The sequence below is a fragment of the Gobius niger genome (assembly GCF_951799975.1).
Source record: "Gobius niger genome assembly, chromosome: 12".
Lineage (NCBI taxonomy): Eukaryota > Metazoa > Chordata > Actinopteri > Gobiiformes > Gobiidae > Gobius > Gobius niger.
Window position 1 is genome coordinate 13,264,149 of NC_136863.1, and position 72,089 is coordinate 13,336,237.

The following is a 72,089-nucleotide window of genomic DNA, read 5'->3' on the forward strand; positions in this document are numbered from 1 at the left end:
TTTGGCTGATGACGTGGATTGTCACATCATCCCTTTTAGCACCTTCGGCAAAGGTTTGATTAAGAAGTGCCGCACTAGTCCCGATGCCTTCATCCAAATCGCCCTGCAGCTTGCACATTACAGAGTGAGTATATATCGCCTTCCACATCTGCACACAATACTGATTTGAAAGTGTACATTTGTTTGAATTGGTGGAATCATTTATTTACTTTTGCTTTATATTGTTTATATTTATTATAAAATGATCATGTGGGTTAAAAAATCTCCAGCAGAGGGCAGTCAAAATTCACAAATGTCTCATCAATGTTTCTCAAATTCAAAGTACAAAGTACATGTGGTTTCTCACAATTGGTGTGCTTCACTAGGACAAGGGCAAGTTCTGCCTGACTTATGAAGCCTCTATGACGCGCCTGTTCCGCGAAGGCCGGACAGAAACTGTGCGCTCCTGCACTAATGAGACGTGTGCCTTTGTCCGATCTATGATCAGAGATGAAACGGTAAGTCTTCACTGTTTATGGAATTTCAAGCAGCTTCATCGAACAAAAAATGCTTACCGTGCATCACTGTTCAGAGGGAGGAGCGTATGAAGTTGCTCAAAGAGGCTGCAGAGAAGCACCAAAACATGTACCGCCTGGCCATGACGGGACAGGGAATTGATCGTCACCTCTTCTGTCTCTATGTCGTCTCGAAATACCTTGGGGAGGACTCGCCTTTTCTCAAGGAGGTAAGAGCATAACTTCAGCATTCTGCATTTCATTTACAACACTTGTATCTTCTTTATCCCTCTTTATTGTTGATTTATTGTAACTATGCTCTGTTGCGTGCTCTTCAGGTGCTCTCTGAGCCGTGGAGGCTGTCCACCAGTCAGACCCCTCTACAGCAAGTTGACCTGTTTGATTTGATCAAACACCCAGAGTATGTCTCCTCAGGAGGAGGATTTGGACCGGTGAGTTGTATCCGACTCAAGGCTTGTTTGTGTGTTTTCATGCACTTATTACATTTCCCGTCTTTTTTTGTTAGGTTGCTGATGATGGATATGGTGTTTCTTACATCATTGTTGGGGAGAATCTCATCAACTTTCACATCTCAAGCAAACATTCAAGCCCTGAAACTGTAAGTACAATTAACTGCACTTGTGCAAAAAGAAAATGTTGTCTTTCACTTATGTGAAATTGAATATATTACTCTCTTTTTTTGTAGGATTCGCATCGTTTCGGTGGCCACATTAAACAGGCCATGATGGACATTTTGGATCTGTTCCAGCTTGAAAAGAAAGACGTCAAGTGAATGCATTTTCCACTGGTGGAACGAACGACTCCATTATAAATGTTTGTACAGATTAGAAATTTGGGAATATTTTAAGTTAATTGTTGAAACAAAGACGTGTGGGGGATTATTTGCAAACATCAGGTGTTAGGTGTTTGTGGAGTGTATAGGAAAGAAGAGATTCACATGGAGTCAGGAACAGGCAGTGGACAGATCAAAAGGGTTTTGTTTTAAAGACTGTACGCACCGGTGCCTTAGTGACCCACTAATGTATCAAGGGCAGAAAGGGAGGAAGGAGGGTGTTTGCTGCTGTAAAATCAGAGGCTATTGAGACGCTTCAACTGAAGGTGTGTTTGATTGAACTACATTTTGTTCATCCTATATGTTGGGAGAGAGAGATTTTTCTGGGGTGTTCTTTTCATGTTTTAATTATTCAATTAAATTTATAATCCATGATCACATCTGACAAGCCCGAAGATCAAACTTTGAATGATACTAAATTATATGTAGCAATAATCTTGACGCATAAAGTAGATTATACGTTTCTCATCACACCTTCAATTTTCTGGATAAGTTAGATGAGATTGTGCGTGATTGTGGCTACATATTGCCACTGCACAACAACACTGATAGCAAACCTTTTTCTGTTTCTTTTAGCTGCTATTAATTTGTTGTTGTAGCGACAAAGGGAGGTAATGTCCGTGTCTTTTCATTCATTCTCAGGTTAAACTGACTTGGCCTTGTATTGCTGGGTGCTTGTAGAGCATTGGATGATTGTTGCTAACTTTATAGTTGTCATGTATGAGTTGTAAACTTGACAAATGATATTGTGAAATGTAATTGAAGAGTTGGTTGAAAACTTCGCTGCCAACAGTGACATTTGGACTTTTTATGTTACAGAATGTAAACAAGCTGTACACTCCATCATTAATCGTTGTTTTCAGACCATTTTTGACCAGTGGGATGCATGGATGTGTACATTTTTAACAGTCTCAAAGCTGTCTAGTCTTGTCTAGTCAAGTAGGGCTGCATGATGAACAATGCAATTTATGTTTTAAAGGCAAGAGATTTGGGTTCACAGTGTCCAATCGTGTCTGATATTTGGAAGAAGATTGAAATATGAACTAATACAAGAATCGCATGTATTTCAGAACATCGTGTAATGCTCACTGTGATAGCTCTTTCGATACAACTGCGATTAATTGTGCCGCCCTACTGCCTAATAAGGTCCTTGGTTAACAACGCCGAGTACGATAGGAATCTCCATTTAGTTTTGATGTGCACTCGGTGGGAGACGGTCGTGTAAAGGAATGCATTTCTATTATGTATATGATGTCCAAAATGTATTTATTTTGTTTTCCATGGTTTTAATTTCATTTACAACAATTTGAGAGATTTTGAGAGGTTTTTTTCTTTTAATGTGGCTTTTCTGAAGACAAGATTGTTTGATAACTCTGACATTGCCAGTACATAGTAGTTGGATTACTTTTTATCTGGTTAGACCACATGTTTACACTGCTGCATGGTTTTGCGGGATAAAGCTGTATACGTTTGCCTTTAATTTAACAGATGTTTAAAAAGAACACACAGCTGATATAACCAAAACATATTTTAACAATAAAGCGGATATCAGACAGCTGTATATAACTTTGTCTTATTCTTGTGAATTCAAAATGGCTTTGATCAGATTTTTTTTTTTTTTTACTTGGATCTTGTCAACTTGCCTGAACCTGAACCCAGTCAAGTGTGAAAATGATGCTTCCTTCATTAGGCTGGTGATTATTAGTCAAATGAAGGCTCAGTGGAGTGTTAAATTGCAGTGATGTCCGGTGTCCGACTCAAATGAGTAGCACCATTAGGCCTGTTCCGTTCAATGTAGTAAGAGTTATTAGGAGCTGCACAAAATCTATTTAAACTAATTAAGTCGGAGTCACATTTTCAAGGGGGAGAAGGAGCGAGATGCACATTTTTTCTTTCTTTTTTTTTTTACAGAGTTGGATGGTTGAAAACTAACGCTTTAGATCTTTTATGTCACAGATAAAAAGACACGAGAGCTGCTATGATAAAACCCCTTCAATACACACTGACTTTCTGACAACAAGGCTTTGAATTGTGTCCACCTGATTGGCAAACTGCAAAACCCATTCACTCAAGAAGAGCAGACACTGAAACTTAAAACCTTGTCTTGCACTTTCTAAAAGTAGACTTTGGGAGATATCTGCTACCTACTTGTCACCGGTTTAATTCATGCCTCGTGCACTAAAACAGAATGAACTTGTTTTGTCTCTTTTGCACTGTCAGTTTTTTTGGGGGGAAAGCATTTTTCTTGCCTCAGCTACTGCAGATGAATGGTGTCTTTCTTGATTTATACTTTGGCAGAGCAATTTGTTTTCAGGTTCTCCCCTTGTTCTTATGCATAGCTTTTTTTTCCCTCTGCCTATTAGGAATGAATGGTAAATGTTGATTTTGGGGGAATGGATTGGGGAGAGGAAAAAAAAAAAAAAAGGACTCGAGCTAATACATGTTAGTTTAAGGGTGGGATACTATTACAACCACACATTTTCTGACCGGATTCTTTTATTGTGCTGAAAGTAGACCTCACAATGAGATTCTCAAAAGACCTTTAAAAGGTCTATTCTCTGTGAAAATGAACTCCCTTTACTGCAAGCATAGAGAATCGTTCGGGTCATATTAGGATATTTGCAAGTTAATTTCAAGCTTTATAACCATCTACTGTAACTGTCACATACTGAAGCCGTGTTTTACTATGCCTCTTGAACTGTATCTCACTGATTTAGAAAAAGAGGAAAAAAAGATGGTGTCATAAAAAAAGAGATAAGGACCGGTGGTGTAAATGGAGATGGGGCTTGGATTGTAGGGGTTGTGCATGTCTGTGGCCAGCTGCACCTGTCTAAGTGTGCTACAGGAGCAGAGATCGGGGGCCCCAAGGTGGATCTGAGCCAAGAAGGAGCCGCTGGTGGTGGCAGTAAAGGAAGGAAGCAAGGAAGGAATAGGGATAAGAGGCAGTCCAGAGTGAACGTGATTCCCCTGAGAATCGCTCCCAAGACACGCCAACCCGACTTAAAAATAACTTTATTAGGTTTAAGAGGAATTAGGAAGAAGGTAGTGGTCAGCAGCAGGCGCTCGTATGGACGGTTCAACACAAGATCATATGAGAATGCTGTTGACAAAATTGCCCACCTGAAATAAGAGAAAGTGAAAAATAGCCATGACAAAATGATACTACGCTGTTTTTCACTTTGATGGTGACATGGGTCTCAAACCCATTCCATTAAAACCACCTCAAATCACAGAGAAGGGTTGTCCAAGCCGTCATCTGAACTGGTTGTTTAGAGTAGTGGACGTTTTGCCTTTCACCACAAAGACTTTGTCAAATACTGAAGCTGTGGGCTGGCACTTTGATTCAGGAACTTAACCTTGTCATTGCTACGAAGCTGCACAAATGAACCAGCCAATACATTCTGGTTAGTTATCTGTGCAGTCAAGTGTGCACATACAGTAGGTACTGTTTATGGAAATAGTCTGTTGATAGTTAAGCCAAAAAGTGTCACATTCCAAACGGAAATGATTTGAACAGTCGAAAGATAAACATATAAAATGAAGTAAGAAAATGTAAACTTTATTGCAACGTAGTTGTTCTAAATTCTGATTTACAGAAGAAGAAGAAAACACTTGTAATGGCACAGTCATTGTAATATGTACATTGCCTACACTGCAATAATTCTGACACTTCCTATGTCCAGATGTGGCATATGGAGCTGGGTTTTTATTAAGGAATAATGAAACAAAGCCTTTTCTGGTGCAGCTGAACATATCACAGCACTCGAAGCTTAGGGCAAAACAACGTCACAGTTTCTCCATTGTACATTCAACATAGTACATTCTAAGAATGGTTAAGACTTTGTGTGCAGAATTTGTGCCGTGTTTTGCTAAGACATTTAGTGATTTAAGCGTCATTAACCTGAGAGTGAAAAGGCACTGTAAACTTCATGTTGTTTAGTGGAGCAGAGTAAATCATACTTATCTGTTCTGCTATTGGTACTGGCAAAGACTGTGTTGACAACAAAAGTCGAATTTACTTGGACAATTTTGTTATTTTAGATTAAATAGCAAAGATGCTCTGAGTTACTTGCTGAAATCGTTATTTTGCTAACACTAATGACTGCGAAGAGTTTGTTAGATAAAGACTTCAAGTTAATGTATACAAATAAACAGTTAGGACAAAGAGAGCATTCAAATTAAAGCCCTTACTACAGCAGGTTCATACAATATAATAAGATTTTTCGCTCAGAATAATAAAGGAGGATGCAATGCCAGGGGCCTCAGATTTTGGCCTACAGTACTTAAGGACATGCATGCTGAACATAGGTATGAGTAAGTGCTATGGGGTGTAAGATCCTCGTGTGGCTTGATTTAGGAAATAATAGGACACAGTTACTTGAGGTACATTCAAAATCATCATCCATGCGACCTGATAAGTTCAAGTAAAAGCCTCTCCACGAAGTAAGCGAGATACATAGATTGTACCAAAGTGAAGATCTTTCTGTGAGCTGATTTTATACAAATAAGCTTCTTAAAGCACTTTTAGTCGTCCTCTGTCCATCTTCATTTGGTCTTGTTAAAAGATTCCGATTTTAAGCAAACAAGGGCCTTGTTATGTTTCTTCTTGTCAAGTGATCCAGCAACATTAGACTGCCACATCAGACATAAAAAAAAATCAGCCAGGAGGTAAAACTGATTAAAATGTCTTTAAAAAAAAAGTAAAAATCAATGTGAAATGATAAAGTGCAAGTATAAAAAGAGTCTCTACGTGTTGTCTCAGGCTTTGAGACTGGGTCCTAAATGGAAAAGTGCAGACCGAGAACAGCACAAGTTTTTGAAAATGATTTGATTGAGAATAGTAACAGCATATCAGGTCATGTGACTCTTTTTAAAAAAAATGGCCACTTCCTCCAAGGCTACAGGATAATCCTGTAGAAGCGTCCCTCCATCGAACACCTGTGCTGTCAGGCTGTCCTGCCACTGGAAGCCCCCGTCAGGTAAGTAAATATCCCTGTGCACTGCACCCCTCTCCACCACTGGTGCTACCAGGACCTGTAAACACACACGCTCATTAGGTCGGAGACATTCTGGCCAATTAGCAGCACATCGTATTACAGTCAGGGGACAGGGTGTATCATGCAGCAGGAAGACACTTCAATGACTTCACACAAAGTCATAAAGTCACCTCATCCCCTATGAGGAACTGATCATCAATGGTGAACGTCAGCGGGTCGCTGGGGCTCAGCCACCACATTGGCCGGTAAATGGGATGTCCCGTCAGCTGCCACTCCTCTGTGTACTTCTCCATAAGAGGGATGACAATCTTCTGGTGTCGAGCAATATATATCTGAGTTATATTTAACACCTAGGACCGGGGAGAGAGTAAAAACACAAAGCAAAACTAAGTAACCCCATTGGACAGAAAAATAATATGTAGATTATAGAAAATAATGTCAGCACCTTCTGCAAAAGACATTTGTTCAGAACAAGGCATGTAAATTCAGTTACAATCCAGCATTAGCTGAGTAGTTCTGTGGAGTTCTCCTTTATGTGTCTGACCAATCTGCCTCAACAGCATTCCTAAAAGGGTCACATCCGCGGCATGATAAAAACAACCTGACCACATTTATTTAAAAAAGTGAATTTTTTTAACTTGAGATGAAGACATTTTGTAGGAATGAGCCTGAAGTCAGTCTGACTGGGTTTAAGCTGATCCTTGTGTGATTGAGAAGCCAGGCCTGTATGCGGGTTTGAGGTTTTATTGCTATTAGTCTCCAGCGCAGTCATTTCAGTGTCCTGTCCCACACACTGTGGAAACAAAGGTATGTTGCACCCAAGCTATAATAAAACAGAACAATTTACCTCTATAATATCGCATTTCATCAGCACTGGCAGTTAGGATCTGAATGGCATGCAGGAGACCAAAATGGAAAACATTTTGCCCCAAAAGACTATATTTGTCTTTGTCACGCAATGCGGCGGTCAGATCCAATTATGCTGCTCCCTCTATCTGCTACTGGAAAACAGCACTTGATCAGCCCTCTCTGTTACACTTGTCAATTACTCATGGAAATTTTAATTACTGCAGTAAAGTATTTTTCCAAGACTTGTCCTCAAATTCATTATCATTCTTGCTGAAGTGTCTCCATGCTGTAGCTGGAAAGGGACTGAGTCATAAATCTAGATGAAGAACTGTAATTCAGAACAGATGGACTCTTAACCACAGGTGATGTCAGGAGGGAGCCAAACCATCATTCCTACTGAGAGAGGAGCGCCTTCACACATTAGACACCCAGCAAGTGCTTTCTGTTTGTAACCAGAGCCAAATCCCACATTAACTGATGTGTTGATCGATGTCATTGTTGCTTCTGTGAGATGTTTTTTCGACTGCACGTTGTGAATGAAGCTGTGCAGGGGTCACCTAAATGAAGAAAAGTCCTCTGCCTCAGGACAGAGTCAGGCGTGGTAGGTAGACCTCCTGCCTGTGTGCAAACAGCTCAGTGACATGGAGGGAACTGTTCAGCACTCACCTGCAGTGTTTCTGTGTCAATAAGCCTGTTCTATAAGCCTGACCCCCCGCTGATGTGTGGGTGGTGTTGTGCACTGAGGCGTACCCGGTCTTCCCCGTAGAACCACGGCGGGGTGTGGAAGCTGATAACTGGGAGAAAGGCTACAATTTCCAACCATCGAATGAACAACTCCTCATCTGTGACCAGTTCTTCAATAAGAGAGCCACCTGCTCAAACAAACGACAAACACATCATGTTTATCAAGTACTAAGAATGTTCCACCAAAGTAATATATAATGTAAGGATCATTGGATGCCCTTCAGTATGAAAATCTATACTATCTGTCAAGATTTGGATTCTTTTTCTATTTGAACCTTTTGACAATTATTCAGTAAAGGTGGCTGTTGTATTACCTACTGCATCGGGAATGAGGAAGTTGTATCCAAGTAGAGTGTGGTGCAACAGGGAGGGAATGATGCCCTTTAGCCCCATAGAGCTCCAGTCTGACTGCAGAGGGGTCATCCTGACAAACAGAGGCTTGTGGCTGGACCTATCAGACAAATACATCTTAAGTCAATGGTTTCACATTCAAATGGAGGCGCAGTGTGTTCCCAACTTACTGTGTTCCTGCTGTGACAATGGTGTTTCCTATTCTAGATGCCAGGTCAGCCAGCACGCTGATGTATCTGTCTCCAGACAGAGAGTGTGGCCACAGGGCTTGCTCCTCAAACACGCTCCCCTCTGCCCCCTCCAGGAGGATGTACTCCATCCCCAGATGAGCCTGCAGAGAGCCTACTCTGTCCAGGAACCAACTGATAGCTTCGGGGTTACTGAGGTTCAGCTTCACGCAGAACTTCCCTTCCCACTGACTCAACATAGGGACCTGAGGGACAAAGGTAAAACAGTGACCTTCTCTGATGTGTTCCAGTGTCTCTATACGTGTCTATGCACCAAACTCTTCTGCTTCACATAAATAAACCAAAAAATGCAAGAGCAATATTTGAAAGTCAATAAAGTGGAAGTGCATTGTGTGTTTTCAATGCTGAAACATTCTTAGTGCATAACACATGTCTATTGTTGGAAAAATAGTGGTGTTTTTTCAGGATGAAGTGGATTAGCATATAGCAGATGTTCAAGTACACTGTGTACGTAACAGAATTGAAGTTTTGCGACAAAATCAGCTCACCATGTATCCTTGGGGATTCGAAGGTACGCTGAGCCAGTAGGCCTCAGTGCCATCGAGGAGGGAACGGTGGAATAGCGTGGAGTCCACGCCCAGGAAAGGGGACAGGGTGATGGAAATGTTAAGAAGCTTGACAAGTGGGAGGTCCCTGGTCAGTCGCTTAGACATCCCCCTTCTCCTGCTGTTGAGGTAGTCATGGTCCTGCACACATTCAGTCAATTACATACAGTGAGTGTTATTTTACTGCACAAAGCCAAACCATAATAGTGGGTTTTATAGTGATTAACCAAACTTTTGTCAGAACAGCTTAAATCTGTTCATAAACCAATTGACCCATTCGATTGTAATAGAACATCAGGTCTGAAACACACCTTTGCCATGCACCACATGTTTCCTGGTCGTAAAAACAAAAGCCCTGTGAAAACCATTTGTCAAAATATAATAATCCTCAGAGGGGAGTCAATGTGAGAATTCAGATTCCACAACAGTGGAACAAAACCTCTTAAGAACACAGGGTCTGACTTCAGGGGGTCGAGCTGTGGTGGGAAGATGCACAGATAAGCGTGTTATGTCATTGTACTTCCACGTGTAAGTTTAACAGAAATATCAGAACATTGGAAACCTGTTCCTATAATTCATAATAAGCATCAAAATGTTACTTTCCAGTAGTATTAGCTATGTATTCTTATACATTATTAAGCTCGTAATTACATTAATTAAAGTGAAATTATCGTAATAATGCTTTATTCTTTTTCTTAACTGTTGTTCACAGTATAATATTAACAAATTGTATTATTTTGATTGCATAAAATAATGTTTATGTATGAAAAATGCTATTATGATTAAATGCATTTCTTTCAGAGCTCAGAGTTCAGGGTGAAAATTATTTTATAGGATATATTAGCCTCAAAATGAATAGTATGAGTGCAGTGAAGGTGTAAGTTCAGATTTTAAAGCCCAGAGGGGCATTGCCACTGCGTTGGGGTTGTAGAACCAATAAGACTTGACTGCCTTGGCACGGTAAGTTCATGTCCCAGGTCCGACAGATTGCCAAATGTCACAACTAAAACCTAGTTAAATAAAGACTCTGGGCCTCCTTAACATAAACATAAAATAAGATATTTCTGCACAGTGGTGCAACATTGTTGCAGCTGTGTCACACCTTATGCGACAACACAATCTTAAACACTGTGGGTCAGTATTTTCTGCCAGTGTAGTGGTTGCTTGCTCAGTGTGCCTACCATATCAAAGAGGAGGGAGGTGGAATGTTCATTGAGGCTAATGACTCCCTCTCCCAGCTGGTGTCTCTTCAGACGGTTGGAGAAGATCCTCAGCTCCCTCTCCACCTTCGGCCCTGAGTCAACAGTTGTCAGCAGCTTCCAGAATGGCAGTCTACATAGGCAGCAGGTACACCAAAAAACAAAATGAAAACAGGCACACCCGCCAAATAAAATAAACATTCTGAGAGATCTACTCAATACCACAATACAGGACAGGAACAGGAATAGGGCCAAAAAGAAGAATCTACTTTCTTCAAGAGAGTGCATGGAGAACATAAAGCTGTCTGTTTGGACTAAAGATCTGTTATTATGTTCAGATACAGATCATTAAAATAATAAAAATCTAGTTCACATCAATAATGCGTTTGTTTATCAAGGCGAGGACGTGGAAGAACAAGCACTATATGATTGTTTTTATTTTTTTATCTGGATGTTAAAAAACATCATTGTACATCCATTATTCCAATGCACAAAAAGACATAAAAAGAAAGTACATGTCCAGATGGGAGTGTAGGACATGCACTGACATGTGGCTCTGTGGCTGGAGCTGTGGCTCATAAGTTTAATTCGTAAGGCAATTTAAGTGTTTACTTTGTTGGGAGAATGTTACGGAATACATGAGACTCATGCATGTAGACATGCCAAGAAATGATTGTAGTCATTAGGCCTGTCTCGATAACAAATTTGGAGTTCGATATATTGAGGCAGGAAAGTAGCGCGATAAACTCTCAGGCATAAAAATGACAGTAAACCTTTGTTCTACAAGTGCAAAATCATATCCTAAAATATCACACAAGCTGCAATAAACATGAAATAATATAATGGAACTCAATTTGCTTCCATTAGAAATTAAAGTTTTACAAATAAAAAATAGGGGGTAAATGCTAATAAATGTACAGACGATAAATATCAAGCCCAAAAATATATAGTTTATCTGTTATGTAACGATAAGTCGATATAGTAATTATCGTGCCAACCCAAGTAGTCATTGGTGAATTTCCATCAGTTGTGCCACACCTGCACACACTCATTCCTCAAGGTTCCAGTGGGGACACTGCATGATTAATGTCTGTGTAGGCTCTCAGTCGTACTGGAGTTGTCCATCTTCAATGAAGGTTCTTGGGTCATCTTCTGTACTCTGTAGTTGCTGTTCTGTACTCTGTATGTCTCTTCTCTCTCAAGTTACTCTAAAAGTCTATCTCGGCCAGTTCTACTCCAAGTACAGAGTAAAGAAATGATCAGACTCAAGGAACCACTCACCAATTCACAGTCTCATTCACACACCAATGTACGCAGACACTGGGGGCAAGGAGGGTGAAGTGTCTTGCCCATGGACACAGCAACAATGTGCACATGCGGGATTCGAAATGCTGATCCTCCTGTCACGGGACAACCCGCTATACTCTCTTTGCCACTGCCACTGAAGACTACATGATTTAGTTATAGAGTAAACCAGAGCACCCAGATCAAACCTATGCAGGCACAGCGAAAACATGCAAACTCCACATAGGCCCAACACAGACAGGGAATAGAACCTGGGTCCTTTTTAAGATGAAGTAAGAGCACTAACCGCTACACCACAGTGCTGCACGAGTGAGTCCTAGATGTGACTTATTAGAATCTTTTTTCTCATAAAACTGACCGCATGGTTTTCATGTTGGGCAGCTCCCTGCTGTGCTGGGACAGTTGTTGCATCGCTTCAAGATGAGCGGTCTTCACGTTGTGGCCCACACACACAGTGTACTGGAGAGGCAGACGCTCCATACTAGGCAGTGATTGCAGGCAAAACTGCTCCTCCCTGTCAAAGCCCAGCTGTATGGGAATCTCAGGAGACACCAACACAGCAACACCTGCACCAAAACACATGGACAGAAGACTCACACTTTAATGTATAAAACATGGAATTACTTCAAACACGCAAATCCAGGCCTGAGACCTGAGGTATACAGTGTGTGACCCAGATTCCACTGATATGACAGAGCGCGCTGAGTGTTACTGAGACCTGGAGGAGTGTGACCCATGGAGTGTTGTGGGAGGTACACTGTGGGCTGTGTCAGCTAATAGTGCTCTGCTCAAGATGTGAGAAATCACTGCCTGCCATCAGATACATCGGGTTGGATGAGTTTATACCGGGACAAGGCTCCATGTTACTCTGAACTCTCTAACATCAAAAACGATATTCCAGCTTATTTTTGTATTTGTCTCTTAAACTTTTCCCGCAATTTTATTTTCCACTTTACTGTTCGGACTGCCCCTCTGGGCATTTGCGCACTGATTAGATTATTACAAGCAGGTAATTGTGTTCACAGATGTACATGCCCTGTGAGGAATGTCTCTTCTGTCTCAAGTTACTCCAAAAGTCTCTCTCGGCCACTTCTCAGCCACCCCAACTCCATCCCTCGTCTTACTGTACGCCACTGTCAGGTGAACACAAACCCAGACTTTGATCCCAGGGTGTTGCTGAAGCTTAATACAATCTGGGATTTGGAGCTAATCAATGAATGGCTGGAAAACAGTCTGAGATCTTGGCACCCTCTCTGGTTTCAAAGAGCTTATACGAGGGAGGACCAGGAGCGGACAGGATACCCATGCACCATTGTATAATCAGTTTAGTAGTTTCAAGAATCAGCCTCTAAATACTGCATAAAGCTTAGTGAAAGTCTTTGCTGCTTGAGCATTCGCAACGGATAATGTCAAAGAGATACTGGTAACATCTCAGCTGCCTCTCACTAGGTATTGGATCACCTCTAAACGCAGAAATGCATACATGAGGACTGTATCAGAGATGTTTACAAAGAGAGCAATACGTGGAAATGAATGACGATGTTTTTAGGAATCCACCAGGAATAACTATAGTTTTTGTACCACCACTACAGCACATAAATCCTATTGTTGTTAATGTTATTAATTGTTGAACTTTTAAACCTAGTAATTTTGCTCTTTTGTAATTATATGGCAACAACAGAGACAAAAAGGTGGCAATAAAGATGATAGAGTAGTCCAAAAAAAAAAAAAAAATCTATATTCTGGCTGATCCTTAAGATAATGTCTCAACTAGATATTCTGTTGAGCAGGTGTTAATACTTTATATAATAATATTGAAGCTTGTAAGAAGTGAAATGCAGGCAAAAATAAGGCCCAATTTTCTAAGACTTTCTCATGCATATTTGTAGAATGTTTTTCCAGATGAAAATAACATTTGAATAAATAAATAGCACGATGTTTGTTTTTTCCTGAGTATCGCAGTTGAGATCTTACACTAAAAGGTGCTCGCACAGAATAAGGAGAGGGAAAAAGAGCAAACGGTATTTTTTAATGGAGGGATGGGAGTGGAATGCAGAGAGTGGAAATAGGGTATACCAGACACCAGCGCGCCCGTACAGCCGGCTGCAAACAGTCAAAGTGCACATGCGGCGGAAAGTGCGCCTCTGCACTCATATTTAATCTTTATGGTCAGTGACGCTGCAGGACTTCAAGGAAACATGACTATCTCTGCCTCCAAACCCTTTTGCAAAGTGCAGAAATGTCAAACACACAAAAAGAAAGTACTGTATGTAGTGAACATGAAATAAAATACAAATAAAATCAATATTAATATCAGCACGTGGAGACAAAAAGTGTCATAAAGTGTGTTGTGCTCCTCATTGAATTTACAAGAAATAAACACACCGTTCCATCCATGCTCCATATATGGATGACACTTGCCTTTTGTCAAATTTAGACAGAAAATACAAAGCATGAGCTGGAGAGTAGGAAACACAAAATAGTTTTACTTAATTGGATGTTCTTCAGTTCAGTGTTTTCGTGCAGGTTCTTGGCCAGATCTTTATAAAGTTTATGAAAATGCACATTTATGAACATAGTATTTCATGTTTATCTTTATTATGTTCATGAAATATGTTTTTTTCGTTTATGAAAAAATACTGTATTTCATAAACATAACATTCTTTCTGCTTTTTACATTGTTTACAGGTCTAGAAAAAAAACTGGGCTCCACAATACAAAGCTGCTTGATCACATTTAGGCAGTGAAACAGGTTGGAGTCAGAGTTACAGCCAATGTGGGGTTCCTAAGAGTTAAAGGGGAAGCTAAAGGGGACCCTATTTTTAGAACAGTTCCTTAAACACTTCAAGCTTCTGTAGAATATTTTCCACTCGACTCCCAAATGAAAAGTTCAAAGCTTTAGTGAACTGTACACTCTCACCTTCAGTGATCTTTATTAGCCAAATATCGTAACAGCCACACAACTGTACAATATGTATGTTTGGAAACTACAGATTCACATGGAAAACATGTTGGGCTTTTAGCATCAGAAAGTATCTGTGGTCTTAGTTGTGCCCTGTTCATTGTTAGAGACCAGGTTTTATAATGTGGTGGAAGTGCATTGTTCTTTCCCTATTATTGCAATGCATGTGTTTAAGGCAATATGTAATGTTTAGCTCAGTGCACATTTTTACCATGTCAAGAAACATTACAGAGCAAAGATATGTAAAGCTCTAAACTAACGGGAATAACAGAATAAGAACCCACATCCCACAGCATATTTTATTGCTTGCAAAAGATAATACATTACCAAAATAATTGCTGATTTTGCAACCATTAAATTGCAAATTTGTGTTGATTGTGATTAATTATAAGGCTTTCTTTATGACACCTGTGCACACTCACAGACCGGACGGCCTTATAAAAGCTAGCGCTCTAGCCGTCCAGTCTCAGCGCTGTGGTGTGTGAGTGGGTGCATGTATTTCCTTAACAATGGAAACTTACTTTCTGTGCCCAACCTCAAAAAAATTGATGGCCGCAAAACTGGGGTCCTGCCACAGTTGTAAATTTCCAATCCCACTTATTGAAAAAATGAAACGCTAACTTTCTGTGCTAGATTTCTATCATAAATCATTTTAATGCTTCTCACGCAGCGCTTTTTGTTCTTGAATAGGCCTTACAAGTTTCCTGTCACGGAGCACGTCATATATTTTTCCTGGCAATTTAAGAGTCCACAACGATGGCTTTTGTCTGTTTAGCCTTTTACTGTTGTTTCCAATGCAAGGGAAAGGGAGCAGATGGAGTGTGGAAAATGTTGTATGCGATGGTTTTCATACAGTAGCCACCTCATACGGGAGATGACAACACGCTCTTAACAAAGCTCCTCTTGGCTAAGTGAGTCATACTCCAAAAGTTTCACCTCTCGCTCGCTGAGGTTACGGAGCAGCTGCCTGAAGACCTCGCACTGACCTGTTGAGTAAGTCGGTGTTTTGGCGTGGCCTGCTTGACCTTTACAGAGAACAGAAGAATCATTATTGTCGACACAATGACTAAATAAAGCTGGATAAGGCTCTTTTCAGGACTGTACAAAGCTAAACCTTCAGAGAATCAAGAGGAAATGCTCTGTGAACGACGTGGACAACATGAACCAGAGGTGGGCGGTAGTTACCTTTAATCAGGTACTTTGAAGAAATTACTTTGAAGAGTAGCTTTAATACACAGTCCTTTATAATTCTACTTGACTATTACAATTGTGACTACCAATACTTTTATTTAGGATAAATTGTGACAACGCTCTTTCTTTCAAGTATTCTTATGATGACTAATGAGAAATAGAGATTTTCGCCTTAGTTGATGTGAATATTTGTCTGATTCTGTCACTACTTAAAGAGACACTGCGTAACATTTTGGACTGTACTGTTGCCATCAATACAAACATGCTCCTAATGACCAGCTCAACACAGAAAATACTATTACTGCAGTGGGTAAGCAAAGAATGGATTTGGATGAGGACCTAACCTAATCTCAAATACTACTGACTTTGGTCACATCTCCATGGAGACGAGCTGGAGACGTACCCACTCCCGGTAAAGTTACAGTCATGTCTTTGGAGAGGTGAGCGGCTCACAGCAAAGGCTCATGTTTGTTTGTACATTTATGAGCTGTTCTTCATATCTATCATGAAATAAATGCTTGTGTTTTATTTATAGGGTAAAATTCTACGCGGTGTGGTTTTAAATATACACTGATCCTCCAAGTTTAAACAGCAGGTAAGTACTAAATAGTGCTAGAATTTTCACAAGTTACTTTTGTTGTAGTCTGTTTATTTTATCTTTTACTGATTATACTTTTTGCCCCTTAAAGTTTTGGGTAGTCATTGTATATAAGATACCTCTATTTACTATTTAATTTCATGTCTATTCTGCACACGCTGAGCGTTTCTGAGAGCTGAATGTAACAAGTGAATGTCTCCATTGTGAGATCAATAAAGGCTTATTTTATCTTATCTTACTTAAAGGTGCTAGATGTAAGTTGGCCATTTTATACTCACTACTGCCACCTCAGGCCATATGTGTAATTGCACCTTCTATATTAAGCTTGTGCATGACCACAATTCGGACCCGAAGTAACACCTTTTTAAGTGACAGTGCAGGATTTTAGAGGCAGTTGTGGTGAACAGGTCTGGGCTCATTCTACACATTTTTAAACTCCCTATAGTCCCTTTAAAAGTAAAGTTCACTCTCTTGAGAAAATATCTGTGCATCTCTTTCCTCCTTTGGACAAGGCCAAAGCCAAATTAGGTTCTGAATCCCACACTCACCTAGACCAATTGTTAGTGACGCATTGGCAACGGTATTTGAATTTCAAATTCTCACATTAAACCATTTGCTGTAATATTTGAAAGTCTGATGAGCATCGGAATCTACAGACTGTTGTCTCCATTTACTGTTATCATGCCCAATGTGCAAAGAGTTGAATAGAAAACAGAGTATGCAAATTCATGAACATCTATATCATCAGACTGTCATACCCACGGTTAAGGCCAATGAGGGGGGGATACAGCTGAGAGTGAGGGGCTTGGGTTTTAAATCACTTATATTGAACAGGTTCACACTGATTTTGCTAATGTTTATAATGTTAACGTTAAGTACATTGTCTTATTATAAAAAACATTGATTCCTGTGAGTGAGTTTACTGATTACACACTCTGATTTTTCAATATAAAAAGTCACAAAGCCTTTTTATGTTCTGTAATACGATCAAAATAAATGTCTATATTAATATGCCTCTTATGTAACTTTTCATTTTATCTTTCTGTTGTGCTTGGCTGCTCCTTTGTGGACACCCAATAACAAACGGGTAATAAAACTTTTTTCTTTCTGAAATGGAAAGATTGAGTCAGAAATAAGTGAGATGAAAAAAAGAAGCAAATATTAAAACAGAGCAGTCTGATAGTGAATATTTGAAGTGAGTTTTAGTTCAGCAGTTGTGTGTAGTCAAAAAGAATTAATACCAGGTCCAAGCTATAATAGTGTAACTTATGACTGCGGCAGCCCACTGTAAAAACAAACACAGCTCCGTGAGTCCTTATTTGTAATGATGAGAGGAGCTGCTTCTTCACTGGCCCATCTCTTCTATGCTCTTTTGACAGAGTAGTGAAAAAGTATAAAGATGTGAGGCTTGTGTAATAGAATATGTTGTTATTACTGCTTTCAGTGCATCATGAAAAATCCACTTTTTAAACTGTATAAAACTAATAATTCTTCACTTGTGTTACTGCTCCTTGCAACAATGTTTTGCTAAAAATCACTTTTGCAATCTTCGATATTGGTTGGTGGTTGAAAATTCTGCATAGAGGAGCCAAATCCATTGTCAGTGACTCCGAGCATCCTTTGTTTGATGAGTTTAGCCTGATGCCCTCCCGCTACAGCATGCCTTTAGCTACAAAGAAGGTGTACAAGGGCTCATTGGTGCCTAATGCAATAAACCTGCTGAATAGGTGCCAGTAGAGTACGCAGCACATGCAATTGTTTTTATTATTAACTTATTGTCTTTGATACTGTCTGTCCTGGAATGGAGAATGCTGTCCACTGGTGCCTTGGTATTCTCTCTTCTCAGTGTTTTGTTTTTGTAAGTGCAAAGACAGGTGGAGCTCTGGCATGTTCCCGCATGGGGTTCTAATCTTAAATGACACCTCTTCAGCCTTATTTATGCTACTGACAAAGGGTTTTTGTCCTGTGTCTAATTTTTTTAAAATATATCAATATCTCATCAACTTCCAAATTCAACATTTTGTTAATGCAATACTAAAATGGACTTCTTAGTATTGGTAAATAAATACTGAAGAAGTGTTTGTTTATTCCACCCCTTTTGTAAACCAAGAAAGCAAGTCCAAATATGCTAAATCTTTAAAAAGACCACGCCATCAAGGGTTTATGAGTGAAAATCCAATGGCCTTTTCCAACTCCTATGTCAGACTCATCACAGAGACATTTAAAAAAAAAGAAGGTGGAATTAATTAATCCATGACATATTTTTCAGGGACTGTAAACTACAAAGAAACAATCGATGGTAAAGATATAATTTAATGCTCCAATAGACATTGTTGCCATTGCTGAGCATCAGTCTGCTATGTACAGTATGCGCTTGTAAATGGTTACTTGGCAACATTCAAACAGTCGGCCATGGGGTGTCTAAATTTCAGTGCAAAGCTAAACATAAAACATTACAGGCTCCTGATAATTAGTGATACATGGTGAAAAGAGAGTTAAGTCATGTGACTGGAGCAAGGTAGATCTCAAAATTGCGTAAGGTTCCCAGCGAGAGCACATTCATGTGTGTTCATCTGTATGTAAACGTGTGAACAAGGACAATGGTAACAAAGACAAATCCAGATGATGAATGTTACAAACCGGCCTGACAGCTGTCGTGGTTCTGACTGGATCAAAACTATGACCAGAACTATGTGCACTTCCATCTTGTTTTAAATAAACACTGTATTATTTTGGGAAATAAAACAACTGTTACTTTTATCAGCGTTCTCTACAATATTGTATCACTTTGGGCCAGGAGTCATAATAACAATAAAACATATAAAAAAGAATGCAATGCCATCTGTCGATAAGATGCAGACCGTCACAATGAGGCCAAAATCTATTGATAAAACATTTTGCATATTTTGGCAAATAATAAACAAGCTTGAAAGTCCAAGACCATTGTCCCTACAGCAGAGCAGTCCCGCACAGTAAACAAAACCGTTACTCATCAGTTGCATTAACCATTTACATCCTTCATGCGCCGCTTTCTGTCCAGAACATAAAATCACCGCACAAGTTATAACTAACCATAGGACTCTCAGCAAACCAGCACTTTTAATAGAAACAAAAGGCAATTATCCAGCATTGCTAAGAGTTAATTTAAGATGTTAAAGGAGGCTGACTTTCCTTTGTACTCTAATCCTAAAATTAACAAACGGACATGCCACAGACTGGATTGCCCACTATTTGTGGAGCCATGGCTTTTTGGTTATAGGGGCCATTTTTGACACTAAAACGCAAATAAACAGGCTGGGGAGGATTCGAGAGATAAGAAAACACCAACATCCACAGGGCTTCCCTCACGCCTCACGCCCTGGGATTTACGCCACACAGTGTACCCCCAATGGGGTCAGATTTCTCCAGTCATGGTGCTCTCCGTGTGGCAACAGCAGAAAAACAGCTGGCCAAGAGGTATTCCAACAATTTAAGATCTAAATGATGAAGTTTTCTTTCCGATAAAGTGAGTTTATTTCTGTGCTTTTTTTGTTTGTTTTGGTCTTACCAGATGATCCCAGAAAGTAGTGTTCGAGGACAGATCCAAAGCCAGATGGGTTGTTCCTCAAATCACTCACAATAAACGGCTGCATGGTCGTATTCTGGTCATTGATGGGCCAGCTCTGCCCCTGCACGCTGGCACCACCATACCACGACACATTGGCCATGGAGAAGCAGTCCTAAGCACAATCACACAGTACAAATCAAATATTTTATTGGAAAAGCAATACATTTAGTTTTTAATTTTGATAAAAGATTACAGTTCTATTATGCCTTAAAACAATTACAAGCAGTCCTTGTAATATTTATTACAAAATCAGATATTTAGTAAATGCAAATATTTGTGTCACTAAAGTTTGGCTACAACAGAACAGCATAAAACAAAGATTGACTATGCATTGGAAAATTATTTCCTTACTTTATATGCATATAGTAATGGTTATACTTTAATTCTCTGTGTGTCTCTTACTTGGCAAACGGCCTACATGTAAAAAAAAATCAACAAAAAAACAAACAAAAGATATTAAGACTTTGATTAAATAACCTCTGAGTAGCAACATGTGACAAGTGTTACAAGGAATGTTCCAGTAGGAACAGATTAACCTCCAATACCTTTGATAATTATGTCTGGGGAAAGTACAGTAAGTCCTGTGGTGGATGAAACAAACCAGGGAGAACAAAGTGGATTTGAAATTCCAAGTGTTCAGCCTGTTGTTGGACATTTATACTGGTTTCAATAACACTACATTTTCATGATATGTGAAACTATACTATGAGGTTTTGTAGGGCAAATGAGGTGAGACTAAATAGTGTGACACTAAAGATAAGGCCCAGTGTTATTTTGTGTTCAGGTATAAAAAGGTTAGTGTAATTGCCTCTTAAGCGGCTTCCTACCTTCAGCTCCACATGGCAGTGCACCGGCGTCCAGCTCATGCTGTAGCACTCGCTCTCAGTCTCCTCGTTCACTTCCAGCGAGATCTTCACCTCGGCCACCGAGTCCCACGTGTAGCAGAACTCAGTTTTATTGAGCCAACAAAGATTCCTCACAAAAGGAACCTCAACGTCTTGGTTCCCCACGTTCCCCACGTCTATCTCCACGTAGGTCTTGTCCTCTGTCAGAGTTTGAATGACCAGTGAGTGGGTCCTCCTCTCCCAGATGAGTCCGCTAAAAGTCCCCCGGAGAATCCAGTTTTTGTTGGGCTGGTCCACCACTTGCCAGTATATGATCCCGATGGTCATCACGAAAAAAACGGCCACTCCAAGGCAGGCAATCGCTCCTTTCCAGGTCTCGTTCATCTCCTTCAATCCCGTGTCCCATGTTACCTCTGGGATGGGGCTGGGGTTCCTATTTCGAGCGTGGGGCATGTTGACTTTGAGATCAGCAAAGAATCACTAAACACTAAAAAAAATCTGTAGAAATGTGTCGTTGCAGCATCATGCCATGATGTTTCTCATGGTGAGGCTATGTAGGATAAAACAGCCTACTTTTTTATCTTTATACCGCTTAAACTTTTGGATGTTTTTGCGCAATACTGCCAGTGACCTGTCATGTGAAAAAGGCTGTGAGAGATAACCAAAAGGTCCAACAGGCAAATCAAACAGTATGAATCAATAAATGACTTACCACATACTGCTGCAGTTTCAAATGAATTGGGTTTGTATTCTGCATTGGCTGCAGTGAGCTCGTGAGCAGCCCCAAAGCCGGGCTTGGCAGCAATGCCTACGAATAGCTCCTATGAGACCGTCTTGCTTGCCCTGCACTTTCTGACGTAACGCCGAACCGTTTCTTCACAGGCAAAGGTAGTGCGTGAAAGAAGTCGGGAACAAGGGTGTTTCTGGGTACTCTAAACAAAAAGCCAATATGGGCTAAGAGGCTCCCCACAGACCAGAGACAGAGGTCCAGACGGTGCGTAGCTCTCCATGCGCTCTGCGTGCGTAAAGATGGACACTTGTCATCTGGTGGCCACAGGCGTCAGATGAGCAACTCGCGATTAAGATGCGCTCATCTCATTATTTGTTTTATAACAGGTCAAGGTACCACATATACTTTTTGACTTTATTCATTTTAGTTTATATTCACAGTGTAACTTAGACGTAATATTAGTTTTTGGCAATCGTTTACATTTTGACGTGCGTAAAAAGTGTTCAAAGGGAAAAAGAAAGAAGTAAGTAAAGTATGGGCCTATAATTAGTGCAAAGCTATATCACCATAGGTATTTGAAAATATTTAACCTATACATTAAAAAAAAAAAAAAAACTCGTCCATTAGTGGCCCATCAGAACAGATTACTCAAGATGTATTCACTGAGGATAAACAGACAAATATTAAAATGCATTTATGAACAGAATTATCTTGCTGTATCTCTGCAGGTGCATCAGTGCCTTACACATGGCCTTAAGTGTTTTTGTGACCAGTGTGGCGACTAGTGTGGTGCCCTACGGGTCAGGAATGTTGTTTATGAGCAATGCAGGGGTAAGCAGGTGCATGTGTGATTGGTCAAAGTGGCATTTACTGTGTCAGCATGTTGTGGCTTTACTATCTCTATAGTGCACCATAGTAAAACAATAAAGAAAATAATAAAAATGGCAGATTTGTATCACTGGACACTGCTGATTCAAACACAGTACAGATTCTTTTCAACACTTCTGCGACTGACAAGGTCCTACCTAAACCTTTACAATAAGATGCGGGAAGACTGAGACTCTAACATTGTTATGATTGTAGGTTTAGGTCTTCCGTGGGGCTGTACACCAGATATCCCAGGAGTGTCGGCTGCATACCCTGAAGATCAGTTGCTCCTGTCCCTGTTTATGCATGTCAGCCCCCACCAATCCATGCCATAGCTCTGGCAGGGACAGAGAAACTGGATAAGGCTGTGGGAACCTGTGAGAGACTTCTAGCTAATGGCCCAACTCAAATGCATTGAGAATGAAAATGTCCTGTAATTGCTTATTGTTTGGAAGGTCTTCTCATTTTGTTATTATTTCAATGTTAAACGTGTGATGCAAGGTGGAACTCTCCGCACCAAGACTTTATATGAATAAAATGGCGCACACAAGAAAAAAAAAAGCTACAAATTCAAATTTTCAATGAAATTGCTTGTCTCTATAAATCAAGCAATGAAACTCAAGTTCAACATGGGCCTTATGGCTGTGAGGCTCCTGGGTCAGAGTTCAGGCTTGTGACATCAACGGAACATCCAGGGGGGAGGGCCTAAATTTACACGGCATCATCATTGCCCCAAACTCCATCCCTTGTATCTATTAATAGGCAAAGGACTGTGGCGTGGCATGCACCAGCCCCTCGGAGAGTGTGAACACAGGATGTAAAAAAAAACAGAGGAATCTGACTTGAATTGGCTCCTACCTCTGAAGAGTCACACAGTGTTGATGGCATGGGGGCAAGGGTCTAATTAGGTGTGTGGAAAAGGCTTAATGGTTTACGCCGGGGGAGTCCAACTTTTGATATCGTTGGCCTCATATCGAAGTGTATACAGCCCTGACGGCCACAGACGGCGGTCCATGTAGTAGAAACATTCAACAAAGTCCATTTAGCAGAATAACCAGATAAGGTTCCGTATCTGGAACCTTAATGTCAGCTCTGTCTCACACTGAGATGTTGGTTATTGAGGTTATTGTGCAGACATTTTACACTTGCTGTAAAAGTGCCTAAAACATCTAAACCAAGAAAATACTAAAAGACATTGTTGCTACAAAACGATCTTGTGTAATGCACTAAGTTCCCAAAAATGTGTAAGCATTTTGAGATGACAACATAAATTGCTACTGTGCTACTGTAATTTTGTAGTTCATGTGGGACAACGGATGGAAATTACCCTTTGGCTACAATACGTTGTGGCGTGTGTTCATGTATGCATGCGTGTTCATTAACATGCACTGTCCCGACCAAATAAACAAACAAATAAATAAATAAATAAATAAATACATACACACACACACAATGTCCATCCAAACCATGCTACTGGGGACTACAACTGTCTGTTGAACATCTGGAACAAACTGTCAAAAAAGAATGAGAATAGATTTATACAACACCTTACAAAATAATGAATGGTTTCACTGTCCTCCAGATTAAATGATTATCTGCAGCTCTGAATGTGTAACAGAAATAAAGACCAGAGTAATGAGCAGATGTGACACTGTTTTCCATAATGTCTGGATCTTCAATTTACCACTTCCTTCTTTTCTACTCTGGGATATTCAATACCAAAACTTCTTCTCATGCAGCTGGAGAATCAAAGGAAAAAGTTTCCATGTGGCCCCAGTGCTGGCTCTTGGCGGGACAGCCACACAGTAGACAGCACTGTTTCCTTGTATCTGGCCCCCCTTCACAACCTCTGTTGTGAGGTGTCGCACAAACTGTAGGTTTCAAGTGGCCCAGACATGACCCTGCATTCCCACACTTTCCCCATTACTTTGCGTGGCATTTATGAGAATGTATTTGTATGAAACTGTCAACTATTATGTTAGCCCCCCCCCCCCCCCCCCCCTATCATTTTGTAGTTCTCCAATTGTCTTCACTACAAAGCATGACTTGATAAAGCAAACAGATAGCCTATTGTTTTTAGACCCATTTAATGTGCTTTTCTTAAAACCATGTTCCATCGGCAATAATCGCATTTTCTAGTTTTGTGATCAGTTTGTTTTCTGTAGAGTTTTAAAATATTTAAAACCTAAAATAACAATAAATGTGTCATAAAATAAGATCTAAATATGTATAATTGATAAAACTAGTAAATGAATAATTATAGTTGCACTGTACTTATTGTGCCAGATTGACAGGACTTCATTAATCTTAAAATAAAATTAAACAAACAGACAGACTGTGAAGCAAAATGTTACAAAAGAAGGACAAGAATAATTTTGAAAGAACTGAAATGAAAGTATTCCTTGATGTGGCAAATACAATGATAAAATGCTATGCATGCTGCATTAAGCCACAGGAACTCTCAATGACTTGATCATACTGAAAACAGACCTCAAATACATATTTAATGTATTAAATTAAGGTGGGGCTTCCGGGTTTGCATTTAAATATTTTATTTTTTCGATGGATATAATGGCAGGCCGATCATTACCTCACTGGCCTAGCTATGTCATTAATTTAATGGGGAAATAATTAAGCCCAATCTAAACTGATGTGCAGGATGTCCCTATTCTGATGCCCATGCATTCTTTTATAGTTCTGGGACAAACAGGTTTTTTTTTTTTAGATCTATGTACAACAGGTACAAGTGCCAGATAAAGCAAACCGAATCATTCTCGTCTCTGCACATAAGCAACAGAAGAACTTCGGCTCCCTCTGCTGCTCAAACTCTCAATGCACGCTTCAGTCACTAATCACAGTTAACATTCACAAACAAACACAATTAGAAATATTTTGGTGGCAGTAGTATCGATGTCGTGCGCAGAAAGACATACCTTAACCTGGATCAAAATAAATGTTAGGAAATGTATTTACGTTTGCAGCGTCACGTGTGCTACGCGCATGTGCAGTAAAACCGGAAGTACACCCATGCACATGCAGCATTTGACAACATCAACCTTGAAAATACTATACAGATTAATGGTGTGACAGAACATCCTCAAATATGCCAGTGAACAGGTTACTGTAAGTAACACGTTTTTACAAAGACTGTAGTTGGTCACTTGACTTGTGGGATATGTTATTATACTTGATTTCTCTGAAGTTTAGCACACCAAGCTAACGCCTGAACTTGCTGAACATGGGTCGTGGCATGAATGGATCCTGTTGATTCTGTTTCATCATTTTCAGTTTTATCGAGATCTTCAACAGTAATTGCTGTTTGACTTAAATGTGACGTTTTGCTTTTAGGCCAGTTATGTTGGACAGATTAGATGCATGTTTGCTCTAGTAGTTGATGGGTTATAATTGCCTCCAGATTAAATGTCACATTTCAATGAGCTCCCGTGGGTTAAGAAAGAAACATGCGTCTGGTTCTCTCTTCAGGTACCCGCTGTTCCAGCTGGGCAACCCGCAGCTGAGGATCTTCAGACCCAACTGGTTTGTGAAGCTGGTGAAACCAGGGAAAGTGCAGCCCCCAGATACTGTCCAGTTTCGCATCCCATTGGAGTAAGAATTTCTTCTATGTATTTTAATGAAAATATGTTGAAGGCTGACTTCTTTCTGTATTTTGTTGTTATATATATATTATATATATATATATATATATATATATATATATATATATATATATATTTTACAATTGATCTCTATAACATTAAAGAGTAGCACTAATATAGCAATACAACTCTTTATTTAGAAGAATACATAAAAATATAAATAAGAAAAAAAAAAGGATATAAAAGAATCTGAAATTTACTTATCGATCTATGTTCCCACCCTCACCTATGGCCATGAGATCTAGTGTAATGACCAAAAGGACACGATCACGGATGCAGGCGGCTGAAATGAGTTTCCTTCGCACCGAGAGAAGCTCGGGGTAAAATCGCTGCTCCTTCATGTCAAAAGAAGCCAGCTGAGGTGGTTAGGGCGTCTGTTCCGGATGATTCCGGATCTTGGGAGGTGTTCCAGGCATGTCATTTTCGGAGGAGGCCTTGTGGAAGGCCCAGGACACGCTAGAGGGACTTTGTCTCTGAGCTGGCCTGCTGTGGCCTCAGAGTCCCCCAGAACAGCTGGAGGAGGTGTGCGTGGATCAGGAAGTCTGCACATCTCTGCTCAGACTGGCTGTTTCCCAATTGCCAGGATCCTCGGCGTCTCGACCACTTCGGACGTCATTCGCGTCATCACAGCGCCGCCAAGTGGTGTTCCATTTCACCTGGACCACTCGCCCCCTCGCAGCTCGACTCCTCCGTTTGGCTCATTTACGAAGGATACAGTAGTGGATCCTCCGCTGCCTCGGAGAGCTGAAATTACCCATGATGCACTGCAACATAGTTTCTTTTTTATTTTCTCGCAAAACTTTATTAGTTTGAACTCACTTTAAAAAAGTTGTGTTCCACATAAACAGTTTCCTGGCCTCTGTTATTCATAAAACAGTTGTTTTAATGAGCATAGATTGACACGTGACCTGACGCAGCCGCTCACTCCGGAGGCCGTTCCATTTGAGCTCAGAGGCGGCGGGGAGAGGACACTCCGCTCCGGTTTGGAGGAGCCGCCACCGAGGACGTCAACGAAGTGGCCAAACGGAGGACGGATCCTCGCAATTGAGAAACAGCCACTGTTTCCTCCACGGCCCGGCCCCGGATAAAGGGCAAGAAAATGGATGGATGGATGGATGGAATCTGGACTGAAGTCGTCATACAGAGTTTGCACATGTAGCTTTTACAAACATGCATTTTAAGATTGACTCCATGTAGCGCGCACACACACACTTTTTACAAATCCTTCTAGGTTCGACCAGAGGGTCCGTGGCCAGCTTATGTCAGAGGTATTGTATGTCTCTCTTTTTTGAGGAGAGTTGGCTTTGCAGGGCCAGGTTTATTGCGTCTTCCACAAAAGTGTTTTTTTTTGTTTTGTTTTTTTTCTTTATTTACTTGTATACCACAAGAAACTCCAGCTTGCTGCCAATTATTTAGAAAGTGATCACCTAAAACCTCTATTCATTGGTAAGAGTACAAAGTCTTGTGCTCAAAGCTAAAACATCTGAAACTCAGAACTTTTACTGCAGAATATGCAGTAATTCAAATAGAATCAATTAATTGAAATGTTCTTTTTAATCTGAAATCAATTTAAGTATTTCCTGCTTGGGGCCTGCAGGATCCCTGTACCCCTGTTTGGGTAACACTGATTTACAAAACTGTTGGCGCTATAGGTAAATTACCCTAATAGTAATTCTGTTAATCTGTTAAGTGATCTGTGGCTTCTTGGAACAGCGACTTAGGGGGACGATATGAAGCTCAAATTGGAGAAAGTGAACTGCAAAATTGCTTCCACATTTAAAAAAAATGTTTTTGCAGTTTTTCTCATGGCCACAAGATGGCATGCCAGCTCAAAGTTATAGTGGTACTTCTGAGTAAGCTGGAAAGTAAGGTCTAAGTATGCTGGTATTAAGAGTAATAATAGTTGGTGTGATTATCACTTTATAAAAAAAGGAGGTTTCTACTGATAAGAGAAGAAGAAGAAAGTCCTTTTTCTTGTGGATCATCTGTATGTCTCTGGTTGGATTTACACCATATTTGCTCATCATTGGTGCCTAGCGTCCCATTTAAGAACCGCTGAAGTCTTTAACTCCCAAGATACTTAAGCCTGGTCGTGACTGCAGTTTTTACTGAGATAGTTGATATAGTAGTTTCCTGTGAACTAGGGCTGGGCAATTAATTGAAATTTAATCGAAATCGCCATCTCTACTTTGGTCAGTCTCAATAATAGTCATGGGACTTCATAATCATCAGCTTTACAGACAATTCTTTGGCAGAAACAGCAACAAGATTTGGAGATTGGATGAGACAATGGAAGATATTTGGAGTTAAATGATACTGGAGGAGAGCATTGGTTTGTGTTTGAGCTGTTGTATAAAACTTATGTGTTAGTTCGTGAATCAGCTACATGTTTTTAATTATGGAAAAATACCATAAAATTGAACATCGACATTGATTAATACAAAAACAAAGAGTTAGTATTGTTGGTAGATTGTTGATTGCTGTTGGTTGTGTGATAGTCAATATTATCAGTTGATTAAGGTTTCTAATGAGGTAAAGAGTTGTGTTTTTGATGTGGAAACACATTCAAAATCATGTCAACGAGAACAAGAACAGATAGGCCGAACTCAAAGGAAGAACATGGTGGATTCTGTTTTTTTATTTCACCTCTGTTTGCAAGCTTTTTTAACCTCCCAGGGAATGCATTTCCCATTATTAGAGTCTTACCCTCATAATGACTTATTGTTTTTGTGTTTTTAAAGGAAAGCAGGAGTAATCCATTTTAAATAATTTTGGCCTGGTCCATGTCTTGAAGTTGTTGTTTATGTGAGTGAGTTGACACTAGGGCTGAAACAACTAATCGATTAATCGACAACTAATCGATTACTAAAATAGTTGTCAACTATTCCAGTAATCGATTAATCGTTTTCTAGTAAACACAGACTAAAATTGGGCAAAAAAGACATGACAATTATGTATTTTGGATGAAAACCTACTTTGTTTTTTAAAGTTAGGGTCTGCAGTGTATTGTACATCGTAAATTTCATATTTATCTGTCTTTGTCTCGTCCAATCAGAAAGCAGAATTAGCATAAAGAGCCTCCTACAAACGTTTACTTTAAGTTTACTCCATCCACGTGTCCTCAAGCGGTGCCACTTTCGCTTTATGTGATAAAAAAATTGAAAAAAATGCAATTTCCATGCACCTTTCACAGCCAAGCGATTAATCGATTAATCGTAAAAATAACCGGTCGATTAATCGATTACCAAAATAATCGTTAGTTGCAGCCCTAGTTGACACACACACACATACGCACACAATAACAAACAAGTCGTATCTGACTCCCACTGTAGATGAGCTCACTACAGTGGAGCAGAAGTTCTGTGAGGTAGGCGGTGTCAAGTATGTGGGTGATAATGAGAACTAGTATTGTGCACATGCCACATGCATGTAATAACACATAGTGAGTGACCTTTTGTCTCAAACACATTTCAGCGCGTTATCACAGCTAATCCGTCATGCTCTGCTGTTTTTCTTTGTATAATTTATTTGGTTTTGAGCCTGGCTTTCTCTTCTGTTTCCCCCCCTGTCCCACCCAAGACTTTACTGTTTATTGTGCTTTTTCTGTGCCGTGAATCCAAGAGACCAATCCCTTTTATGGCGCTTGTTGTTTTAAACACCTGGGTTGTATTCTTTTGTACCTGTGAGAGGAGGCATCTTATTAGTTTTTCTCGAGTATTTCTCAAATGAACATGATCAGATTTCTAAATTTACACCTGTTTAGTCCTTATTCCCAACACCTGGTATAAGTGGCTCAAGGCCAATGAGTTTACAAAGAAAAGAACACAACACTTTGAACTTATTTCAAACACAACACTGTCTAATAATGGCTTAACAAAGAGTGGGCTCCCTTTTGTTCTCCCACCTGTACAGCTCCATAGTGACTTTAACACTATGGTGATGTATTATTATGTTTTCTAAAATAATTGTTAACTGATTGAATTTACAAGATAGCGCCATTAACAACTGTAAGATATAATGAAAAGGCAATGACAACAAAAGAGTCCAGTTACTTTTCTTTTTGCCTAAAGCATTGGACTGTCTATTTAATGGTCATTACTGTTTGGACGACATTTTAAGAGCGCATCAGGTAACCAGCTATGTCTGTCTCTATTAAGACTTCAATGACTTAAAATGAGTTCACCTTTGATCTGTTTTGGTTATTGTCTGAGCAAAACCAAACGTAATCCTTCACACGCTGCTCTCATACAACAAACTCCTCGACTGTCTCTTCTTTAAGGCTCAGGTTCCTCAGTGGCTTTACCCCTAAACAATGCCACCTATTATGATCTTGATACTTAGTGCTGAGCAGCTCTAGTGCCGGTATTGTGGCCACAGATGGGCGGTGCTAAGACTGGTGAGTGTGCACATTGGGGCCTGAACCTGACAATGGGCCGGACTGGACAATGAGGAGCGGCTTTCTTTTGGCTTTCATGTGCAGCAGAAAACGGCTCTCTTATTTCATCCTCAACACTAAGCCACTTTTGACGCAACTTCCTTTGATGTTATGCGTGTGCGTCTGTCGCCTTTTAGGAACGATTTGCCCTATAACATACTTACAGAGATGATGAGAATAAAACGGTTTTAAGTGTGCTCTATGTTGCACAGATTCAATATTTGTTGTCATATATTGTTACTAAGGGCTGCAACTAACAATCAATTAAATAGTTTTGTTAGCAATTCCTTTTTCCAGCACTTTATTTTTTCATTACATTTTGACACATTTTATTCATTTGTCATTTATAGCAGAAAGTTATGAATTACTAAAGATAACAACAAGAGATATTGAAATATTATTAACCGGTGTTGATTACATTTTTTATATATTATTAATTTTTAAAGCTGAACTACCTGAATCACTTTGTTAGTTCAGCAAAATATCTCAACTCTTGCCTAAATGAGTTTCTAGCTCTCAGTCTCGAGTCTTGAGTTTTAATGAACTCAAGTGAACAATCCCAATGTGCGGGAGGGTCTGTGAGAGCTAGAAACTCATTTAGGCGACAGCCCGAGTTCATAGCAAGACAGAGTTGAGACATAAACAGGGCGGACCGTCAATGCTAAGGCTAGTTTAGCCTCTGACTTCCTCATTCGCGCTGGAGGAAAATGCGCTATATTTAGATACTTTTCAAATGCTGCGTTTACAATGTGGATCTATCATGCTTTAAGAAGTTTACTCTTATACAAGAAGACAGATTTAAAGCAGTACTAAGTAACTTGTTTACCTAATAAATCCTTTCCACAGTCCCTCTGGGGGTAATATAAGTGTTAATGGGATGATTGGGGAGTCTTTCCTCTCCCCCTGGTGTCTCTGGCCAGAAATCCCCACTTGGAGCTTTCCCTGCTTTGACCCGGAGACCCAATACACACTAATGGAATCATGAAGAAGAAGCTAACGGGCAAAGCTAACTGCGGGCTAGCGCCACTTAAACAGTATTTACAGCCAAGTTTGGGTGAAAAAAAATATATCCATTGTGTAATTGGATGTACAATATCCCTCTCTCCCTTTGTCTTTTCTGTCAGTGTAGTATTTACTCTCACAGACAATGAGTAAAAAACCGTAACATGCTACGACACCTGCAGTGGCGCTCATGGCCTCTACGGGCGTGAGTTACTTGGTACTGCTTTAAGGCTATAGTATTTAAACTAAAGCTCATTATAAAGCCTTTTTTTTGCTGAACTGTATGTTTTCCATGTAAGATTGGTACAATGTTATCAGGAATTATATCTTCTGAAAAAATATGTCTTGTATCAAATGTGACAGTGTTTAATCTAAACTGCTAAACGAACAGCTTCTCTCTTGCTTCACCCACAATTGCTCATCTTCTTGATACAAGGACACAGCAGCAGCAGCAATGCCCAGTCTGTTTATCTAATGTGGTTATAATGATTACTAATTAGCAGTGACTCTTGCAGCACTTTGTGCAAAAGAACTCTCACCATATTTGAAGTGTGACTCACTGGGACGAAACTCAACAGATAAACACTGCTGTCAGATCTCTGTGGTGTATTGTTGCTTTTGTGGCTTTATAAACTCTGTCACCGGCGAAAAAGACTTTAAAAATGGTATTGTTGACATATCGACAATTTGTATGATTTATAGGCTTTTGTTTTTTTTATCCACATTTGCCTCCAAAAAGTAAATATTTGTCTTCAATACAGTTCCATACAATTTGTTGAAACAATCCGACTTTGTTTCTTCTGTTGAGCTTTTTGATCAAACAGTAGCAGCAACGACAACAATCTTCAATCTTCTGTAACTGGTGTCCATAATATTTAATCTGTGAAAAGTTGTTCACAAACTTGGGCTCACATGTAAACATGATTAAAGTTATTCCACAAAGCCCCTTTGGTGAAAAATAAAACAAGAAAAGTTTTGTTCCATGATTACACACAGTGCTGCCATTGTGCCATTTTAAAACCTGCTCAGCAACAACATCATTGAATCGAATTTATCCCCTGCGTCATTCGATGCCTTTCTAGGTTTTGTGTTTAGAGTTCTTTCATCGTCTTAGGCCAGGAATCTTTGTAGCGTATGTGTTTGCGTATAATTATACACCAGTTGCCGAGGAACGATGCCTTAATCTCCGGCTGTTTGCGGAGGCACGTTTCATTCTTACTGTGTAGTGAAAGGTTAGCTTGTCAGATGCCAGTTTATACTTGGGATGATGATTTGATCTTGCCTCCATCACTATTGAAAACACCACACCCTTTGGCTAACTTTAGATCAACGCCTTGTTTTTTCCCCCATTTACTCCTCAACTTTCTGCCCAGGGCCTGTCTTCATCCTGGTTTCCCATTTCATTGCTGAGAAGGGGTGTCATGGTGTATTTTGACCTGAACTTACTCTGTTTAGACATAGCCCTGGCCTTTGTTATTGCCAAAAATTACAAGGTTGTTTTGCGTGGAGTGCAGATGTATGATGTTTTGGGGAGTAAGCTGACTATAATTGCAGCGGTAAAAGGCCGTAGAGCTTCAGAAAATGTTTCCTTCATCTATCAGGCTCAGTGTTTCCTCTGCTAATGATTCAGGGAAATGACCGCTGCCCCTCGCACTTGTGGGCTCTCATCCCTGCCTCTGCTTTCTAGGAAACCGGCGCTCACTTAGTAATCACTCTTTTTGATCTCACATACCCTCCATGACTGCACTGTATTTGGCTGTGCTTCGGCACGTCGAGGGGAATGGAAATGCCTCATCTCTCTTGTCTAAACTGTTGCAAAGACATAAATGAGCTGCAATACTTTGATAACCCTCATGGTTATGGTGAGGTCGTAATGCTCCTTCAACGCTCCACTGATAGTGCATTTATCACTGAAATCGTGCATAAAAATGACAAATGAGGACTTCAGTAGCACTTTGCTGGTCCAACTTGGAAATCTTCCCCAAGTTTTGGCCTCTTTCAAATAAAAAGCTGTCTGTAGAACAAGCAAAAGCTCTGATTTGCCGTAAGGAGTCCAATCTTATCGGGTGGTGAGCACGTTCCAGCCCTGCAGATCAGCATGTCGGCCTGTCCATTAAGTGCTTATCAGTTTCAAGTTTCAAAAGTTTTCTGTCATTGTCATGTTACATTTGTCTCGCAAATCAAATCTTTAGAATTTTAGTAGCTGTGATTAGTAAATCGCAAAGACTTATGCAATTATCCTAATGTTCTTTGAAAACAACAAAAATCTCTCTCTGTAAGGATTTATTATGTCTAAAAACGTCTTACTCGTGGTAGTGGTAGTGTTGCTCTGACTATAAACATGTACAATAGGCCAGGATTACTTCCTCTGTCATCATTAGCCCTTTTAGATGCAAAGAAAATACAAACATGGTATCGGGTGGATTACAGCATATGTACTCGTCGATATGCCAGTAGTTTATGTTTCATGATTGAACCAAAAACAATTCCTAGTTGTGAACCTGTTCAGTAACAATGGCCAATAAACCGATTCTGATAAGGTTTAGACCAAAGTAGTTCATATTCAAGTGTCTCACACATATTTAAAACTGTCAATATATTAGGGGGTGCATCCCTACAATGGTGCTTTGTGTAGATTTAGCCAAAATGAAGGGGGGCAATACATTAGTTGAATTCATCACAAAAATCTATGGGGTGATAGACAAAGGCCTGTCCGATGCACTCTTGCCAGTCCCCTGCCTTGCTATAAAGCACTTTGTCAGACGCATTTGGGAAGTGCTCTGTACCAGACTAATCCAATTGTCTAGATTGATCTGCTGTTAAAAGCCTTTCTTCCTCTGGTTGGAGCAATGGGCTCCCAGTGCTGCCCTATGAGCTAGCCTCAGCTGCTGTTAGCTTCGCTTCCTGTGTAGGGTTTCACTGGGCTGGATCGATACATGTAGACTCTAATTGGATGAACACTCACATTAAGAGAGAATAAAAGCTAAATACGTATGGGTTAAGGGAGGGTCCTTTCTGTTACAGTAGGGAATATAACAACACGATTTATAAGAAGTGGATGCAGGCATCATCATTTCTGTATTGTCTGCACTATGTTGGTACAATAGCAATGGTTGACAGCCTTCTAACACTCATTTAGTTAATGCCATCACATGCATTGACTTTCAGACAGAGCTCATCACCTCTATCTCTCTGACAGGATGACCAAGTATGATATCAAGAATTACCTGGAGAAGATCTATAATGTTCCTGTGGGAGTTGTCCGCACCAGGATTCAGTTTGGTGAGTATCCGTGTGTGCATAAGCACAACACTGTCAGCAACTGTATTATAGCTACTGGTGTCCATGGTCCTATTAATCCAGATTTAAATTGTAGTTTTGTTACCTTCTACACATCAGTGCGTTATTTCATTTCTGGATGTAAATTTAAGGGATTACAATTTAGTAATGATGATGATTATTCCTGATTGAGGGGCTTGGTACCAAAATGTTGGTCTGACCACTGCAAGAGCATATAACCCCGCCTTTCAGTCGATTACATGTCTCATATGCAGTTGAGAATGTATGTTAAGAGACGGATGAACAAAACCGAGCAATACTAGCATAGGGCTTGGCAGTTCAGTGCCTGCTACCAGGCAACACTCTCCACCCACTCATTTGTTCATGTATATTTTTAAGCCGTGTAAGAAAATATTCTGAAGCAAACATTTGACCCTACACCAGTTTACGATAACTGAGAATATATATAAATGCAGCACTGCGCTCTGTTTCTGCCCGCGAGTCTTTGAGCTCTCCTCAAAGTGGTTGGTATTGTTTTCACTTCTTCACGGCTACTAAACAGCCTGTAGCTGGTACGATCGTTCCCACACAATGAACTCGAAAACTGGGGGAAGGAGGGAGAGGGAAAAGGCAAGAGCGAAGAGGTGTGGTGCATGGAAGTATGCGGTCTCAGACCGAACGTGTGTTTTCCGCCGGTGGTGTTTCTTGAGCAGGGAGTTCAAACTGTTAAATGCACAGCCTACTGTATTTGGATTTCCCCAGTGAAATATGAGCCTTAATATTGAAACACATGCAAGTGAGGCATGTGTCGTCAGCCTTGAGACGTAATTTCTTTTTGCAAAATGTATGTTCCATGATTCTATTCAGAAATCATTTTAGTTCAGTATCCCTTTCATGCACAATCTTAGTTTTTTCCTAACAAAAATAATATGTGTTTGAAAAAAGGCCATTATGTGAGATTCATTGATGATGGATAGCTGTCTGTCAAAATGACAGAGACATTTTTTCCTTGCAAAACCACTGCTCTTCACTCACCTCATCCTTCCTCCTGCTCTGGAAATGATCAAAGAGCTCCCATGGCTGTTATGTCACTGACTTACATGTTGGTTATTTATTGGAATGGAAGACAAAACTGAGTCTACAAACCTTTTTTTTGGCCCTCCATTTGTCAAAAAATGCTCAAAGAATACAAGTGAAAGAAGACATGTGGGTAACTTTGAGCAGGGGCTAATGATTGTTGATTCCTGTACAGGTCACAAAGATCCCCACAACCTGGTAGAGACTAGCACAAGGAAGTGGAGGCGCCTCACTTAGCTTAACCTCTGGTGTGGTATACTCATCAACGCTGTTTATTAGGGTTGTATCCGTATAAAGCAAGGTTCAAGGTACGCCCCCAGGACAAGCAGGAAAGAAATGTACTGTGGGGCAGGGGAGATTGGTCAGTCCGGAGCCCCGTTTGTCCCAAGTTGCGTCAGAGAAGGTATCCCTGTCTGCGTCAGGATTTCCACTTAATTGGCAGCGTAAAACAGGCACAGAGCAGCGAGGGGCGCAAACGACCCTTTCTTTCCTCCACGGGCGGCATGGGTATTTTGAAAGGGGTTGCCATGGTTACCGCTCTGGCTAGGGATTTGTAATGTGATAGGTAGCTGCCAAACCGCAATCTCAAAGTGGGAGAAATTGTGCTTGCGTTTGCAAATGTTGTTTGAAAACTCGGCTTATACTAGTTCAGTTCTACATGAAGTGTTGGGACAATGATGACGATACATTTAATTTACTAGTTAATCTTTTATAATCGCACTCTCCCACCCACACCCGGGGCCCTCATCTTGCCAAAGGGCTGTGTAGAGGGGCATTTTTACAACTCTGCTCAGGGCTTTCCCTGAGCTGTGGGCTGTCTGGCTAGTGATTACTTGCTAAGCGTACCACATACGCACTATATTCACAATCCATACACAGCAATGCACTTACACATAAATGACTCATTACAACAGAATGTTTCCCCTGTTTTTCACGTCATAAACGGTTCCCATGGCAACGGCAACCACTCCTGGAGTCCGTCGACTTGACCACCGGGGTCTTGTTGGGATTAGTTGGGACTGATACATTGTATATCATTTGTCTGACCATAAACCTTTGACCTGATGTTGCCTAATATATTAAGATTTTGGTTTTAAGACTTTAAGAGAATCGATGCATTTTCTTGGTCTCAGGTGAATGGCTCTGCTGCACCACTTAAACAACAATGAAAGATATGCTGAGAATAAGAGAATAATAATAATACCTGTTTTGAATATTGTGGTAATGGTACTGCAGTGTTCGACTAAACCATGTACCAATTGTGACACATTACAACTCTCAATAAAAATCATGAAATTAACGTTTTACTTATTGGGGAGACACTTGAGTAACGATTGTGAAATACATAGATAGAAGATACTCCTTTTCACACAGAAATGAACTGTCTTCTTTGTGCAGGCTCCAATAAGAAGAGGAATCACCTGAACCAGAAAGTCAAGCAGCCTGACTACAAAGTGGCCTATGTACAGTTGGTAAGTGGACCTGCCCTGTACTCTTCTGCACTGATCAGTCGGGCTGGGTACCTTTTTATATTTTTTGATACCGGTACTTTAACTTCGTTTACAATTGGCTTGTTGCACAATGTGGCGCTAGTACTTCCAGTTCGTATTAATTTCCATTAAGATTAGCTTAGACCCGTTTGAATCAGCGTATTTCCTAAAGATTCTGTGGTGGACAGTGAGTTCCTGGTAGATGATCACATACTGCAGGTTAACGAGTTGCTGTACAGTGTAAATATTTCTGTAGAGGAGACGTCTATGTTTATGAGGATCAGTGAGTTTGTCCAGAAGCTAAAGGCTAACATTAATTTCATGCATTATACAATTTGAAATGGTGTCTTTTCTTCCATTTTTTTAATAGCATGTTAGCCTTTAGCTTCAAGACAACCTATCAATCCTTTATGATCACAGATGTCTCCTCTGAACTCATTACATCCTGCATCAAGATTTGAACACACAGTAAATCATCTACCGGGAACTCACTGCCCACAACATAATCTTTAGAAAATATGATTATTATTCCAGGAAAAGAATACAGACAGGAAGTACTGGCGCTCACAACTTCAGGCAAGCCAATGCAAGCCAATACCTGAAAAAGACCATTTCTTTTAAATTCGTATCAATTATTTCAGCTGATACAGCTTTGTAACTTCCTTTAATACCAACAGGGATCAAAACTTAGTATCTATAGATTTTTTTTTTCTTCAGAACCTGCTTTCGATGCTTTTATTTTTTCAATACCAGTAGCAGCTTAACTTTTTTTTTTCCCGATACCATACTGGTATCATTTAATGGTACGGCTCCTAAATTTGAATATATTTCAAGAGGACAAACTAATTCAGATTATGACTTTGTTGAATCATAAGTCACAGCATGTCGTTATATTGTAAAATGTAACGGATACTATCGATATTAACGGAATATTTTATTACTATAACCTAAGTGATTGATGGAGCAGATAACGCCCCTGTGTTGTTGATGTCGGAGCTGTCTTTGAAGCCGAGTACAAAAACTTGCACAAACCAGTTTTTTAACATGTAAATGACTTTGTTCTTACGGTAAAGCTACTCCCACATACAATAATCTTTCCAAATTCTCCAAACTGATCACTGCCTTCTTGCTTCAACAAGTCCCCAGTGGTTTTTATTAGAATCTAAGTATTGATTCACATGGGAAATTGGGTTGCCTCAGTATCTCTATTGTAAAATACTTCTACTTAAAACAATTGTGCAAAGTGAACACATGAACAAAAATAACACTGTAATAAAATATATAGTAGATAATAAATCAAACCCATTTCGTATATGTAAGCATTTGTATCCTATAGGGAACGGGGTAGATAGAGATAGTATCAATAATATAACAGTGGACCATTGAGGTTTTCTATCACGAAATCACAAAATCACAAAATAATAAACATCACTCACTGTATAGTCTCAAACTGGATCTTTTTAATACATTAGTCTTAACACGACACTTACAGATAAGAATCTACTGATGTGTTCATTAATATTTCAAAGGGAACACTTCTCTTGTCCAACACAAAGGATGTGGTTTGGGTGAGTTTGAAAGTGTCTCTCCAGAGATCTGCGGTGACATAAAAGTGATGGGACAGATACTAATCCTCAGAGGAGTAAGGTCTTTCCTCATGTGTACTTTTCTATACATTACATCATAGTTTAGCTGAGTGCCCATTTACAATAAGCAGAAATGATATTGTGTGTAAAACAATACATCAAAACAAAGTTACAATGTGAAATACTACACATACACTGAAAACAGATACTCTGTGTTCATGTTGTCAACAAATACTATTTTTGCCAAAGTAACATTTGACTAAAATGTGGACTGAAACTAGATAAAAAGTTGAATGACAAACATCTTTAACCTTTGCCCCATATCATTTAACTGAGTTCCCAAGGAACAAGTCCTTGGGAGAAACTGGATATGAATGAGTCAGAATAAAATATGAATGTTGAAGGAATTTGATTACATTTTTAGACTAATACTAGGCTAAGAACTATTTGACTAAACACTAAAGAAAATTAAAGCTTACTTATAAAAATATTGTCAAAATGAATATTCCACAGAGTAAAATGTAAGGCATCGATTCCTTTCCCTTCTGGACATATTTCCTGGAAATTTTCCATGGGAAATGTAGGGAATTTAAAAAAATAAAAAACTGCCCAAATGCTTAAATAAACAGTATATTTTTAGCATTTTTCATTGAATAAACTATTGCTTATCCATTAATATTTATCGTCTGTTCATTTATTAGCATTTCCCCCTATTCTTTCTTTGTAAAACTTTGATTTTTAACTGAAGCAAATCGCGTTTCATTATATTTCATGTTTATTGCAGCTTGACTGGTATTTTAGGATGTGATTGTGCACTTTTAGAACAAAGGTTTACTGTCATTTTTATGCCTGAGAGTTGACAGTATCGAGTATCGTTAGAATCAATAATATTGTTTATCGCGGTACTTTCCTGCCTCAATATATCGAACTTCAAATTTGTTATCGTGACAGGCCTACGTATTGTATTGTCAAAACATGATCCTCAACTTTCCTAAAGCCTAAATCCTGCTTAAAACTCTCTCTAATATGTGGTGGGAAAAAGCTAAACTTTTATATCATGATTTCATTTAACACACTGGTTAAATTCACCTGTCTCAGTAATGATCAGCGCAGGGACAGCAAACAACTGTGTCAAGCACAGAGCTTCATTAAACAGAGCAGACCTAAATTACAGATCAATCTCTACAGACACATGGCACAGACTTAAAACGATATAATATTGCAATGCCACATATACTTCTATTTCATCTCCAAAAGTCCTCCTTTTTATTGGCTACACATCTAAAACACTGTCCTGTTCAAACCCTGGTGTCCGATATGGTAAAGAGAACTTTTCATTTCTCCTGTACTAGATGTTTAAGTGTATAACTATCACATCTGCTTCTTATGCTGCGGTTTATACCTGTCTGTAAAGAAGCAACCTTCAGTTCTATTTACTCCCTGTTTATTCCCATTAATCCCCACATATGCCCGTTTTATTCCCATATTTCCTGTTTATTCTTATGAAAAATTCCCGTAATTTTGCAACCCTAAATTGAGTTCACATAAAAAGCACGATGTCAGTCATTTCTCATAGGTCAGTGCGCGTTTGTCTCAGTCCCCACCGGCGTTGATGGACTAGAAACAAATGTAAGCACACGACACGTCCACACAGTCAAAGGAAACCCTCCTTTTCTTTTGCAGCGGTGGGTAGAAAACAAGATTGTTCCTAATTGACTCCACATGTGGGAGAGTGTTCTGTGGGCTGATGCTCACACCGCGACCCCCTCTCTCCCCCATACAGACACACACACAACCCTCCACAAGCCGTGCTCCCTTCATAAGCTAATATTGCCTCAGTAATACATTTGCTGGTGCACCCTATCCCTCCCTCTCATTCCTTTCTCGTGGTTTGCGGTTAATGGGAGGCCTCCGTTTTGCGGGGTTCCGTGACGGCCATTTTCCTCGGGCTTAGGGGGACCCGGGCTCTGGGGGGGAGAGGTGGCGTCTGCATGTGTGAAATGTGCACTGTGTGTGGGAAAGTGTGAGGGGCGAGCAGGGGTGAGAGGGGGAGGTGACTAAGGGCATGATGGAGTCATGCCAGAACAGTGATCAAGGGGAGGGTCAGAGTCAGCCTAGTGGTGCAGCCGCTGACGAAAACAGCGGTCCAAAATGAAAATCTTGACTTTATCAGCGCGCTTGTGTGTTTGGCGTGGTTTCAGAGTGACTGGTGGTCTTGGAGTCGGACTGCTTTCCTGTGCCAAGAGGGCTAGCTCTTTCAAACCACGACTACTACCATTTCACTGCTGAGGAGCTCCGTGCCCCATTTCCATTTAACCATCACTTACTTCTAAAACCTCTGCAAATCTACTGTGGTGCTTTCACAAAAGAGAACGCACTTTGAAATTATAGTCATTGTGCAGCCTCATTATTGTCAGTCAAACATTTACGATAAGGTACTCTTTGCCTGGCATGTAAATGAAAAGGCTGTGGTAAGGTTTGGTCTGAGGAGGAGTTATTTTCTCTGTGGAGTAGCAGTTGGTGTGCAGAGCTGTGCTGGTTGGTGCCAGCTGCGGCACTTCATAGGCTGAGTGCTCCGAGTGCATGCTGAAAGCTCCCACAGGGTGCTGTTCTGAATATATGAATGGGAGATTGGACTGCTCTCAGCATTTCTCAATGATCCATCCTGCTATACTGTGTAATGCTGTTCCTGTTGCAAACTACAGTTCTTCCATCCTTTTTAACCATGCATTATTATTTACTAACCTCCATTCCGAGACTTGAACCCACAATAAGGACAGAGCAGTTTTCTGCCATATGTGCAGCAACTTCAACCACTAGGCTGCATGGCATTTTTCATATTGATGTTGAGAGCAGAACTTACTTTATCTGAGATTTGTCTGTGATTTATCTTCTTTTTTTCCTTTTCTTTTTTTTAGCTTTGTCAGAAAATTCTAAAGGCCATTTGACATTTTGATGGATTGAAAATCCAGCCGTTATAAAACTTCAAATGCAGGTGTGCTCACATTTAGCTCTGACCATGGCCTTTGAGCTTGAGCTCTTCCTAAAGCGCAGCAGCCGCACCTCAAAAGAGCATGCACATGCTTTCGCTTTATTCACAGCAAATACAAATGTGTTGCTATGATTTTTTTCACAAAAGCGCATGTTCTCAAGAGCACTGAGAGCGCATTGGATTGGATTATACAGTAGACATGCACCTGTACCTGTATGGTACAGACAGAATTGATGTGCCTTAAATTGTCCCGCAGTGTTTATTGAAGCTACAATGGAGGAAATACCTCTAAAACAGTGAAATGTATTGAATATTTTTGTATTATAATCCTATTCATAATATCATAATGATAGTAATAGTGAGTAGTTCACTGTTTATTTAATAAACAGTGAAAAATGGCTCTAAATCATCATCCCTAGAGCCTTTTACGCACTAGGCACATCCAGGTACCTTGTACCATTGCATCACTGTTATCTGACAGTTTATACAGCAAATACTATCATCCATAGACAAAAGCAAAGAGTGCATCAGCAATTCCTTTTAACTGCAAGTACCTTCAAATTCTGGTAACATCTGTGTGTGGGGTGTGGCTGGTGAGGTGCACACCATCTCCCCATGCCAAGTGACGTTTATCTGCAGAGAAAGATTACTTTCTTCAGTGAGAGCTGTGTGCGTAAGGTGACTGTGTAAAACGCTTGGCGCAGGAGGGAAAGCAGGCACACAGATGGTCCAGGGTGATGTCACAATCCAAGCTGTTGAACCAGACACTTTTGTTTACAGTTACAATAATACTGTCACTAGAGCGGTGATTAGAGTGGTCACGATGTTACTCCTCCAAGAGTCAAACTAAACTCTGTGTTTTCATACCATCAAAACTGTGATGGTTTTAATTTGTGGGGCAATTAGTTCTCCTAAGAAGTTCAGGAAAACACTAAGTGCCCCATGTGTTTAAATGTTGATATTCATCTTGCAGGTTTGGTTTATTTCTTCTCAGTATGTGTTGGGCCCTTGCTCATAGTGCTCCAGTGATCTAGGTGCATCAGTTAGAACACCGAGAGCCCCAAATCTAAAAAACAAAAACAGCCACAAAGTAAGCAAAAGATAGGGATGGACCAGCTGCTGTACAACTGATAGCTCAAAGTAAATTTGCTCATTTCCCATGTTTCTGTTTTACTGGCTGAGTACATGGGGATCTCCTAACTGGATGTGAGGGCGTGAAAGAGACGCACACAAGACTTGCAAACACCAGGGGCTTGTGACAGCACTGGAAAAAGAGGGAAACAGCTGTGGAGGACTCTTCCAGAAAGCAAAGCCAAGTGTGCTCCTCTGACACTAGATGGCAACATTTTGCCGTCCAGCTCCTGTCCCCTCCTGTCCCCGCTGCGTGTTTGACTCCGTGTTGTCAGGAGACCCCACAGGCTTGTGACTCACTGGTGGGAGTCCAGAATGGATCCCCCACACACCTTCTCCTGATAATGGGTCATTTCTCCGAATGCAAAGTAACAAACTGAGGTTCCTACGGCATTCGGCTTCGATAGAACAGACTTTAGATCTTGGGAGTGGGAGTGACATTCTATTTAGATGAACTTTTTACGCCCCTTTTCCTTTTTTGAACTGTCATGCAAACAGAGTCTAGTCTTTCTGTCTGTCTGCTGCTCAGCTTCCTTCCCCTCTCTGTTTTGCCTCACCCTTTGCTTATCACACCAATTAACATTTTTAACATTTGCCCTTTTCCTCACCGCACTCCTCCCATCACTGTCATGGTTAATTTTATAAAGAATCAGCCGCTTAAATATCAAGATTTTTTTGTTTTTGTCATTTCAACATACTGTCACCTTCAGTAATATGTATGAGTAATTAAAATTGCTAATATCATCTGTTGAGTACTTTGGACGAGTAAAATCCCTGTTGGTCTCCTTAGTTTTCGAGATAAGTGGTCATGTATTCATGTGTACATGTATTCCGGCGGAGAGCCCAATAAAAGGAGAATCTTTTCCTGGCAATCAAGTTTAGCTGAAAGACCTCCATCACCCTATCTGTCTCCTGATTTGAAAAATCTTCTAAGTAAATCTTCTAAGTAAACGTGTGTAGGTTTCATAAGAGCTCAGTGGAGAGCAAACATGAATTATAGAGAACGGAGCTGGTCTTAACCGTTCTGTTTGGAATTTCACACGCAAACCTTTTTTTAATGTCTTCCCTACTGGTAAACTTTTTACCTTTCCCACATTACTCAGGAGACGACGATGAAGCCACATCTATATTGATCTCATGAATGCATTTTGTTTGTTTTATTAATTTAAAAGGGAAACTGTGAGATCCTTGTTCTCTACGAAATCTTGATTTGTGGCTTTTTCATGTTTATCTCTCTGAACAGAATCTGTTTCCTTCTAATTTCCTTCCATGTTTCCTCCATGTCGCCCTTATTTAGATAGCAGTGAAAACACCAGACCCCCCCAAACCGCTCCATCCACTTGCTCACACACACAGAAATGGGCACGGCCTCATAACCTTTCTTTCTTGATTACCCCTGACCTCTTGACCTGTAATGACACAGCTGCCACTTTGATCAGCCAATCAGCACACGGCGCCACCCAGGTTCTCTGTGGGGCTGCCGCTGGCCTGATAAAGCCTTCTGATAGGTCCATGCTGATGCATTTCCTGTTTTGGTATGCGTCTTCATTTTTATTTTCTCCACCAGCTGGTCCCAGATTTCCTTGCAGCCAAGGAGGGTGCGCCTGGGGAATGACGCGATGTATGTTTATGTAAAATGTTCACATAGGGTAAGCGTTTTGTCCAGGAGTCCCAAGCGCAGGCGTGTTTGTAGCCTAGATAGTGGGGTTTGGAGCTGGGGGGTGGAAGGTGGATGGTGGAAATGAAGGGGGAGGGGTGTGTATATGTGGAGTTGTTTACGTGTGTTGTAAGAGAGAAATGGGGTACATTGTGGGGGCGGGGGTGCCACTGACATAGATGGAGGGGATAATGATGGGGAACAGCTGTTTATTTGTGTGGATGTGTGTAATGAGAGTGACCGGTCAAGATGTGACATTTAGGTGTGAACCACCGTAAGGTAATGCGCGTGAGGACGCCTCGCTCGACACTTACACGAAAACAAACAAAAAAACTGTAATGGTGTTTTTGGTAGGGTAGCCTTTGCTGGAAAACATTTGACATAAGGAATAAACCTGTCAACATAATTTAGATTGCAGACGTCTGTTAAGACATAGCTCTGAAGTCGCAATGCCAATTATCTTGATGAGGATGTCAATCCAAGGGGTTCATAACATGGGTCCTTTATGCGTTTTCTGGATTTTGCATTCACATTGGTGAGGAATTCTTTTTAATTGTTTGGTATTAATCTAGACATTTCATTTTACTGTAATCACTGGCTTATCACCCTTTCTTTCAGTCTTAAAGTAATGACACATGACTACGAGTTAACAGTGAGTTTGCCAATATTTGTCTTATATAGGGGAGCTGACCATGCTGTGACTTGATTCACCGTGTGAATTGGGACTTTTTCTTTGTAAACATCGCAATCATCACAGTTTGAGTGTAATTCTTAGCTCTGTCTTTGAGATCAGTCGAGTGGCCCTCTTTGTGGCTGGTTCATGTGTATTTAGATGCTGTGACCTGCACTATGGCTCTCTGTTGCCAGGGTTTACTGTGTCCACTGAGGGGTGACGGCAGACATGCCTGAACATGAAGAGACCACTCTCCTCTGTTTGTCTCCGGGCAGATAAATTTCCACACTAGGGTTTCACATGGTGCTCCCCGCAATGGATACTGTACTTTTATTGGTGTCTGACAACACCCACCGGCCTTAGCACTTTCAGTTTGTCTGATGGCTTTATTGTCATGGACTATAACTGTAAGTGCTAAGAAATGTGTTATATTCATCACCAGTTAGACATAGAAATGTTTATTAAATTATTTACAGCCAATTTATAAGCAAGAAGTAGAAAAAAATACTTCATTTCTAATAGTTCTTTATAACAACAAAAAAATCACATACAATAAACTATTTTCTGTCATGAGAACCATTTATATGAATTGCATAGCAATCGCAAAAACATAGATTGCTTGTAGCCAAACTTAGTGTGGCTTTTTCTTGGCTTTGGAGAAGATGTCATTGTAATTGGAGGGAGGGCCTGGGTCGTGACCCTGAACAAACCCACAGCAGGATGCTGTTGGTTAGTGGTCTCTACTCACTGTCAAATCTGTGCTTTACACAGAAAATAACTTCTCTCCACTGCTCTATGCCTAAAGCTGAGTGTTTTTGTGAATATGAATGTCAGTAAAATGTCTCTCACCTCCCTGACCTCTTAGAGCCAGAGACTGCAAAAACCCTTCACCCTCTGCCTCCTTTATCTCTGTCTCCGTCTCAGCGGCTTGTTCCTGGAATGGATGGTACCAGTGGGTCTGCATGGAGTATTGTGTGTCAATGAGATAAAGTGAGAGTGGATGTGTGGCCCACCCAAGCGCACAGCATGAGCTGTTTACAATCGTTTGGCTACATCTATCTGTTTCTCTTTAGTCTTTTCTGGAAAATGTTGATCTGTCTGTAATGTTTTTGCATCATTAACTAAAGTAGAAGAACCACTGGTAGAAAAGACACACTAAATTCAAGAAATTCACCATTATTATGTAGACTCTTTGAAACAATGATTGACCCCCATGGCTTTTCCAGTCTTAACCATGGTATGTTCTCTGAGGCCATGTTTGGAGCAGACCCCCAGAACTTCTCCAACCAGTGATCCGTGTTGATCCAGTTGAAATCTTGAGTCTGCCACGAGTTCTCCACAGACCATTGGCCCTCTCGATTGAGCCCTGTGCTGCACCGATATTCAGTTGTGTCTTCAAAGAGAAGATAACCCTGTCTGCTAAAGCACCCGCTGTTTTAGAAAGGATTTCAGTGGTCGTTTGTGTGTACTTCATCACATGCTAGTCAGTTGGTTCTTGGTAACATACACCACACACGGCCCTTCCGTCTTTTATTAGAGGGTATAAAATGACGTAATTTTTATTCTAAACATGCCCTCCCACCATTCCGGACTGAGTGGCAAAGCAAATACTATGTGTTTGTTATCACTTGAGCTTTCTCTGAGTCAAGTGGATTTATTGTAAACTCAAGGCCATACGCATTACTATAACTTTTTGCGACTAGTATACGCAACTTATCGGTGGCTGCTGTACGGCCATGTCAAGAAGAGCTGGTGAAACTTCGGTATTTTGCAAATGAACAGATGAGGAGTGCTTGCATTTGCTGCAAGGGTATCAGGGGAAAGTGAGAGGTGTGAAAGAATTTAATTGCAAGGCAACTAATATATCATGTCTAACCATAGAAATGAGCCAAGTTCTTCAGTCATAGCAATATAAAGCTGATAGTCTCAGTACATGTCCCCGATCTACCGGTCACCTTAAACAAGCACAAACACGGAGAGCATTCCTCTCAAAGGAGTGATGCACGATGTGCGCGTCACCAGCTGCGCTATGAAGCATCACTTTTTCTGGGCAAACCGAAGACTGAGCGCACTCAGCACGGGCCTGGAAGTATCTCCTTGGTATGGGGAAAATGGGCGGGCCTGTGTACAAATAGGCAGCACTTCTCACATGAAATGCCTGCTATCCGCTGCTAACGTGATGTTTGTAAAAGGAAAAGGTGATGCATCACTCGGGTTTACTTTCAGTTTCTTTTCAGTTTCTGTTGTACATTTATTTTTTCCTGTCAAGCTTCTTCTAAAAACTGATACCAATCTAGCAAATTACCCATAATGCCAATGCATTAATGGCATTAAGTGTTTACCTGAAGTTTGGAGACCCCCCCTCAATATTATTGTACATTATGCTTCCCAGTAAAGTGCTGCTAGTGACACCTTCAGTAACTCCTAAAATTGGTTATCATGTGTGGATTGTGGGGTGAAAAGAAAAGTTAAAATCTAATAAACAAACTACTTGTCAGTCCATCTGACTCCAGTTTACAAATCACGGTTCCTTTGTAATTAGACAATGTGAACTCAAATGAACCAAAAAGAAAAATGCAACCCAAGACACCTTGGTGCGTGAGTATGTGTGTGTGAGCAGAGAAAACAGATCACCAAAGTGCTTGCACCTGTTCAAGTGAATGTGGAGCTTGTGTAGGCTATTTTGGAAAGAACACATGAAATGCTGACATGCACTAGCCAGGCTCATAAAAAAGTATAATTTAATATGTTTCTATGTGGCGTTCACAACGTTTATATTAAATTGTTGAAATGGGACCTAACAAACTTATAATCAACTAGTTTTAGTGGGTTGGACTGTCCCATACTGAAAACTATGGACCACAGCCTCCTAGTCCTGTAACTTCACCTCCGTGGTCTGTCCCGTTCATTTACACTAGGGTTAAGCAACGTCAGGCCCGTGGGTCAAAACCGGCCCTCCATCATAGAACCTCTGGCCCTCAAGATGATTTTTGAGAACTGCTATTACACAATCAGAGATAAAATGCCTGTTAAAGTAATCGAGAAATGTGAAAGCCAATTTCTTTAAAATAAGCAGACCACCCATTTAGGCCATCTGTGATTTACACTCATTTTATTTGACCTTTATTTAACCAGGAACATCCCTGGCATTTGTAGAAAGTGATGCATTACTTCAGCCTACAATCGGAGGATCTAGCACTCGGTCTATTGACAGTGAAGAAAATCGATTCTCCACCAAGCAAACTTGCCTACCCCGACCTACACTAATCACGGGCTGCATACTATAGGAACCCTTCTATTCCTGTGACCTTTTTAGTACCGCTCACCTTTTGACATGGTTTTGCACGTGAAAGAAATGGGAGACTGGAGCCACAATGTGTATATGAAAATGATCCTTTGTGCGGTCATAAATCAAGTTAAAACTCATGCTTGATCCTTTGTCTCTAAATAATCAAAGCCTAGTCATGATTTCATGTTGCGTTTCTCACTCGATCATACATTTTCCCATAGCAGAAACTGCGATTTGGTGGTCTTCGTGCTCCATGCTGAAACGTTGTCTTTGCTAAGCATTGAAGCGACAACTTTGCACTCTGCGTCACACACTGGCGCAACTTAATTTCTTTATTTTGAATCAAGTTATCAATACATAGTTATTTAAGTTCTACTGGGCCTTAGGGCAGATAGAAATGTTCACACAAGGGGTGAAAGGTACTGGTGTTTGAAATGCAAAGTTATTTTTATTTGCTTGAGGTCTTGTAAATCCATTCAGCTCTCATTTATGTATTATTTAGGGCATTTATATATCTTAAAGCAGTATTAAGTAACTCGTGCCCCTAGAGGCCATAAGCGCCACTGCAGGTGTTGTAGCATGTTGTGTTTTTTTACTCATTAATTGTCCGTGAGAGTAAGTACTACGCTGACAGAGAAGACAAAGGGAGAGAGGGATATTGTTCATCCAATTACACAATGGAGATCATTTTTTTCACTCAAACTTGGCTGTAAATACTGTTTAAGTGCTAGTCCGCAGTTAGCTTTGCCCGTTAGCCTGTTAGCTTCTTCTTCGTGATTCCATTAGTGTGTGTTGGTGACTCTGACCGGAGGAAGCGAAGTTGCAATTGTGGTTTTCTGGCCAGAGTACTGCTTTAAAGTTGATCTTTCAAAAGGTGAATTTTCTGTTGCCTTATTGCGCTGCCGTCATATCACTGCTTAAAATGACAGATGACAACACAGATTGTTTGTAGCTCGACTGGCTCAAATCGTAAAAAATAATCATGTTGTAATCTGTGGCGTTTGGAGTGGTCTAAAAGGTAGATGTGCCTCTATCTGCAGTCTGTTGGGTAATGTCCCGGGCTTTTGACTGAGCCATAATGTTCTATTAAGCTCCAGGTTGGAAAAGCCCCACGTAGCAGCACCTTTCATCAAAGATATTTTAACACATTCAGCAGGACAACGGTGGCTTTCATATTTCATACTTAAATTAATAATAAAAAGGTTCTCTGCACCACTATATTCCTGGATTAATTTCACAAGCATTCCAAGATTGCTGGACATTCATATCTGCATTCTTTAAAGGTTGTTTTTCCCACTTTCTTCAGAGGAAATGATTACACAAATGCTCTCCCAAGTTTTTTCCAGATGCTGTTTTTGCGCAGTGACTGCATGCTCAGTTGGTTACATATCCCAAGCAAAGGTCAATCAGATAGAATACAGAGATCCTTTTGTGTGTCTTTCCTGATCTTGCTCCATCGTCTCTCTTTTCACTCCCCTCTTTCCAGTTTTCCCTGTGGGGCTGCCGGCCGGATTGATGTCTGGCGTATCACTTGTATCTGCATGTTACTGTTGAAAATGGATCCTAATCCTAAAAAAAAAATACTTCCTTGTTCTGAATCTTTCAAGTTTCTGTGATGGAAATACTCCGGAGCTTTTATGAAGACACACTACATGTAGACAACTTTTTCTTGTATAGAGATTTGTGGTGCCAATTAATACAAGTTTACATTTTATAATGGCAGAAAATTGGCAGCAAGGTGGTCTCACCAGTGCTGTTCATTTTCTTTACTGAGAAATTTACAACGGCAACATCATGACGAGTGGACCCTCGGTACAATATTCCAACTAGCATAAATCCGTCGGCCAGAGATTTAGGTAGATTTGTACGCTGTATGCTCTTTTTGTTGAAACAAGCCACATTTGGGTGACAGAATTGAGCACGACACAACAACAGTGTTTGAGTGTGATCAGAACCAAATGTACAATCACTGGACGAGAACCCCCCCCCCCCCCTTCCTCGTCTGAAGCAAACCATAATAGTAAGTGTGGAGGCTTGGCCCCTCTCCCTAAATCACTCAACAGTCACTACAACACGTAGCCGTATGGAGTGGTAGACACAGGAAAGATGTTAATGGCTCGTAGCTGGTGCAGACGGGGGGGACTGGGGCCTCGCTGTTGCTCTATAGTCTGATATATGTGTATTCCACCAAAAGTATGAATGCATTTAAGCCGCACTTTCTCTGACTGCGGAAATGTGTCCAGCAGACACTGGGCTCATACACACACACAGTGCTGCCAACAAAAAGACTTGTTTAACAAGACTTAGCGCTTTGTTGACTTCAATCTCAAGTCTTTGTTGTTTTTGTGAATCACTCTCGCGGAGGCCATTATTAATCTCTGGCGTGTGTATACACAAGGTGTCCAGCGCTGCACTGTCTAACGGGAAATTGTCATGCGACAGTGTTGGTTCAAGTTGGATTTAATTGTGTTTGGCTCAGCCTCTCTGAGTGATCTAGCGCTGTGGTCTACATTAGTGCAGCAGTAGAAGCTAGTCTTCTGAATGCCCCACAGATGACTCCCCTGCATGGAATAAGCTTTGGCTTTATATGCGCCATTCCTCGATGACCATTTGCACAGGTGCACTGTAGAGCTCCTCACCATTCAAAAGTGGACAATACAGATATCACAAAGAGATTGTGAGTTCAATTCCCAGGCTTGCTAAAGTGGTAAATTGACTCAAAGAATGAATATGTAGCATTTTGTTGGTGCACATGGTTGGTTGTGTCTTTGTGGAAGCTGTCAATGTCATAATTTCATGCATTTTTATTCTGGTATTTGACGTTTGGAGACATAGTCATATACACCAGAGCGTGCTCATTGGTCCACATTTTGAAACTGTAAAGTTGATTGACAGCAGTGATGTAAATGGAAGTAGGTCAGGTGATAGGGTCAGGCTCTGTCACCCATTATGTAAAATGTTTAATTATGCAATACCTAATGTCCCACTCTTATGTAATAGCATGCATATTTTGTAAACCTATTGTATTGTTGGCAAGTTTTAAACCTGTAAAGCTAAAACACATGTTCAGATCTGTAAGTCAGTCACAAACCTGGTTATTTTGAGAACTGTTTTCCAGTCAAGGTTTGCTTTGAAAGTGATTGCATGGTGCAAAAAAACCATGTTCCTCATTTCTAAGTAACCTTTCTCTTTTTTTAGTCTACCACTAAAAGTCATTCTTTAGATCTGACTTGTTTTGAAAGTTTAGACTTTAAATCTACTGTAGGTTTTTTTTTCTGCCATTTACTCCAAACTGTTGAAAACGTGTGTCCTTTTTATGTCATAAAGTATGTGTGATGAGTAGGACAAATTTGAAACACATTTTTATTTGTATACTCTCAATTTTCAATTTGCATAACCTTTATTTCTCCACTTAACCATTCCTTCTAAGTACATCTACCAAAAACATACATGAATTTTATGAATAACTTTTGCTGTTTTACACTAATGTACTTCCATATTTTGGTAGCATTTGCTTTACTCACTTTACAACAATGTTGTACAAACGTCTAATCCTAACCCTAAACTAACCTGGCTAACGCCATGTTGCTGTGTGCGCTCGAATCATTTCGAACTGCACAGCAGCCTGGGGACCATGGCCGAAATTTTCTCATGGATTTGGGAACCAATCACAGAACGAGGAGGGACGGCAAGACGATGATGAGCTATTCGATATACGGAAGCTTGTAGTTTATATACGGATAAAAAAAAAAGTTTATTTACGGATCAAACATGTCAGCAGCAGACGCCGCTATTTTTCGATCAAGCTTTAGGCCGTGTTCTAAATAGTTTAGCTCGAAAGTTTACAGCGGGTACGTCATACGTCATCGGATACGATGATACGATTGGCTGTGGCTTCGTGCAGACGCATGATAGACATTCGTAGCGCCCAATAAACTGCTATGGACGATCGTAAACCACACCTCTCTTACGAGAAAATGAATTGGTGGTCCCCAGACTAAATATCACTTGTGATTTTAGTCTGGCGTTAACCCTAAACTGTAAATTACCTGGAAACATCATATTATTAAGAAAGCAAAATGCATTATCCCTAGTTACTACACTAACACGATTTTATTCCTCTGCCGTTAATTAAAGTGCAGCCCAATATTCCTACATAATAAACCACGCTGTGATGCGATTGCCCCTTCTTGTTCTTCTAGTTCATAGTGATCTTGTCAAAAAATTAGAGAGATGCAAAAGTCTTACCTCAAATAAAATTATTCAAATCTATAAAAAACATAGTTGACGATAACCTTTGGGTATTTCTAATAAATCAACTTTGATTTGATCAAAATCAGAATTACTTAATCGATTCCCAAACGGAAACTCCTACAGATGGAATTTTGACCAAGAAAGAAGAAAACAGGTAAAAGAAATAGCTTTGCAATATGTAATAAACAGCCAAGTCGATCCGTAAAAAAACATTGATGTGGGTTGATACGTTGTATAAAATCACTGACCCTAATATGACCCTTGAGGCACCCCAAATAAGTTAATATTAGAATTCTTAACTGCTTTCTGTCAAGTTACTAACAGTGCCACCATTTTGTGTCAATAACACACAGTTGTAAATACGTTTGAGTATTGTTATTATTATTATTATTATTATTATGAGAATGATTTCCTCCGTAAGTTTTGTAGTATCAGATTTGACCTAAACATGTGCAAAATAGGAACTACTAATGTAAATTTTTTTGGATTATTAAAATATATGAATACATGGCCCTTGGTTTGGAATGGTACATGCACATTCCTGTTGCTGGGGGCCTGCGGAAGAGTCCCTCTGAGGTAAAGACTAATGATGTGAACTGTACCCACTGACCCCTTCATTTGTGTGTGTGCGATGAGAGGGCTGTGGGGCTGTTACAGGGAACACAAGCACCATGTCGTTTAGTGTACTGTACTTTATGGCTGACACAGACTGCCCCGAACCACTGATGCATTAGCCTCTGCCAGAGATGGGTTGGTATGGAATAAATAATGTATACTATCCTCTCCCTCTGAATAAATCACGACCAGGAAAAAAAAAAAAAATGGAGAGAGATTTAAGTGTGGGAGGGAGAAACCCAACACCAAAGCGGAAGACGGGGTCTGTATAACTTTGGAAAAAATGGAGGCAACCTGTTATTTGTTTTTCTATTTATTACACACGCAAAAACATTTCAAATTCAGGGTAAACTGAATATGAAGTCTCGCCAAAAATTAGCGTAGATTTTGAAAAAGCATAGGCGTTCATCTTCTTAAAAGCTAACTTGCTAATTGTTATTTTCCTCCTTTCCTGTCGTTGCAACCATAGGCGCAGAACCAGACATTCAGCTTCCCAGACCTGTTCCCCGAAAAGGACAACAAATCAGCGGAGGGCTCTGTGGAGGAGATGCAGGAGAAGTTCATGGAGGACGAGAAGCAGAGGCAGCGACTTGACCCGCGCAGAGGAGGGGTCACCGAGTGGTTTGGACTCTGATACGAAACCCGCATAACCCGGCGAGAGGAACTGAAGCGCGCCTTCTCTGTGTCAGTGCGTGGGCGTCCGGCTGGCAGCAACAATTATTGATTTACAACGGGCCGCGCTGATGTCACTTTTCTATTTCTGTACGAATTGTGCGTAGCGAAAGGAAGAATGAGCGTATAATGTGTAGGAGGGGAGTACACACGGGCTTTGTTGAACGTGAGCGAGCCAGGCCTCAGTGTAGTAAGCCGAGCCAGAACATTATCATGGGGAGGAAGAGAGTGGCCCGCTGCCATTTTTAAAAATCAGTCCACCTCGTCACCTTGAATGACCTGTTTTTACTTCCTCCCACGTCTCTTTTTACACGCTTTGTATTGTCTCTTCCATTTTTGACATCTTTATTTCAGAGTCGGTGATTTTTTTTTTTTCTCCTGAAAATCTGAAATCTGACATTGTACAAAAACTCATGCCTTTGACAGTGATTTGTTCTGACAGAGAAAAGGGAAAATTCTGGTAGTTTTTGCTTCATTGTAATAGACCCATAGACCCATAGACAGTGGATTAGACCTATTTATATAAGTATTTCTGTGATATCATGTTGTAGTCTGATATTAAAAGTATACACAAATTGTTTCTTTTGGTGAAAAATCCTTTACACATTAAAGGCACTGTTTTTCCCCCCCTTTACAAACAGTAAAAGAAGGATTGCGGTTCAGTTCATTCCTAACTTTCATAACATATTATTTATTGCATTTTATTTAAAGCAGTACTAAGTAACTCATGCCCCTTGAGGCTATAAGCGCCACTGCAGGTGTCGTAGCATATTGCGTTTTTTTTACTCATTAATTGTCAGTGCGAGTAAATACTACGCTAACAGAACAGACAAAGGAGAGAGGGATATTGTACATTGTACCACAACTCAATGACACAATGGAGATAATTTTTTTTCAATCAATCTTGGCTAAATAAATACTATTAAAGTGGTGCTAGCCCCCAGCTAGCTTTGCCCGTTAACCTGTTAGCTTCTTCTTCGTGATTCCATTAGTGTGTATTACACCTATGACCCAGAGGCAGGGAAGTTGCATGGGTGGTTTTCTGGCCAGAGACACCAGGGGGAGATGATAGACTCCCCCAATCCCCCCATTAACACTTGTATTGCCCCCAGAGGGACTATGACAAGGATTTATTAAGGTAAACGAGTTACTTAGTTCTTCTTTAATTCCAAATTTCTTAACAAGGATACGTTTATTAGCATGTGTCGCACTTAACAATTAGCCTTCTCGCTTATGATCAATAGAAATGATATATAATGAGATACACAGAATTCTTTTTTTTGGTCTGCTTTTACAAAAAACGTATTTTTAACATCCTAATGAGTCACAGGGATGTTTCGAAGCTTCTTTCACAATTTTCTAACTAGCCTGCTATGGTTCATAGTTGATAAAGTTGCTCAGATCCAGTCTTTTTCACAAATATCTGCTTTATCCTCCTCCCCCATAGATATTTTCCACTACTTAGGGGGATAAAAATATTTAACTTTATTATGTTGCGTCTTACTTCTCTGACGTGTGTCACTGAGTTACTGTCTGTTCTCCTGAGTACGCTTGACTTGCCGCCAGCTGGACCTGACATCCTGGACAGCCCACATCTTTCCACTTTTATGACTTTGCCTCAGATTAATTGACCAATTCAGCTCAATTATTACAGAGATGTACTGTCAGCAATGCAAGAATGTTGATTTAGTTAATTATGTAATTATATAACCGAAACACCTCTTGCTCTGGACCCAAAAGAAAAGCTATCTTGTACCCTGTTAGCTTAAGTGAAGTGCTGTTAGAATAATAACTATTAAACGGTCAATTGTCCAAAACTTGAGATTTCTTGTTCTTTGCTTCATCTCCCGTGACTGCTTTTTGGCCCTTTTGGACACACTCCTGCCACCAAGGCCCGTGCCAGTGTAGTTTGATAACTGTTTTGACAAAGTAATGATCTGTTGAGCTCTGAGCTTTCTTACCGTAATACAGGCTGTAAAAGGGGAGGGGAAATCAGATCCATTTATTATGTAAAAAGGCCAAGGTTACAGTCAGTGAACCCCCACCACCGTGACCGCTATTGCTGGCAGGCCAATCCAAAGTCTCGGGTCCTGACCTCTCCCAGCCAACTCGGCTATCACTAAGGAGGGGAATGTCATTGATTTGTTCAGTCTATTCTCTTCTTGCTTGGAACGACTTACAGCTACATGATTTATGACAGCAAAAAAACAGTTGTTACAATGCTGCCTTGTGCTTTCACTTTCTTAACTTTTACATCTTTGCCAATAATAGAATATGTGAGAAAAGATGATCTGACAGTGAATCTATAAGTGGCAAACGCTTTATGTTAAAGGGATATTTCAGGATCATTTCCTAGTTATCCAGAGTGTTACTGATTTCTGGAGAAATACATATATTTTTTAATTCATGCAGTCCTTAAAGAGTTTAGTGGTGCTAGGCTAGTGTTAGGCTAGCGCATGTCTATGGTAACTAGTAGCCTGCATTAAAAACAGTCTGACCCAAGCACAGTGCACCTGAGGCAAATCACTTTCAACACCAGACTATCGATATAAATGTCTGTGTTGACTGAATAATTTTTGAACTACAACCATTTTGCATTTATAACTTATATTTGAGCAGCATCAGCTTCCTGCTTGTAAGCTACTCAGCAGCGGAGTGATCTGCTCGGTTACCGGATCTACAGTAGTTTGTTTACCTGCGGCCGGCATTGCTACACAAGGAATTCACAAAGGAGCTTTCTACAAATCAGATATGACAACCCAATGATTTTTTGTTTTGTTTTTTAGAAGTTTTTAATGCAGGCTACTAGTTACCATAGACATGCGCTAGCCTAGCACTAGCCTAGCACCACTAAACTCTTCAAATATAAGGACTGCATGAATAAAAATATATCGCCAGAAATCAACAGCACTCCGGAAAACTAGGAAATGAGGCCCTATGTCAAAAATTCTGAGATATCCCATTAACCTTGTGTATTGTTTTCTCAATTTTTGTGGTAATTGGAAACTGAATGTTCATATTTTTTCCAGCCATATTAAAACACATCACCATTAAAGCATAAATCACACTTTAAACACTCTTCTTTTTTACTTCTACTTGAGTAAAATGATCTGAAATATTCTGACTCCTCTGTTTGCTACCCTTGCGCGGACCTCCCGACAAACAGCTGCTTCAACCAACAGGGACCAGATCCCTATTCCCCGCTCCGGGCCTGAGTAGACCCCACAAGTAAACTGGAAGGGGAAAAGTAGCGTTTGCCAAGCGATATCTGCGGTCTGCTGCCTCCATGAGCAGACTCTGTGCCTTCCAAAGTGAGATAAACCCCGCGTGTACTTTTCCTCATCGACCTGGTGTTAGGGTGCTGACAGTGCGTCTTTAATGTGTCTCTTTTGCCCTGATAGCGGTGAGTGATCGCCTTATCGGATTACACGAGGACACACACTGCACCCATTGTCTTGTGTTTTATATGGGCCACATAAACAGGCGATTAAGTGATAGTAAAAAGAACAGTAAAAATGTGAACACGGGGCTTAAGGAGAAGATGATGTGAGTTTAAGTGACAGTTTGTGTTGTTTAAAGTGGCGCGTATCCATGGTCTTAACTACAGTAGATAAAAGGTCAGAATGCCCCTTGTATAAAACCCAATGAAATCCAATCCATTCAACTGTGCTATTGGTGAAAGTATAAAACGGACTCAAATGGGATAAAGCTTTTTGTTTTCAGCGTTCGCATAATTTTTTTTCTAAGTCTTCTTAATAGTCCCCACCTTTGGACTTTTGGGGAAACCTAGCATGTTCAAGAACTTGATGTTCCTACTTTTATGCTGCATCCTAAATAAAGCTTTAAAACCATCAGGCCAAATGATGCAGAAAATTACTGACACTGTAAAATACAAAACTTTGATGTAGCACAGATGGTGAAGTGGTGAGTCAAGCGCGGGGAGTGAGCTGAGGTTAATAGGAACTCCAAACTAGTAAAAACTACAAATTTCATGTTGTAATTTCAGTTTATGGGGAATATTGCTTATTAGGGCACACCATGGACTAGTAGTAGGTAATTCTAATACCTCAAGGATATTAGATGGCAAAAGCAATTGATTTGCAAATAATTCTTTTATATTAAAGATTGCCTTTACAAAAAGAAGACTATTTAATGCAGTATTAAGCAACTTGTTTACCTTAATAAATCCTTTCCGTAGTCCCTCTGGGGGTAATACAAGTGTTGATGGGAGGATTGGGGTGTCTTTCATCTCCCCCTGGTGTCTCTGGCCAGAAAACCACACTTGCAGCTTTCCCTGCTCCGACCTGGAGGCCCCAATACACACTAATGGAAACATGAAGAAGAAGCTAACAGGCTAATGGGCAAACTGCGGGCTAGCACCACTTAAACAGTATTTACAGCCAAGTTTGAGAGAAAAAAAATATCTCCATTGTGTAATTGGAGGTACAATATCCCTCTCTTCCTTTGTCTTTTCTGTCAGCGTAGTATTTACTCTCACGGACAATTAATGAGTAAAAAAACACAACATGCTACGTCACCTGCAGTGGCGCTTATGGCCTCTAGGGGCATGAGTTACTTAGTACTGCTTTAAAGTATATATTAAGTATTTTCCCAAGTTAATCGGCACACTTCCTAGGTTGTATATATTTGGATCAAAAGTCTTAGCACAGTTAAAGTGTGGGCTAAATATATTTAGACTTTTAACATTTGAGAGAAGACAGGAATATGTGGGGGAAAAAAGACATTTAAACGTTTCACTCCTAAACATTATTATCTAAGTAACAAGTAGCATTTGTAAAATTCACTTAGAAAGAGACATTCACAATTTCTTGCATTTGCTTTCATTAATGTTTAACAGCCTTTTCGCTGTATTTTTTTTTGTTTTTGTTTTTTAGAGATGCCACATTACAATAAACTCATTCATCCAAGGTTCAAAGAGATTTGTTTGCCATTTGTTCTCAAACAAAAGTTGTCCATTCAGATGTGATAAAAACTGTGATTTTCATTTTGTGGTTGTGACGTTAGGCGTGTTTTTGTTGTGGACAGTATTGACTCCACTTCTGCTTGATTTAATTTTCATGTAGTACATTGGAGATTAAAGGACACATTTTAGGAAGGCCATACTCTTTTCTCAGAAAGTTGACGACAGCCTTAATGTTTTTATTGGTTAATAATGTCCCTTTGATAACACGGATCATGCTGGTCTTAACTGGAAGAATTCTGCCTTGAGTTGTTTTCTACAAAGGGCCTTCTGCAGAAATCAAAGCCAAATGTAGAGCTGTCTGCGTTTCTCCATCTCTCCCACACATGGAAGTCTTTGGATTTTTAAGGCCCATACATGTCTGCTGTGTAAATATATTGTGTGACACCCCTGCTGTAAAAATGAATGGATTCTAAGTCCTTTTTTTTCTCCTCTCTGACGGAGGGATTCTTGCCCCGGTCCTTTCGTCCTCCTCCTCTCCCCATGCCTCTGGTTTCTCATCATACCTAATAAAAAAGCTACAAGCACAGAGCGTTTCCCCCCTGTCTGTTCAGCTGGCAGCCATTTCCTTCTTTGTTAACACAGTGTTCTCCTGCCTGTCAGAAGACTGTGGGGTGTGAAGTGGGGATGATTCTGATTGCTGATTTGTACCTTCGGAACTGCGGAAAGAGTAGTAAATGTGGGACAATCAGGGACAGGCTTGAGAAATAATAATAATTAAAAAAAATAATATTAAAGACCGGCAGAAAAGAATTTAATTTGCTATGTTTGCCCAAAAGCACACAGGGTCGGCTAGAGGTCACAAAATAGGCCTGGCCTCCATATCAAATAAATAAACCATGTCTAAACCAAAAAAAAAAACCTTACATGCACTACTAAAGCATAAAAATCACGTTATATCAAATTAAATTCAATAAATCTATAACTGTATATGACCCTCCCTGAGTGCCACCTGAGGAAGCCCAAGTACCAGTTTGAGAAGCACTGGCCCAAAAAAGTGATGGGTGGTCACCCTAACTGCGGCCCGTTTACATGTGCTCAAACAAGATGCGTCACATATTTTGATGCTCGGCACGTTGTGTGGATGCGGAGGGGGTGGCGATGTGAGCATGTGAGATGGGGAAAGTAACGCAGTGTGGGAGCAGATAGAGGTGAAGTGCCAGGGAAAAAACGATGACATCACTGAGAAAATGCTGAGCTGGATTTAAGGGCTGAAGGGATGAAAGCGCTCCACTCCCACCGTGCACCATCTCCGGCTGTCTTTTATCCTCTGTTCTCTCATGAGATGTACAGTGCAGGCCGTGTTCCTACCCCTTCACGGAAACTTAATGGATGGGGGTTGAATATTTTAAACAGTGCTTCAGCTCTGCTCCTCTTCCTCCTGCTGCTCCTCTCTCCTTCCCTTTTTCATCCTTGTGCATTAGTCAAGTGCACATGACCCTGTTTTTTGCTGGTGCAGTTCACATTTGGAGTGTGCATGACATCATGATTTATTTTGGGGATCAGGGGATGAGTGGAAGTGTAGTGGCTATCTTCCCCTGGGATTAGATCCTCTAGTCCTGTGTTGTAGTATCTATTCCACCTGCGAATGCCTCATTGTCTGAAAATTGTAATAATTGTTTTGTGCTTTTGGAAAACAAGTTGCGTTCCACCTGGAAGCAAGATGTTGTGTTTCACTTTTTTTGTGTGGAAAATCTGTCTCAACCAAGTCCAAAAGATCTTTTGATGCGCTTGGTCAGTCCATTCCAATCTGCCTGTAAAAGACACACCCTTCTGTAGTTACAGCGTTACTAGCAGAATCGCCTCATGTGCAGATGCATACACTTACTTCACTAAGACAACCAGGGTTGCCTGCTGAGGATTCTGACGGCCTCTTTTGGACCCGAGCCATGCACATTCCTCCTTCCCCAGGTTGCCATTGGTTCATCTGAGCCCAGCCAATGTACTCTGTCACCCCAAAATTGTGTGATCCTGTACTGTGTGCACCCTTACATAAAAAAGTCTTCCCTTTTTCCAAGAATTGACTACACACGCACACGCACACACGCACATGCGCATGATGCTTGTAGCTCCTTGTGAACGGCTCACGCACATGAAGTGTACCCTGAAGTGGCCCCTCAGCGTGAACATACAGTCATACTGTACTCACATCTATACTGCAGTTGGCCCAGAGCCAGGACCAACAAGAGAAAAAGACATTATGGAAAACATGTGGATGACCCGTTTATTGTTGAATCAAAGAAAAACGCTTCATATCGCTTTATATTAAGGGGATCTCGTTAAGTATTAATAAGGTATTAATAAGCATCAGTAATCTGTTTGGGGTTCTGTGTTGGTTAGGGTTAAATTTAGGGTTAGGGTTTGGATTAGGGAGAGGGTAGGCCATGAATAAGCATACACAATCTATTTGCATGGTAGTTGATAATGATATCATGAGCAGCTTATTAAATATTATTAAGAATATTACATCAATGGCCTAGTATGTTAATAGTTAAACCCTTATTAATACTTAACGAGCAACCCTTAATATAAAGGTTTTGTTTAAATATTCTCCATCAAAACAATATAATGAAATAATGAAAAACAATGAAATTGGAAAAATAAGAATATAATCTAACTGTAAAGATTCTTGACTTCAAAAGCAGCTATTTTAGTTGTGAAGGGGACTGTGTACACACTGTGTTTTAAACATGTACATATCACACAGTTGACTTCACTGGGGGCAGACAGGTGATTGACTGACTTGTCCATACTCCAAGAACATTTTGTTCTGCACTAGTTTGTAGAATCTTATTGCTTCCTCTACAAAAGTTACTCTCTAAAGTCAGAAACTTCTTTAAATGAACTGATGCCTAAAACTCCTCTGTGTGTTTCTTCTTCTGTGCAGCGCATTAATTAGTATCAATTAAGAGTTCGACCACTGACAGCACATGGCAGCCTGCATCACCTCATGGGCTGTGGTGAGCTCTTTTATCTGTTTGCTATCAAATAGCACCAGCCATGGTTATTCTGCTTTTCTGGGATTCCTCCTTTGGTCATTTGTCTGACCGCGATAGGTATTTGATACCAAATCTTAGTCACCATCGAGTGTCTCCCACTGGGTGGTCCTCATCGATGCAGCTGTGACACATTCTGAATGTTTACATCTTAGACAACTTCACACCAATGCAAACGTACAGTTACAGAACAACATGGGTCGGGACATCTACAGGGAAAACATTATTTGTTGCCATCTTGCTTCCTAATTCAAAATTTTATGTGATCTGAGTCGGGTTGATAATTTTCCGCCCTCTTCCTTTTTTAAAATTCTTATTTTGGACACAGCTGACAGGACAGCACACTTGAAAAATTAGAGCGCAATGAAATTAGAAGACTGGGAGGGATAGCAAAACAAACAATTACGACAAATAGATGTAAATAGTTTGGTTGTTAGGCATTTCATTAAAATTATGTTTGTGTTAATTAAGATGAAGCACAAAACGAATTTGCCTAATTGTGATTTTCTGATTGAAGTATTGCAATTGCACTTTAAAAAGTATGTTTTTGTTCAGTGTGCATATTTTAAACTGTATAAAGTTTGAAATATGAACTGCAAAGAGTCTGATTTCAGACCATGTTTGTAGGGTCTAAAGTAAACTACAGGGTTAGCAAATTATGCACTCATTAATACCTTTAAGGAGAAAGGTTATTTTGATGTTTGCAATGAGTATCATACTGCTTATGCAGCCTTTTGCAACCTAGCAAATTACAATTCTAATATGACAGTGATGATGCCTGTGGTGATTTTAGTGACCAATACTATATAATGTGTCAAGCGTGTCTGGTGCATCCTGCGTGCGTGTACTGCAGGGAGACAGAGCGCAGTAATGGTTCAAATGAGTTCAATTGTCATAACAGAATCTACTGGGGCTTGGCCACCCATCTGGACTGCAGAGGTCTGAGAGCAGATCACGCACACACAGATACTTGAATCCCTTTGCGGTGGATTCGCACTGGCTCTGTGCTCTGCCAATTCAATAACAGTCTGATCCCTGATACTAGACTCCTGGAAGCCCCGGTCTCAATGCTTCATGTACCTGCTTTGTAATATATAGCCACCTCTTTGCTTCAAGGTGGGCTGTATGAGGATCATGTGGGGTCCATCATACTCGTCTGCCTGCCTCCAGGTCACACTGTTTACAGAAGTGCAGATAGATAGAGCCTGAGCCGGGGAAATTCATTTCCTTGAAACAACTTTATGCTTCTGTCTCAAAGTGAACAATCAGGCCAGGGTTCCTAATCGCTTTATATCAGCCAATAAGCACCACCTCAAGGTGAAATGTCAGACATTCTGCTACAATGTGAAGTGGGAAAAGTGGCAAAAGACTAACTTGGTTCATTCTCACATAATAGAACCAAAGGAGATGTTTAAAAGTCTGAGAATGTTGTGGTTTATAATATAATACAGATCTTAAACCACGCCTGAGCTTGCATTGTCAAAGAGACACTGGTGCGGGCACCGTAAAATCTTTTATTACTGTCTGTTTACAGACAAACATTGTCAGTTGCACAAATACATTCTTGAGTGGAGTTTGGCCCTGCCATTCATGGTGTGAGCGATGAACAAATAACGTGAGAGAAAAGAACTTTGGTAAAGCCTGACAGTTTCTCAGGCACTATGGCACAACTAGAGTCTTTCAGGTCCATAACTGGACAGAACTAGTTTGCTAACTCACCGTTACTATGGGTTCACTATACCTGAGGGCTTAACATAGGTGCTACAGTATATGTAACCTTCCTCTTATAAATAAATGTGGAAGTAAAACATTGTCCTTGGTGCAGATACAGTGTAGATATAGGCTCCAGCCACCATAACCCAAGGAGCCTGATGAGGAGCTAAAGCCACCCAAACAAGAGAAGATGGTCTTTATTATAACATACACTAAAATGAACGTTATGTTGTTTGGGGTTTCACATGTAATATTATAAATCATTGAGCAACAATCTTTTTTGAAGGTACAAACCTTTAAAGAATGTATCCAAATGTTTGAACTGTTCGTCCATTTATTAAATGTTTGAGATTTTCAAATATTTTGTTTTGTTGGACTGGGTTGAGTTGAGGATGTTTTTTTCCACAGGTTTTCATTCTTGCAGACTCCAGAAAAAGGCCAGATATAGCTAATTAGTTGTTGATTTAAGGTAGCGTCGTTTGGAGAAGAATGATGGAGCAAGATGTGTTTGAAATCAATGGTGCTTGGTTTGTAGCAGCTCATTTCATTCTCGTCTGCTCAAAATGGTTGTTAGTCGCTGGCTCCTGTTCGAAGCGCCTTCCCCTCCTGTCTTACATCTTGCTCGTCTGCCAGCCCTCAGCTGCGTAACGCTTACGTCAGACAATCCCACTGTCAGCCAATGCATGGCCAACATAATGACAGAAGCACTCATCCTAGCCAGAGATAGATCACACTTTACTGGACCGCTTTCAACGCCCCATGGCTGGACTTGTGTGGCCTGGATTCCCTCAGCGAACTTTAATTGGCCTGCCCCTACGTTGACCACCAGGACCTGAGCTGACTCTTGAAGGGGAATGTCCTTGTTGGACACCGTTCAAACGAGAGGTCTTCAGTTCCAAAGTGACCTGGATTTGGCTGTCTGTCCGAAGCTTGTGTTGCCTGAGGTCCACCACCAGGGCTTGAACACGTATGGCCTGTGATGATTTCTAAACTTTGGAGCTTGTCAGACGGGGCTCAACTAGTGTGGCCTTGGCGGATGCAGGGCCTCCGGGTGATTAAGGACGTGTTTGTTTCCCAGGCAGTGAGTAGGCAAGGTGGCGGCACAGCTCTGACACAGCCAAGGACTTGGTGTGGGGGGGAGAGGGCCAAAACAAACTACTGTGATTGCCTCCCATCTGCCCTCATGACCTCTGCGTTTCAATTGCCAGGCTGATGGGAGGAAGATTGGGTGAGGGGAGGAGGGGCTGGCAGGAGAGGTCATTTAAGAACTTGTATCTGTCTCATGCAGGTATAGTCTTTCCTTTTGTGTGTGATGCAATACCAAATATATACATTGACATTCATCCAGACGGCTCCTCGTGCTGCTTTGAAAAATAATAATAAAACAGCAATGCACCTTTTTTTTTGAAGCTACTCAAAATCACAGTGCAGAACCTTTTGAATATGTTGTCACTACATTACAGGAGCAACTGAACTGAATAAATGATCAGCTACTGATAATGCTACTTTTGATGTGGGTTATTAAAATAGAACATGGACTCGGAGGCACAGCGGTTGCCTCACAGCAAGAAGGTGCTGGCTCTTTTTTCCAGTGCTCCAGTTGGCCCCACCACTAAAAACATGTACAATAGGCCAGGATGAATGAGAGTGTGTTTGTGAGTGTGACTATGGGACAATTGATGCAAATAAGCTATTAACCTACTACACTGTCCCAAAAAGAATAAGCAAATAAAATACCTTTATGTTGCTAAATCTCCATGGAGACAAGCTGATGATGATCCTCTACACAGAAATGCTATAAAGTGAGGCTTTAGAAAATAAACATTTCTTCAAAGAAGGAGAGGCTGGCTGGCCTGGCAAGGTACTTGTAGTTTATCTTTGTATCTCCCAACTTGGGTGCAATTTGAAGGAGGCAAAGCAGAACAACTGCAGCTCAGGCGCAAAGGGGTTAGTGGACGTAGAGCAGTGTAGAAAGGGAGTCTTGTCGTCTGAGAGGTGGTGTGGTTCGGGTTAGGCTGTGGTTGAAGCTCTGAGCGCACGGGAGGGGGAGTCGGGGGGAGGCACAGGGGGCGAGCAAGGCAGCACATACCCGCAGCATTCAAATGGAGCTCCCATTGGGAGGTTTTACGCTTCAAAATGGTTTCCTGTGACGTGGATTGTGTGTTTGATTTGAGCTTTGAGGGGTTTGTGTTATTCTCGTGAGGGGAGAATCTTGCACGCTCTCATTTCCGCACTACCAACAGCCAGCAGAAAGTTGGCAGGGGGAAACAGGGGGATTGTAAAGACAGATTTTTCTCTCCCTCCTCGTAACAACCACATTTTTGGGGCTTTCACTTTTTGCCATGTTTTTCTGCTGAGCCTGCTCCAAGATTTTCTCTGCTGTATTGATAGATTGTTCTTAATAATTAGATTTGCTGTGACCCATGTTCTTATACAAAGGCCTCCTGGAGCGGCAAACCAAAGCGCGTACAAAAAAATACCCTTACATTTACCGAACATTTGCAAGTTTGAGTGATCGGGTTCAGTGACGTGCAAATGCCAACTGCACAAATTAGCCATGGGTTTAGAAGATGTTGTTCAATGTATGGATGTGACTAAGAATTTGGAGAAAAGGGTCACCCCGTGAGGAGTGGCGGGTCAGCATGTGCACCTATAAGAACATACCCAGTCCAAACCATCAGCAGAGGGTTTTCAGATCTGCCAACTACTCTACTTCCCCGAGCCAAGAAAATGACAAAGCTCAACAGTGAATATGTTTTTGTTGGGGGAATATCGGTGGAACCCCACACTTTCCCTGATCAGCACTTTTCTTCTTCTCTTTTTCCCTCTCTGTACTGCGTATGCCCTCTGCTCGTGTAGGAGGACAATTATCGTAACAGCGTCTTTACTGTGTGGCGCAAATGGAAAAGCTAACTGCCACGGGCCAATTTTCTCCATGGAGTTATGTAAATAGTTTTGATGGAATGACTGGGTTTCCCCGTGATGTGGGGTCCAGGGGGTTCCATGGGGCGCTAATCCCCCTTCCTCGACATCACTAACTCCTTTGTTTTCCCGCTCTGCCAGAGTCAACTGCTTTTTACCGTTGTTATTGAGTCCTGAAACCATGTTGTACATGTCTCGCGACATTCATGTTTGTTTTGATGTTTAAACAGATCTTTGAACAAAATACACGTTTGTGCACATCTGGAGTGCTGGATTGAAAAAAGAGACACATTGCAATAAAGTATATTCACTTACACACGTACATCTACCGGGGCTTAAAGGAACAGGCCACTGTTTTTCCATACTGAGATATGTTCTTGCCTGAGCTTAGATGAGTTGATGCGTACCTGTCTGGCCTTTGTGAGTGCGCTCAATCACACATAAAAACCAAAGATGTTGTTAGCATTTAGCCTCTCCTCCTCTCCTCTATGGGGCCAAACGGGGGTCAAGTTAGAAGCGACCAAGCTCTTCCATGTTTTCCCTATTTAAATACGGTAACGTGAGCAGTTGCACGATCCAAGTATAGTTATACAAAATTGGACATGTAGATTTTCTAAGCGGATTAAAAGGGGTACTATATTGTAAGGTGTAATAACACCTTAAGAGCACTTCAACGTCCGCACAGTAATGTTTGGCTCCATAAATCAGAGGAGAGGCTAAACGCTAACAACATCTTTGGTCTTTTTGCGTGACAGAGCGCCCACATAAAGACCAGACAGGTACGCTTCAACACGTCTAAGCTCAGGTAAAAACATATCTCATGGAAAAAACGTGGCCTGTTCCTTTAAAGGTAAACATTTATGTGCCGTATATAAAATGTTATACATTGCTCTTGACTGGTGTTTTTATGATCACATTTTTCACCTCCATCACTTGCCAGGTCGTAATGCATAGGCGTCCGTCCTTCATAAAGCACTTTTAACTACATCAAAGTGCCTCAGACATTACAGTCTTTCTGCCGTTTCATGTTTTCACCTCCATCTTTTATGTATTACAGTACTGATGTCACCGCTACTCCTTCTTATGATAAGCTTCTTGTGTTGCCACAGATGCCCAGGGGCTACATGGCTGCCAATCTACTGACTCTCCAACTGGGTAACAGTCACATACACAAGTGTCTTGCTCAAGGACACAACAGCAGCATGCAATGGTCCTTGCTTGTTTGGTACAAGATGTCCAAACTGACATTTTCCCCTTTTTGTTACACACATGTGCTTGCGTCTTTGTTGATGTTAAGTGAGAATGACGCAAGTTCCCAGTTGTCCCCAAGTTGCATTTTCTTTGCTTATCCCAGCGTCACCCCGGTTTTTGCCATTTCCATTTTGTATATTCCATCTGATCCTTGCCACCATCCCATTTGTTCCTTTGCGGTGGTTGGTGACACATCTGAAGACGCACACAGACACAAGGAAAAGGAGCAAGTCCCTGGATAGTGTCCCCCACTGCCCCTTGGCAAATTGCTTGTTGATTGTCCACAGATATCCTCGTTGGTGCTCCCTGGTACCAATAAAGTTCGGCAGCAGAACAGAGCAGGGCCCACCAGCTCTTGTTAATGTAACAGGAGTACGTTTTGGCTTGGGCTGCCGTTCTCAGCACGAAAAACAACAATAACAACATCGGGAGCTCGCAGGCCTGGGAGCTGGAGCCCATTCAGAGGCAGACCGGGGGGAGAGGGGGGTCAACTCCCTGTTAATGTTCAGGTCCAACGCTTCATCTGAAGGCACTGAAACCACTCTTGGCGCCTTGCTCAATATGCCCATGCGAGTTGCTATTAACTTTATCGCAATCCCCCTTGGTCTTGTGTTTCTTTTTTTTTTGTTACTTAAATTTCTTTTGGCCTTAGTCACAAAGCACAAGATTCCTGGGTCTCCCCAAGACAAACAAAAGGGTAAAAACAATACACGCAAGTCTCATAGTGAAATATGGAGGGAGTTTACATTGGGAAGACCACACAACAACATCACAGCGGACCAATCTATTTGTAATTAGGAAGTTTGCTTTGCAGTGTCCTCGCGCAGACACAAACCGCTCTGTCTCGCCTTGGTGTTGTTATGTTTTTTCTCCTCTTTCCCCTCCAGTTTCTGTTGTTGCTATTGTAACTTTATATCTGTTTGTGTATGCGTGAAAGAGGCCTCTGTTGAGTTGGTGATATCGAGAAAAGTCAGACCATGACCCACTAAGACGACTTTTAAAGAAAGATTCTATTCTATTTGCCTTTTTAACGGCAAGACTTTTGGAAACCATCTTACATAACATTACTGTGGGCAGCATTACAATAGGCCAAGCTCCTATTACAACATATACTACATCTTGAGTGCACATTTCTGGCCTACTTAATGTGCAAGGCTGCAAGTGGAAGCAGACGCTCCTTTGGGTGACATTAGAGTTTGTACATTTGTTATAAATAATGCAATACAATGTAACTCATGCCCTCTCCCGCACTCCCTCTTTGCTTTATAAACCAGCCTTCTTAATTAAACTTTTTCTTCGCATTTAAAGGAACAGGCCACAGTTTTTCCCATACTGTGATATGTTTTTACCTGAGCTTAGACGAGTTGATGCGTACCTGTCTGGTCTTTGTGCGTGCCCGTGGAAGAGCGTGGTAGCTTCCAACTTCACCCCCGTTTGGAGCTATAGGAATACATTAGGAGAGGCCAAATGCTAGCAACATCTTTGGTCTTTTGCGTGACTGAGGGCACGCACAAAGACCAGACAGGCACATCAACACATCAACTCGTCTAAGCTCAGGCAAGAACATTTCTCAGTATGTAAAAATGGTGGCCTGTTCCTTTAACACTGCCATTCATGGGTCTCAGTGACATTACATTTCCCTGTCATGAATGCGACTTTGAGGACATTTGAGCATTCAACTATACCATTGTGCGCTGTGCACCTTGGCCTAATTATACAGCGTTTTTATCTTTTGTGAACTAGTTTGTTGTTTACATTAACGTGAGTTGTAAAAGTAGTAAAACACGCTTATAAACTCATTCCTGTGAAGAACTGGGAAGGTTAGGAAAGAGTTTACACGCTCCTTTTGTTCGTAAACAACAACACAAAAAAGCCCTTAGACAACAACTGAATTTGGAGGGAGGCACTTATACATATTGAAAGAATATTTAAGAATCCAAATCCCTGTTGTGCTGTTGTCTTACATATCTGAATGTGGAGAAACAAAAGGCTAAAGCGGCCGCAGCCCGCAGGCTTGCTGAGGTGACTAAGCTTTCCCTCTGGAACGAGATTGAGTGGATCTGCGGGTTTTTGAACCCCCCGAAAGTTTTACTAGAACACAGGCTTGTTTAAAAGGAGGGAAAAACAATGTTATAGCTGCTTCCTGCACCGCTGAGTGTTCCCCACCAGTAAATATAATAGGTTCATAATGTAATGGTCTGGCATCAGGTGAATGCTTTTCCTCGGCTTTTCCATGAGGACGGATAGATGTTAAAGAAATTTCAGTCATCAGTATTGTTATTGCACACTCACTTGCTCCATCTGCGTATAGGACTCTAAACCACTCTTTGTTTCGACCGGACACGCTGGCTCACTCCACATCCACGCTCTCTTCTGTTAAACGCGACTTAATATTTCCCAACTGGGCGCACGGGGGGAAACTGTGATGTAAAGTAATCCATGGCTTAGCGACTTACTGTCAGACCAGTGTTACTGGCCCTGAAAAGACGCCACTGTCTCCATGTGTGCGTCTATATGTGTAAGTTCAGCTGGTGAATATGTATATGCACTTTCTGATACAAAGGAGCCCTGTCAGCATGCCAGCGTGAACGGGCGACAGTAGCCGTAAAAACAAACCCTGGAAAACTCTTAACACTATGAAAATGGCAAGTATGGTAATGATGGGAACCGCTCCATGTTCAGTTTCCAAAGAGTGTTGCGTTTGGCCTCGGAGGAAAATGGCAAAGGGATAAAATAACACGGCTGTATCTGCAACGGGATACTTGTGAACAGTGCGTGTGATTTACGGTTGTGTGCGAGCGTACAATACCTGCCTGACAACACATTAAAATATGATTTGTTGACCCAACTTGTCGCTGGGACTGAGTGAAGTGAAGTTGGCGTAAATTGCCTGTGAACCGCGCGTAACCCTAACTCAGCGGCCTCATGGAGCATATTAACTACTTTTATACTGTCTGTGTAAACTATGCATGAATTCGATAAAAAATATAGCAGCCCGCCCAACGTTTCCAGTTGCCTGAAAAACGTGTTTAAAGCCACACTGCGGAACACTACACGCTATTAAGTATGCATATGTTGCTACTTCACAAGATCAACTAAACTGTTGCGAGGCACAGACACAGCCATACCAAACATGCTCTGAATGATCAGCTATAGACGGCATTAACATCATGTCTGCAGTGGGTTATAAAAAACAACAACTTTTGAAACAGTACCAAACTTCATGTTCGGCTACTTTTAGTCAAAGCAAAGCAGCAAAAGAGCCTTCAGAGCATTGTGTGAACATAGGTAAAATGACCATTTACCAAGCGTCTGCTCATGTGCAAAACGAGTCGCCTGTAGTCATTTGCAAATGTTTTATCAGATCTGATTTCAGGCCCTAATACTGTAACAAAGGCAATTCCAAAAAGGTAAATTAACAACATGGCCACAAATAGCTTTGCATGTTATTTTCCAGCTTGCACTCACCATTTAGCACCTGTCTTGATGAATGACCCCCCTAAAGTTATTAAGGAAGCTATTACTGCTGGACATTAGTGTGTGTCTGTAAATAATCATCTCCAACCAAATAATTTGTCTTCCCAGGGGGAGAACAGTCCACCAATACACACCCGACTCCGCTTGTTTGGGATGAGGATTTGTACTTTTAAAACAGAAGGAAGCACTGAGGCACTTCATCATGGGTTAAAGGAACAGGCCACCGTTTTTCCATACTGGGATATGGTCTTACCTCAGCTTAGACGAGTTGATGTCTTGATGTCATACCTGTCTGGTCTTTGTGCGTGCCCTCAGTCACGCAAAACGACCAAAGATGTTGTTAGCATTTGGCCTCTCTCAATGTATTTCTATGGCCTCAAACGTGGTGAAGTTAGAAGTGACCAAGCGCTTCCACGGGCACGCACAAAGACCAGACAGGTATGTATCAACTCGTCTAAGCTCAGGTAAGAACATATCTCAGTATGAAAAAACGGTGGCCTGTTCCTTTAAACCTCGGGGCCAGGATGGTCTTGAGGAGTGGGGTAGATTATGATTT

At 40.8% G+C, this 72,089-nt stretch overlaps 3 protein-coding genes across 4 annotated transcripts in view; 2 read left to right on the plus strand and 1 right to left on the minus strand.

The window, feature by feature from the left end:
* The window catches only part of cpt1ab (carnitine palmitoyltransferase 1Ab (liver)), a gene marked incomplete at its 5' end in the record, with an annotated part of 8,472 nt that extends 6,691 nt beyond the window's left edge, over nt 1-1,781 (plus strand). For both annotated transcript variants that reach the window (XM_079567280.1, XM_079567281.1), the window contains 6 exons: nt 1-124; nt 366-497; nt 572-724; nt 833-946; nt 1,021-1,113; nt 1,201-1,781. The exon at nt 1-124 is cut by the window's left edge and continues 41 nt beyond it. In XM_079567280.1, the coding sequence (XP_079423406.1) occupies nt 1-124; nt 366-497; nt 572-724; nt 833-946; nt 1,021-1,113; nt 1,201-1,287 (703 nt within the window). In that variant the 3' untranslated portion in view covers nt 1,288-1,781. The remainder of the gene's footprint in view (nt 125-365; nt 498-571; nt 725-832; nt 947-1,020; nt 1,114-1,200) is intronic.
* Nucleotides 1,782-4,974: 3,193 nt separating this feature from the next.
* LOC306971369 (SITS-binding protein) lies at nt 4,975-21,687 on the minus strand. The gene is made up of 11 exons (XM_079567610.1): nt 21,501-21,687; nt 20,771-21,419; nt 19,884-20,055; nt 11,944-12,151; nt 10,263-10,413; nt 9,025-9,222; nt 8,459-8,721; nt 8,252-8,388; nt 7,944-8,065; nt 6,515-6,694; nt 4,975-6,381 (listed from the first exon to the last, which is right to left on the minus strand). The coding sequence occupies exons 2-11, from the start codon at nt 21,239-21,241 to the stop codon at nt 6,199-6,201; spliced, it is 2,085 nt and encodes a 694-aa protein (XP_079423736.1). The 5' UTR covers nt 21,242-21,419; nt 21,501-21,687; the 3' UTR covers nt 4,975-6,198.
* Nucleotides 21,688-25,387: 3,700 nt separating this feature from the next.
* On the plus strand, nt 25,388-54,634 carry mrpl23 (mitochondrial ribosomal protein L23). Its single transcript, XM_079568143.1, has 5 exons — nt 25,388-25,508; nt 25,869-25,991; nt 34,678-34,760; nt 37,233-37,306; nt 53,991-54,634. Exons 1-5 carry the CDS (start codon nt 25,489-25,491, stop codon nt 54,153-54,155), a joined length of 465 nt encoding a protein of 154 aa, XP_079424269.1. The 5' UTR covers nt 25,388-25,488; the 3' UTR covers nt 54,156-54,634.
* Nucleotides 54,635-72,089: the final 17,455 nt, after the last annotated feature.

What these genes read in the sequence shown, in the direction of transcription:
- mrpl23 (XM_079568143.1), top strand. Translation starts at nt 25,489, where the DNA reads ATGCCAGTGAACAGGTTACT. An exon ending in CAGTTTCGCATCCCATTGGA is followed by an intron (nt 25,992 to 34,677) that starts GTAAGAATTTCT and finishes TCTCTCTGACAG; the next exon opens with GATGACCAAGTATGATATCA. An exon ending in AAGTGGCCTATGTACAGTTG is followed by an intron (nt 37,307 to 53,990) that starts GTAAGTGGACCT and finishes TTGCAACCATAG; the next exon opens with GCGCAGAACCAGACATTCAG.
- LOC306971369 (XM_079567610.1), bottom strand. Translation starts at nt 21,241, where the DNA reads ATGCCCCACGCTCGAAATAGGAACCCCAGCCCCATCCCAGAGGTAACA. An exon ending in CTACTTTCTGGGATCATCTG is followed by an intron (nt 12,152 to 19,883) that starts GTAAGACCAAAA and finishes GTTTTGGTGCAG; the next exon opens with GTGTTGCTGTGTTGGTGTCT. An exon ending in ATTGTCACAGCAGGAACACA is followed by an intron (nt 8,389 to 8,458) that starts GTAAGTTGGGAA and finishes TTTGTCTGATAG; the next exon opens with GTCCAGCCACAAGCCTCTGT.